This window comes from Talpa occidentalis, unplaced genomic scaffold, assembly GCF_014898055.3.
Source record: "Talpa occidentalis isolate TD23 unplaced genomic scaffold, MPIMG_talOcc4v2.1 talOcc4.6, whole genome shotgun sequence".
Classification (NCBI taxonomy): Eukaryota; Metazoa; Chordata; class Mammalia; order Eulipotyphla; family Talpidae; genus Talpa; species Talpa occidentalis.
In genome coordinates this window covers 15918365-15990453 of record NW_023604972.1, presented here as the reverse complement: position 1 = coordinate 15990453, position 72089 = coordinate 15918365, and the positions used below count along the sequence as shown (strand labels likewise).

The 72089-nt window shown below is 35.1% G+C and overlaps 1 long non-coding RNA gene across 1 annotated transcript; it reads left to right on the top strand.

Annotated features, from left to right (window-relative positions):
• The first annotated feature begins 34089 nt into the window (after positions 1 to 34089).
• On the top strand, positions 34090 to 37126 carry LOC129144692 (uncharacterized). Its single transcript, XR_008549113.1, has 3 exons — positions 34090 to 34124; positions 36652 to 36695; positions 37101 to 37126. It is a non-coding gene; the product is annotated as an uncharacterized LOC129144692 (long non-coding RNA).
• The last annotated feature ends 34963 nt before the right edge of the window (positions 37127 to 72089 follow it).

The following is a 72089-nucleotide window of genomic DNA, read 5'->3' as shown; positions in this document are numbered from 1 at the left end:
ACAGTTGTGTATAAAAGGAACCCTTGGTCTTTAAACCGGTGCTCAGACCTTGGGGGCTACCCAGGTCTGGGACCTCATGCATGAGTAATAAAGCTTCTCCTGACCTCACCATTCCTGAAGTACCGCTTATGAGGAAAAGACTAGAATTCATTTCTACAACACAATAGGTGAATAGAACAGCAAATTTGTAGGGGCCTCCCTCGTGGCACAGAGGGTTCAGACCCAGCACTATGAAGCTATCTGCAGCCACTGCAGCACGAGTTTGATCCCTGGCCAACGAGTCAGGGCAGGATGCAGCAGACCACTCCTGACTCGTCCCCTGCTCCCCTCAGTAGTGTATTTACGTCAATCTGCCTGTTCTGTTCCCCATTTTGTCCCTGGTGAAGCCTCTCCCCCCCAAACTCTGGACTGTCCTCAGTTCTTGTATGAATAAATAAATCTTAAAAAAAAAAAAAAAAAAAAACAGCAAACTGTGTACTTAGTGCCCAGTGCACTTTTAACTTCAAAATTAATACCGCTGTCTCTTTCTGCAGGGAATTTGTGGCATAAATCACAGAGTGATATGGTCAAGCCTAGTATCCTGCCCAAGGCTTGTCTCCGGAAACATGGACATAGAAGTCTAGGATTTGGAATTTTATTTCTGTTTTGTCTTTAAATTCCTCTGTAGAAATGATGTGGTAAAATCACTTTCAGCCCCTGTGTAAAATGAGAGTGTCAGATTAGATCATCAATTTTCCAAATTGCTATACAGTTTTACAACAATAATTTAAAAACAATAGTGAGATACCACAATATGCCTATTAAATGGCCAAAATCCAGAACACTAATGTAACCAAATACTGACAAGAATGTAGAGTAACATATATGCACACCCACATGTATATGTATATGTATATATGTATATATATCAGCTTCCTTTTTTGAGATCTATTTATTTATACAAGAGCTGGGGTAAAGGCCAGAGGTGCGGGAGGGTGAGAGGATTCACCAGAGACAGAGCAGAATGCAGAACAGGCACATGGACTGAAAGCACTGCTGAGGGGAGCAGCGGGCAAGACAGGAGATGTCTGCTGTGCCATGTGGGAATCCACCTGGTTGGCCAGGATCGAACCCGCACTGTAGAGACTGCTGACAGCTTCACAGCGCTGCACTCAACCCGCTGCGCCACTGGAAAGGCCTCTGTAAGCTTTTCTATATGATTAAATATTATTCAGTCATAAAAAAATTCTTGCCATTTGCAATAACTTGGATAGACCTCAGGGCATTATGTGAAGTGAAATAAGTAAGACACAGTGTAAGGGGCAGGGAGACACAGAGCAGTTTTTCTATGATCCAAGTAGACGGGGTAAGAAGTCCTGGAGCCCTTAATAGCTTCTGCAGGCTTTTATTGAGATTTTACTGGGTAGACAGCAGGCAGAGGTGCCAGCTGACTGGCCTCCCAGCCCCCAGCAAGTCTTCACTCTTTCTGGGCTCTCTGTCATTCTCTGCTGGTCTTTGCTTCTCTTTCACTCTCTTTTGCTCTTGTTCTCTCTGCTTCTGTTGGCATTCCCGTGACACCGCCCTTATAAGCCCATCCTTAGCCCAGGTGACTCCCATCTACACAGGCCCACACCCTACTCCAGGTGCCCGCCATCAGGCATGCATTCGGGACCACAGGGATCCATCATCAGTCCTAATGGCAGGAGGGCAGAAAAACCTGATACTTTTCACTTACCCTACACACAGAAAGTCAAAAACAAGTGGTATCACTTGTATGTGGGCTCTAGAAAAAAAAATGAACACATAGAAACAGAACAAATTGGTGGTTCCCAGTAGCAGGAGAAAGAACATGGTGGAGGTGAGGGATGGGTAAAATTTCAAAGTGTTTTTATAAACTTCCAGTTATATGTATGTATAGTATATATTTGTATATGTATAAAATTATGTAATTTATAAATATAAGTACATAATGTAAGTATAGATATATACATACTTGGTAATTTTTTTTAAAGATATATTTATTTATTTATACAAGAACCAGGGTACAGGCCAGATTCGCGGGAGGGTGAGAGGATTCACCAGAGATAGAGCGGTGTAGGGTAAGGTAAAAGGTATCAGGCTTTTCTGTCCTCCTGCCATCAAGATAGATGAGGGAACCCGTGATCCTGAATGCATGCCTGATCGCGGGCACCTGAAGTGGGTACACCTGCACTAAGACTGTGCCTTTTAAGGGCGGCGTTACGGGGATGCCAGGAGAAGCCGAGAAGCTGAAGAAGCCAAGGCAGAAGCCGAGAGAGAAGCAGACAGCCCAGATAGAGTGAAGACTTGCTGGGGGCTGGGAGGCCAGCCAGCCTCCCGGCCCCCCAGCACCCCTGCCTGCCATATACTTGGTAAACCCCAATAAAAGACCTGCAAAAAACCACTGAGGACTCTGACTCCTCCTTTACCCGGTCTGCATGGGATCAGAAAACCTGCACTTTGGTCTTCCTGCCCCTTACAAGCGGGGAACAGAACAGGCAGACTGATGAAATACACTGCTGAGGGGAGCAGCAGGCAGGAGAGGAGAGGTCTGCAGCGCCATGTGGGAGCCTCGCTGGCTGGCCGGGATCAAACCCACCCTGTAGAGGCTGCGGACAGCTTCACAGTGCTGCGCTCACAGCCTGCGCCACCAGGGGAGGCCCGCTTGCTAATTATTTTAATATATATTTTATTAAGATATTTTTGAATGGGCAAAAGGTTGTAGGGAGAAAGTAGCAATAAATGTAAGGTAGTCAGTTTTACACACTAGGGCAGACTTTAGACAGAGAACCTCTATCTTTTGGCTTAAATTTTTTGTCTCAGGGCCTGTTTTTGTTTTTTTCAAAAGTGCAAAAACATCCTTAAGGTCTTACTTGATCTCCACAGCAGGTGTTTACAACAGAGTTTGATTTGCAGTCAATAGTTATGAAGTTAACGCGCATGGCCATTCCTGGGCACCAAGCATGAAAACACTTCCCGTCATGCACTGTGAGATTTCTTGTCTCTATTTATCTTCTACACCAATTTTATAAACTATGATCATTTCCCTGATGATTGCTGAGGCTTAAAAAATGATGACCGTAATCTAATGAACTAATCTAAACTAAGACTATTTCCGTAAAATCTATAGTAGTCATCTTGGCTCACGTTAATTTACCGCCTATGTTTTAAAATTTGGCTATAGTGTCTTCTAAAATGTGAATTTTTCTAGATGTACTCAATAGAAATATATTCAACTTCTCTTCTTAATCACTTTTTAACATTTATTTTTATTTTTTTAAAGATTTATTTATTTATACAGCACTGGTTACAGTCAGAAGCGCAGGAGGGTGAGAGAATTCACCAGGGCCAGAGCGGGGAGCAGAGCAGGCAGAAGGACCGAAGTACACTGCTGAGGGGAGCAGCGGGCGGCAGGAGAGGTCTGCGCGCCATGGGGGACCCTCACCCAGTGGCCGGGGAGCAGCCGGGGATCGCACCGGCCCTGCAGAGGCTGCGGGCAGCTTCGCAACCCAGCGCTCAACCGCTGCGCCACCGGGGAGGCCCCACTTTTTAACATTTAACACATTAACTTTTTAGTTGTAGCTTGGTTTATGATTGTATAAACTACAGTCTTTGCTTAGAGAAAGTGTGTTTATAAGATTAAATCTTAAAAAGCTTGAGTTTGAAGAACAAAAATTGACTGAATAATTAGTAGAATAGAGAACATTAAAAATCCCAGTTGCATTTTGGGCGCAAAAATAGATTTGTTCCTGATTATTTCTCTACTTTTATCAAACCACATTTGCTTAGAAAGCTATTCATAAAATCATAGTACATTTTGTTTTCTCTCAAATTGGAAGCCAAACCTAAAACTTGCCCAAAAAAAATTTAAATTGTTGAAAAAATTCAAGTTAACACATCTCTACATTGCAACAAATACATACATTTTCTCTCTATGGATAACACATGGTTTGGACAGGTGTTAGTATTAATAACAACAAGTGATTTGCATATTATATAAACAAGTTTGCATATGTACCATAATATGTAACACTCCATACATAAATTTCCACAGATGTATTGCTCTTGTCTAAATTATGTATAAAACGTTCGAGCATGTACCCAAAACACTTCAGCAATAATGCTTGCTCTAGCAAAAATCTGGGCATATCTATTCACAATACCTAAAATGAAGAATTTATGCAATAATTAAATATTTGCAAATTAAATTCTACCACAGGATCCAAAGAGTAACTTTTAAAAGTGCTATTGGAAATGACAATGAACTAAAATCTTTAAAGTTAAGATGTTGAAAACAATAATGGCATATTTTTATACTGAAAAACTGTAGTAATAAAAATTCTTTTCCTATCTGGTGTTGTGTTGGGGAAGAACGGATGCAGAGTCTCACTTATCCTTCTCTTTGTTTATTTTTGGCCAGCAGCCAGTTAAGGCTGTAACTCTAGCTTGTAGAAACTGGTTGAGTAAATGGAGACAATGAACCAGGTGCAATGGATGAAGATTAGGGAGGGTGAAATTATACAGTTAGTGAGGTATGATTCTATTGTTTCATCAGGGGCATCAACTCCTACTGCAGGAGGGTGGGATGTGGAAGGAAACACCGCATCAATCAAATGTGTTTTCCCATATATACACATATTGGCTTTTATTTCAAATGCCTGTTCATATATTACCTATATGAATAGATATTTAAAAAAATTGCTTTGTTTTGTCTTTATCAAAAGTATTGGCTCATAGTTGTGTTTCATTTCCTCTCAACATATTTACCAACTTGCTAATGGATGGATCTGATAAAATATTTTGTGGATTTCTAATCAAATATCAGGAAGACATATACATAAATTTTATCTCAGGGTCACTTTAAAAAAGTTCTGCCAGTGGAGTCCTACACTTTTACTACTCATTAACTTACTCATCTTGTGAACAATTTAAAAAGTCATCTCAAGATTAATTGATTGATTGAGGATGACATGATTTTGTTTTCTGAATTTATAACATGCCTCAAAACGGTAAATCCAATGACATTTTAAGCAAACTGTTGGTATTAACATGGTCTGCAGAAGCAGTGGCTGTTATTTTTGGTTTATGATCTCCTTTTCTGGTTCTTTTGGATGATATAAATTTCCCAACACTGCAAGCAACTCATACATGTTTCCCTGGCAAATACTGTGACTCAAACTTCTTTCTCTCCTATGTGTGATGTTAAGACATAGTTTTATACAATTTATAAGATGATCTTACATTTATACCAATGAAAGAAAAGACAGAAATTCTTAATAAATTCAAGAATAATTCTTCACATATTAAATTTATTAATATTAAATATTAAATTTAACAACCATCCAACCTAACACATTATAAGAAATCTTCCATTTTGAAAGATTCGTCAACACTGTTGTCATTTAAATATGGTTGAAATAGTTCATCAATATGTGTCCTTATAAGAAAATAGCAACCTACTCTTTCTTGTGTAAATAGAATATGTATTAAATAAAGTATATGATATAACAGACTCCATGTGACATAGAAAATTGTGCTTAGTAAAGTCTATGGAGCCAAGAAATGACGAAATGGCACTTATTCCTAATAGAAACCTTGTCACTACCTTTGAACAAGGTACTGTAAAACCCGGGTACAAGATCCCATCATTCAGAGTTTTGGCAATGATGCCTCTTATATGCTACCCATTTGCTGCTCATCACACACTCTGTAGTCATGAAACTGAGCAAGCAATGTCCTCCCTTTCCTAATTTTAAATTGTTTTTCCAACGGATGTTTGCATCTATGTAAGAATAAGTTGTTTGTGTATATTTTATATCTCAGTTGCATTTGTTTTCAGGAAATTGAGATTTGGTTGTGCTTCAAGTGACCACAAACTTGTCAAATGTCTGATGCATGTTAAACTTTCCTAAAATATCACGTTTCTAACTTGTGAGATTGGCAAGATCTCACTAACTTGTGAGATTAGTACATAAAACTTGAACTAGAGAATATAAGAATGAAAATTGGGATATTCTCCAGAACTAGGACTTTTATCAGAGATGACCTGTCAGAGAAACCTATGTATATGGCAGGGCAAACATCTAATTACAGAGCATCTGGTCTTTGTTATATGAGTCGCCATCTCTTCAAAATGTGAGCCCCCCCGGCCCCCCCCTCCTTACAGCCCCAGGGCCCTATCCTATACCCTAGTTCAGGATAAATATCCCCATTTGGCCTCATTGGCTTTATAATATACATTCATGCAGATTCCTCATATATACATAATTAAATTTTTTCTTTTCTCTTAAAAAAAAGAAACTAACTGGAATAGGTTGCAAATGTGTAATTTAGGTACAATATATATATATATATATATATATTGTACCTAAATTATAAAACTTTTTAAAAATTAAGAGAAAAAGTAGAGAAAAAAATGTAGAATGCATCTTATAATGGTCAACACGGTAAGCAGGATCACATCGGCCTCTCTCAAGTCAGTGATTAATGTTGTACAAGTCCAAGTCTAGAATATCCATGACATTAAACTCTCAGGAACTTGTAAGGTGCTAGGTGCTATATGAAAATAGAGATCTGTATCTACATTATTTCTCTATTCTTCCACAAATATCCTCTCTCTACTCTGGCACTTATCCTAATCTTCAGCTCTAAGGACCAGCCCAAGCATGCTACCTTTAGAGTAAGTTCAAGCCTTTTCTTTTCCATATTTCAAACCAAAAAAAGGATCATGGAATTGCCTTTCAGGAGCAGGCTCTGAAGACCAATATGTTAACTCCTTTTTGAAAAGAACTCTTTCACCCCCTGAGTGTACATTGCAGTTTAAATGGACAGGATATTTAACTTCTCTCTTGTTTGAGATTTTCATGTAGGGAAAATTTGGAAAGAAATCAATATCTCAAAAGAGAAACATGTCAAAAGCATATAATTCACCAGTGAAGAAGCATTATATGCGATTTTTTAAAAAATATTTATTTATTTATTTATACAAAAACCGGGGTATAGGCCAGACGTGTGGGAGGGTGAGAGGATTCACCAGAGACAGAGCAGGGAACAGAACAGGCAGACTGATGAAATACACTGCCGAGTGGAGCAGCGGGCAAGACAGGAGAGGTCTGCCACGCCATGTGGGACCGTTGCAGGCCAGCTGGGAGCAAACTGGCGCTGCAGAGGCTGCGGACAGCTTCACAGCACTGCGCTCAACGGCCCGCACCACCAGGGGAGGCCCCGTGATATTTTATTTTTCAACAGAAGAATATTGTTTGCTTGTACTGCTCTGTTTTTTGGAACATTCATTTACAGTGTGGAAATTATGACACACTTCTTGATTTTTTGTTGCTGTCCTTCAAATGCATCCTTTTTATTTAGTGTTTCAAAATCAAAATCTTCCAATATAACCATTGCTTTATATAAAGGCTTGGTACTGTGTCAGTACAAAGATATTTAGAAAGATTAAGAAATGTTTGTAGGGCTTCCCTGGTGGCTCAAGGGAGCAAGCACCGCACTATGAAGCAATCCACAGCCTCTGCAGCATGAGTTCAATCCCTGGCCTGCCAGGGAGAAACCCAAATGGCGCAGCAGACCTCTCCTGCCTCACCTGCTGCTCCCATCAGCAGTGTGCTTCAGTCAATCTGCCTGTTCTGCTTTTCATTCTGTCTCTGGTGAATCCTCTCACCCGCCATACCTTAGGCCTATCCCTCTCCCAGTTCTTGTATGCATATATAAATAAAAATAAATCTTTAAAAAATAAATAAAATATTAAAAGATAAGAAACAAGAAATATTGGAGGGGATGTAGAGAGAAGGGAATGCGTGCACACACAGTTGTTAAGAATGAAAATTGACACAGCTGTTATGGAAAGCAGTATGGAGATTCATCAACAAAGTAAAACAAGGGGCCTCCCTGGTGGCACAAGGGGTTAAGCACCACACTATGAAGCCTCTGCATCAAGAGTTCAATCCCCAGCTGGCCAGGATGCCACCCACATGGCGCAGCAGACCTCTCCTGTCTTGCCCGCTGCCCTCCTCAACAGTGTATTTCAGTCAGTCTGCCTGTTCTGCTCCCTGCTCTGTCTCTGGTGAATCCTCTCACCCCCCCAAACTTCTGGCCTATACCCCAGTTCCTGTGGCATAAATGAATCTTTAAAAACATTTTTTTTCCCTATCATCACTGTGTTCAACAGATTCATTTCCAGCACAAAAATAAATATATATGGATTTACCAAAAACTGCATAATTTTACCAAAGGTAATATTTTAGTTGAGTGTATCTTTATACATAACAATGTTGTTCTCTATCTCCTCGATCTATCACATTTTAATTTTTTCTTGTTATTTAAATATATTGTGATGCCATAAATCCTAGTGAAAGCTAAAATCCACAGATATAGAAGAGAGTTGTTAAGCATATGTAAAAACATCATTCTGTAAGTTTACCTGAGAATAACTTACTTTTCCAGACTCCATAATGCAATTATCAACTTTCTCAAATGTTTCCATTGGATTCAAAGAGCAACTATTGACCAAATGTTATGTATGTCCTAGAGACACACTATAATATGATACAATTTTCATCTAGAATACACTGGAAATCAAGTAAAATAAAAGATAGCATTTCTTTCTTTAAGAATAAAGTAAATCATTGCCTTTTCACCAAACTGTATTGTTTAAGATAAATGTCATGCTATAGCCAGACTGGGCTAGGTACAATGTAATAACTTGTGCATGCTTAATTGTTACTGACACCTGAAGGAAATTTCTGTGAAGTTGCACACACTGTGACTATCATCAGGGTAGTGAAAACTTCAACTTGACTATGATGGTAGGCAAGCTTCAGGTGTGTTTAGGAGCTGCAAGTCCAGTATTTTCCTGTATACGGAAGAGCAATTCAGAGAAGCAACTGTAATGTAAATTCAGGAAACCCTAAGGTAATTTGTTTTTATTGAGGTAACGTTGGTTTACAACATTGTATATCATTTAGAAGTTTATGATCTCCTGGATTATGAAGGTGTTTTATTTTCTGTATTAAGAAACCAACGGGCTTGGGTGTGGGAGAATCAGTATTGGCCAGTGTGGGAAGGATGAAACTGATAGTTTTCCTCTTTCCATCATTCTGGTTAGATCTGGGGCTTAAATACAACCTGGGTGAGAAATTGACAACTAAGTCAGAATAGAGCTTCCTTTATTGTATTGTCAGAGTCTGCTTGGCAATTGATGTTTGGACTGGTCACTTGAGTCTGAGAACTGGAAAGTGTGTTGTATAACAAAATTAAAGGCTGGGGCATGCATGTATCTCTTGTCCAGTTAACTCTCACCTATAAGGTGAGCTACTACTGTGTTTGTGTCAAAGGTAGAGAAAAATATAGTCCAGAAAAATTCCGTGCTTAAGATTCACATATAGCAAATGTAAAAATTCCAACACAAATTTATAACAAATAATATGACTAATGGAGAAAATAGAACTGGATCTTAAAGCTTGATTTATGTACTTTTGGATGGTGCACAAAAAGCCGTAACAACTGGGTCTGAGAACTAGCACCCTGGAAGAATTTATTCATTTCATAGGTTTGTGAAAGGGAATAAAGAGTCCTAACATTTGGTACCTGTTTTTCTACCAATTAAGCCATGACATTTTCTTGATTTTTTTTTTTTTCCAGAGGATATCTGGGGTATATAGGCAAGAGGTATGTGGGGTGAGAGGGCAAGTAAGAGGATTCACCACAGATAGAGTGGAAAGCAGAATAAGCAAATTTACTGAAATAAACTGCAGAGGAGAGCAGCAGACAAGAAAGAACAGGTCTGCTGTGGCATATATGGGCCAGCTCCCTAGCAGGGGCTCAAACTCAAGCCATTGTGGTGAGACTGCTGAGACTTAACCCCTAGGCCACCAGGGAGGCCCTGATATTCTGATTTTTTTAATTAAACATCAAGGTCAGAGAATTACTTTCCCTGAAAAACAATGCACCTATATATAAGTTTAAAGAGTAATAAAAATAAATATAATTTGCGAGCACAAACCCAAAAATGCTCTTCTCATAGCTTCATCTCCTATGATAATTCTAGCCTGACCAATCACTTCTCTGATATTCTCTCTTTATATTGGAAAAACAAATATATTTGAACTGTAAAGAATGTTCTCTAGTTCACTAAAATAGCCAGGGTTGTCCCTCAAGAGAAGAGGTGAGCATTGAGGTAACCATTTAGGGCTTTATAGATGATAGTAAATAACTGAAATTGTTCTCCAATGCGAATGGTTGCTAAAATAGACTGTTAAGATTTGTGTAGGCCTGTTGTCCTGTGAACTACAGACACTTCACATTTCCTTCCATATGACTCCCTGGAGATCTGTGCTGATATTTAAACAAAATAACTGTCCAGGCATAGTTGTCTTTTCTGGAGAAACAATGATTTTTAACCTGCTAAAATGACCATTTGTAGAATTTGCTTCTGTGACAAAATGAAAAGAATTATTTCCTTTCCTTTGTCCATAGAAATAATGTTTTCTTCATTAAAATTAGTTCTAATCTTCTGTAAGATATGGAATTCAGGTATAACAATTTTAAGTGTGCACTGTTATTTATTGCCACAACATGCTGTTTATTAAATTCAAGAGACAAATTTTCTTCAGGTTGTGCCATATAGCTGAAGTAAAAATCAGATTTAATAATTTCAGATTTAAGTCAGATGTTTTACTGTCTTCATTCATTCATGTATTCCTTTATTCACTCAGTAAATATTTATTGAATATTTCTGTACTAGGCACCATGCCAGGTACTTAAAAGCAGTCGTAAACATGATACACTCAACCCAGTTCTCATGAGGTTTATAATTTAATACCATTATACTTAAGAATCTCATGGTAAATATGGAAAAGGCTTTCAGTATTGGGACTGACCTTTCCAAGATATTGAAAGGCAATATCAATATTGTCTGCGAGCACTTAGGTATTTCTTATGCAGATTTGCATAGGATAGCTTCCTTGTCAAGCAATGCAGGTATTCTTCTTAGATGAAAACAGTAATTTGGTAACATATATTCCAAAACTATGTTTTCCTGCCATTAACACTTTGATATTTCACTTGGCAAACACTGAAAAGGAATGAGTACTTATAGTTGAAATGCAACTGAAAATAACAAGGGTGTTTCTGTTTTTTACAAATCTTGGTCACTTAATAGCTCATCAGTCTCAGAACATCTTTATTTAAGCTTTGGCATAATTGTCTGCTACGTGCAAACGCCAAGAGCTGCATTGATGGAAACTGTAAAATCACCTGATTAAAAAAATTTACTCAATATGTTCAACATCAAGAAGTATAAATGAGAGTCTGCTTTTCACTATCTTGTATTTATCAAATACTGATATTGTTAATAAGTAGAAACAATAACACTAGAGAATTTCTTATAATTATTTGGAAGCAAAATTTTCCAATCGATTTGTATTATGTGTCTATAAATGGACACTGTATTTTAAGAAACAAAAGCTGAGAACTTACTCATTGAGGAAATGTATTATTAGATTATTTACACAGTGAAAATAGATAACAGATAATCTAACAGCTTGTAATAATGTTCCAAACTGGGTGGTTTAAAATCATGCAATTATGAAAGAGAAAATAAGATAGTTCAATAATCATTATGTACTTTTCACACTTCATTTTGGGTCACAGTAAACCTTATGTAAAAATATGCATCCTGTTGCTTATTGTCATAGTTCTAAATATAAGTGAAGAACAAGTATAAGAGCGTTTTTGAATATATTTTTCTGAAAATTAAAGCATTGGAGATAATAACAACGGAATTCAATAACTTTTTCAACTAATTATTTGTAGGAATAAAGTTCTGTGACAAACATCACTCAAGTAGTTTTTCGGTGATAATTTGATTTAATTGTGTTGTTGAGAGAACAAAAGCACCTGAGATCCTAAATTTGTTACAATATTTTCAGTTGCAAATCATTTCTCCAATTTTTAAAATTTGAGTTACATATCTTCATTTGAATATACTGAATAGCATATAATAATATTGAGCACAATAAAAGGTATGCCTGTAATATTATTGCATGTAATAGCATATATTTAATAGAAAACAGTTCAATGATTGCCAGGAGTTATGAATATCAAGAGGTTTTGACTTTTAAGGGCAGCATGAGAAAAACAGTTTGAGTGAAGGTATTCTGCATTCTCCGTAGGAAGGGGTGATAATATAATTCTATGCATTCTCAAGAAAAAATTTTGCTATATGTGAGCTCAATGTAAATAAGTAATAAAATGAATTTAGTTGGGTTTGTTTAAATAATTCACAAAGGTCCCGGGTTTTGGTTTATTTAATATCTCTAATATGTTTCTGTTTGTTAATATACTCTCACTGTTTTACGAATTTGATGCTTCTAGAATTTACTTCTTAAATTACCTTTTCATCTTTTCTTAAATTCTCTGATTCAAAATTCACACTAATTTAAGTAAGAAACGGAACTCCATTGAGATATCCTCATTTTCATGGTATTTAAAGTCACGTTTCAAGTTTTAAATGTCATGATTTTACCTGAGTTTTCTTCAATAATTGTTCCTAAAGCCTCAATTCTTCTATAAGGATAATAATTATTGAATTGAAACTTGGAGTAAAACTATATAGGTGGGGTGGGATCAATGAGGTAGAGATCCAGTGCTCTATAGTGGGAGACTGTGGGCTGAATTTTGGCATATTTTGTGTGTCAGCTTTGGCGGTGGGTGTGGTGCAGTAACAAACATAGGAGCAGGTGTGAACCCATTCCACTAAATCATATACAGTGCTGTAAACCAATGCTACTTCAATAAAAATAAACTATTCATAGAACTGGACATTTGTTAAGGTCTGAATACTTGTGTTCTTCCAAATCCACATGCTGGAATCCCAATGCCCAAAAAACTGGTGTTAGAAGATGGGTTTTTTGGCAGGTGATTAGTTCATGAAAGCGAAGCCCTGTGAATAGGATTGATTCTTTTTTTTTTTTTTTTTAAGATTTATTTATTTATTTATTTATACATGCACTGGGTACAGTCAGAAGCATGGGAGGGTGAGAGAATTCACCAGAGCCAGAGCGGGGAGCTGAACAGGCAGATGGACAGAAGCACACTGCTGAGGTGAGCAGCGGGCGCGGCAGGAGAGGTCTGTTGTGCCATGTGGGACCCTCGCCAGTGGCCAGGGATCGAACTGGCGCTACAGAGGCTGCGGGCAGCTTTGGAACCCAGTGCTCAACCACTGCGCCACCAGGGGAGGCCCTAGGATTGATTGTTTTGCAAGAAAAATCCCACTGAGTAACCCAAATTATTCCACCATATGAGGGTTCAAAAAATATGAAGAAGGCTGTCACCAAAGCCCTACCCTGCTGGCATCATGACCTTGGACCTCCAGTCTGCTAAAACTGTGAGAAATAAATTACTGTCATTTATACCCCATCTCTGATATTTTGTGATAGCAGTCAAATGGACTAAGACAGCATTCAAAATAAGTGTAACATTCAATATATGAAATAGAAATTTTCATATTGGCACATTAGATTTTATATTTGTAAAAGTGGCAAAATTATTACTTTCATAAAACTTACAATACTAGGAAGAAATAATAAAATATGCTGCCTCTTATAATTTGTTATTACCTAATTGGTATTATTCTGTATTTTCTATAGCTCCTGTACTGTCTATAATGTGGTATTGACTTATTCATTCATGTCAGATGCTTGTTCACAAACCCATTTTTATATAATGAAAGTTTATCACAGTATGTACTAAGGTTTTTAACCATTTATCCAAAGTTTCATAAGCTCTATAAATGAGACAGCTATTTTCACAAATAATGCTCATTATCATACATTACCAAATTAAACACTTGTAATGATAGTGTAACAGATCCATGATTTAATGATAATACAATGCTCCACAGAAAAGTTCAATAGAATTTGTAAATTGTGGTTTTGATCACAAAGAATATATTCACATAGTATGTAAGTTTAGATCTTTAGTTTTAAAAAATAGTGGATGTATATGCTGAAATATGTAAGGTGGTGATATGTATTTAGAAGCACATATTTATGTTCATAGAAGAAAAGACTGTCTTGTAAGGTCACTATTACACCTTTTGTTATACCTCCTTATTGAATATTATCAAGTAAATATATACATCACTATTATAACTAATTGTCTCTTTTTACAGCTCATGCTCTAGAACTAAAAAGTATGTACAGATAGCTAAAATATATTTCCCATTATAACTCATACACTAACGTTTCTTACATGCAATGCAGATAGAATTTCCTACAAATTCATTGCTATATTTATATAGCTAGCTATGAATTAAAAATAAGTGCATAATAATGAAACCTTTATTTTTCATTTTTTCAAATTATTTATATTATTATTGCAAATCTTAGGACTTTTCACTTAATATAGAAAACTAAAGAAAACTACATACAGTCAACAGAGAGTAAGTTTAAATATTTTGATTAATATCTTTCTAGATATGGGTTAAATAAAATAAGTTCAGAGCATTATTTAAGTATATACCCCAAATAAAATACATCTAAATCTACATACATATATATATATATATATATATATATATATCTCACAATTATCCTAGACTATAATCACAGTATATAATATGATATGGAGCATGACTTTTTCTAATGATACATTCATTTAAAAATACTTTTAAAAATATCTTATTTCCTTTTTTTTTAAGATTTATTTCATTTATACATACAAGAACTGGGGTACAGGCCAGAGGTGCGGGGAGGGGGGTGAGAGGATTCACCAGAGACAGAGTGGGGAACAGAACAGGCAGATCAATGGAAATACACTGCTGAGGGGAACAGTGGGTGAGTCAGGAGAGGTCTATTGCACCATGTGGGTTGCTCACTGGCTGGGGATCGAACTTGTGCTGCAGTGGCTGTGGATAGCTTCATAGGTTGCATCTTAACCCCTTGCGCTACCAGGGAGCCCCCAATATCTTATTTCTATACAGATTTGTAATATCAGCAATATTTTCCTCCTCCTTTTCCTCTTAAATGATCATATAATGTATCTTTCATTAATAAATAAAATTTTTGTTAACAAACTACTTGGGAAGATGGAGATTATCAATTTTTAATGTTATAAATAATACTGAGGAATATCAATAAGTAAACTTATATTCCATTCAACAAAACGTACATATATCAAAAACTCTTCTAGAAAATGGCCATGGCATGAAAAAAGCACAAAAATAATAGGCTCACACAATGCTTGCACAGATATTTGTTTCTAATTATTCTCTTGGAAATAGGGTTATTTACTCATATTTTAAGGATCTTTCTATACATTGCTAAATCATATTTCATAAAGTTTGAGTCACATTAAATATCCATTTTAATGTATGAAAATCTTCCTTAACATTTGCCATCGCTGGATATTGTCATTTGGACATATAATTCTGTTAGTTTTATCATTATAATTTAAATTGGAAAACTTTAAGTATTAATGTAATCATTTTTAAGAAATATACTGAAATTTTGCGTTTCTTCTGAGAGGTTTTGTGGAATATTAGTTAAAAGCCTGCAGAGAGGTATCAAACTGTGGCTTCAAATTCCAGCCACCTCCTGGTCATATGAATTGTACCCAGTTATTTAGCTGCCTCATGCCTCATATTCCCTCTATATAGGAATAGTTTTACTAAAAGTGCAATTAAGTGAAATAATATGTATATAGATATTTGTTATGTATACATATGCATGTCTATGTGCATCTGTATATACCTAAACACCTTTTAGAGTGATACCTAGCATAGAGAGATCATTATATAAATGCTATCATTGTGTGCTTATGTGCACTGCCCATATTAATTTGGGAATTTACCTTTTCATTTTCTATTATAAGAATTCTTAGAAATAACTGATATTATTATTTTTTTAGCCACATGCACTCTACTTTGCCTTCAACTCCCCAAGTAAGAAACAGTCCCCTATTTGGCTGCTACTGCCATAATGTGTTGTCACTTATAAAGCTATAAACTCTGGGTTTAATGCTCTCTAAAAGAACCAGTTCCCTATTTTATCTATCTATAAATTTGCTCTTTAGTAAACCTGCTTGGTTAAATGGATGTTTTACTTGTGCAGATGAGTAATTCTTATGAATAAATAAAACACTACATTGTTTTTTGTATGTATCTAGAGGGGTCCACATTTTCTTGGGAAGTCTAGAAATAAATATATGATGGGTAATGAAAACATAGATCTATTTTGAAGTGTGTTTAGATAGATGATCAGTTGTAGAAAATGCACAATAGTGACATTAGGGGTGATTTCCAGCTGATAACTTTCACTATGTTGCTTTTGTGTAAGTAATGACAATACTTGAGAGGAGAATTGCTATAGTTTCATACTCAATAAATAGGGAAAAAATCACCTCTGGCTACTTGACACTAACAATTCTGACAAGTTCCATTTATTTCCCCATGAGAAAACAGAGAAAGTGAAGAGAAATGTCCTAAAGTTTGAAATTTGGAAGGCAAAAAGGACAATTGGTAGGGCAACGTTATAGGGAAAGTTTTGACATGAAAAGTACCTGGACAAAGTCAGAGTTGTCTGAGTCCCTTGGCTCTACACAGATGGGCCCACAGCTCTGTCTCCACAGTCTCATCACACAGCAGGCTTCTCCATTTAAAGACTTCGTCCTAAACTTTCTAAAAGACCTAGCCCTGACCTAGTCCCCACCATCTGAATAGCAAATCATGCCAGCTTTGTGTCCTCTTGCTTCAGATTAGGCAGTGTAATTAAAAATGAGTCACACTTTGGGAACCACAAAAAGACACCTTGAAATTCTGGTACAGTGCTATTTCTGGAAGAATCCAGTAATCTAATTCATCCAAATGTCCAAATAATAACCCAGCAGGGACAGTGCCTGGGGTCCTAACGTGAGGTTTCTCTCTCTCAAACATCTTGCTCGAAATAAAAGTAGCTACAAATGCTTTTTCTGTGGCCATCTTAGTCCTTTGATACAACAAAGAAAAAAATAGTTTTTACAGGACTCTAAGTATGGTAGCACTGTTATTTATCCACTTTATTTTACCCCCTATCTACAACTTACCTAATCACTATAGACAGAAAAGTCAGCATAAAAAGGAAGAGGTAGATTTAAGAGAGAAAAAGAACACTATAAACGTGTTTGTAATATCAGTCTATTGCATAAACATGTCTCAGCCTCATCCATGTCTCTGTGTGTATATATAGATCATAACACTATATAACATATAACTACAAAATAGAAGTAATAAACACATAATTATAATACACTAGAGGCACATATTTTATCCTTTGCCAATGCATCTCCCCAAATGTCTACTACAGATTATTTTTTGAAGGGTCTCAACAAATAATAATAATATTGAGACTAATGGGCACTCCTTAAAATACAACACAGCTGACAAAACAAAACCCCAAAACAAAGAGATTCTCCAGAACACAAAAAAAGCAAGTGTATTGATGCCTACTTTCAATTACTCTACTATAAAGCATCCATTCCTTTGGAAGAACCTATTATTTTTCAAAATAATGCAAAGTCTCAGCAGGTGCCTTCATAGTGGGCTGTGCAAACTGTATCTCCGCCAAACTCCAGTCATTATTTAGACCAGTCAGACGCTGTGCATGCTCTACAACAGAGTCAGCATTCACCACTTCACTCCAAATTGTTGGATCTTATTGTTAAGATGGTGACATTCATTACTGGGGACTAAACCCTTCATTACTCAGTTTGTCAAAGTCCTCAAGCAATAGAGTATTTTAAAAAGAACAAGCAGAATTAGTTTCCTATTGGGAGCTCTTAGAAGCAAGAGATTAAATAAGTAATAAAAGGATTTCCAAAATGCAATGTTACTCTGTCACCAAATACTGACAGTTCTTTCACCCACCCACAAGTCAGATCAGCAAAAGTAAATGATATTTAATGACACTATAAAATATAAAGAATATTATAGTTTTGAAAGTTTACCTTTTTCAAATTACTATCTTCCCCACAATCACATAATACATACTGCTTGCAGTGGTATTTTGTTTGTTTGTAACTGATATATGATTTGGGAAAATAATATAGTGATTAGAATTAGACATTAATTACAATATAAAGCCCTTGTAATAACTGTTTTATTTGAGCATGTTTTGGTAAATATAATTGTATCATAACTTATTGATTTTATGAAAGTTGAAAAGTCTATTGTGAACTTCAAAATTAACTGTTGACTAAAGGAACTTTGCAATTTTTAAGAGAAATTCTGATAATACTTTTTTTTTTTCAATGATTTATTTATTCATATATACAAGAACCGGGGTATTGGCCAGATGTGTGGGAGGGTGAGAGGATTCACCAGAGACAGAATGGAGAACAGAACAAGCAGACTGACCGAAATATACTGCTGAGGGGAGCAGTGGGTGAGACAGGAGAGTTCTGCCGTGCCATGTGGGTATCTCACTAGCCGGCCGGGATCGAACCCACGCTGCAGGGGCTAAGGACAGCTTCACAGCGCTGTGCTCAACTGCCTGCACCACCAGGGAGGCCCAGATTCTGATAATTCTTATTTGTTAGTCATAAGCCATATGCCTTCTAACCTAAAACATTTATAGTGCAATGCATAAGATTTTGTTTAAGCTTGTTTAAAATAAGAAATCTAAGTTTCTCTTCAATGGAGCATCAATCCAAAGAAACTTGGAAGTCTCTGAGAGACAGAACTTGAAATGCATACCAAAAGTGTTCACAACTGAGAAACAGCAACCCACATCACATACAGTGGTCGAGGACTCCGCTTAACTCAGCTAACTGTTCACACCTCGAATTATTCACCTCTATCAAAAGGCACTGTAGCCTGGGCACAAAGTTTAGGTTCTTGCTCTGAATGGGTTTGCAGATTGTTTTGTTTCTTCCTGCTTAATTTATTCCTGACTTCACAGAGTAAAGTAGACCCAAAAAAGAGAAACACCTTCTCCAGCTTTTCATTCTTGTTAGCTTCTTCTAGGTACAGTTTCTTCTTCTCACCTACCATCATTTCTGACTGTTGTTCTTCCTTGTCCAAATATTTGCTGGAAGTCATTTCTGTCAAAAATCAACTTCTGTTGTCATCTTGGTTTCTTCTCATATATCTTCGTAGAAATTGTATGAAGCAATTTATTTATAAATTGTTTCTCATTGGATATTCCCAGGAAGAAAATGGAAACTGTGAAAATCAAATTAGTTATAAAAGATAACAAATCTGAAATCAAACTGTTATTTGACTGATATGGTCACCAGGGTCATGTGGCATCATGTGTGTGTGTTTGTGTGTGTGTGTGTGTGTGTGTAAGTGTATGAGTGTGCAATTGGTTTATAAATAGGGGTCCATATCCACTTTTTTTCTAATTTTCCTCGCCAATTGAAAAAAAAAAAAAACCTGAACTTTCTCTCTACCAGGTATGTTTTTATTGCCCTGGTGTTGTTCTTGACTTAAAAGATTTCATTTCAAACAATATAAAATGGACTTTCCCTGTTTGGGACTTGACTTTCGCAATTCAGCCATTTCTGCATCACAGGAATGAAGATTAACAAATTGTCTTGGCCCCCTGCAGTTTCCAATTATTACAGTTTACATGATTGAAATTAAACTGTGAGCCTTTCCCTGCTCTAGGGAGAGGCTTCCTTCTTGGTCATTCTCAGAACAGAGAAGTGTGGATCTCAAGCCCAGTAGAGCTCAGACTGGGAATAAACCATCAGAGCCAAAGAAAGTTGCTTTGGACCTGGGAGAAAAAGACACCATAATTCAGCCAGTGTTCCCAGAGTAAGAACAAGTTTGAGGAAGCAGACCTGTTTTATGTTTGAAGTGAACTGTTGCCTAAAGTGTCAGCAATCATGATGCACAATAGTTCTTACAGCAGGAAAAAGAAGCTACTGACTCATGTTACCTGGGAAAGTCTGCTCTTTGAAATAAGATATAAATGCAATGGAATTTTCCATTATAACAATTTCTATTAACATGTATTCATTATATAATTTAATAATCTTGCCCATTTAATTTTTGGTTATCTGATATAAAAAATCAAAACATCCATGGGCTCCAGTAATGAATAAACTAAATGTTTGAATGGCATACTTCAAGTTTGAAGTGAAAAATAATTAAAAAATATATATATTTATTTTTTGTGTAGAAATACAGAAAAATGGGCCTCCCTAGTGGCGCAAGGGGTTAAGCAACACTATGAAGATGTCCACAGCCTCTGCAGCACAAGTTCAATCCCCAACAGGCCAGGAAGCTACCCATTTGGTGCAGCAGACCTCTCCTGACTCGCCTGCTGCTCCCCTCCGAAGTATACTTCGGTCAATCTGCCTGTTCTTTTCCCCGCTCTGTCTCTGGTGAATTCTCTCATCCTCCCACACATCTGGCTTGTATCCCAGTTCTTGTATGCATAAATAAGTAAAATAAAGCTTTTTTAAAAAAGATTTTATTAAGCTATTATAACGATACTCGGTGATATAAAAGGAATAGGCATATAGTAAATGAAAAGATATCTGAGTTATGTGACTAAGAGTAATGACTGCAAAACAATTTCAAACAGATCATCAAAGGAAGGAGAGTGTAAATTCAATATGTAAACTTGGGGGATTGGATAATGTGGAAAGATTACCATACATATACTTAATAACATTCTGATTTTATGAAACTGAAACATATCTAGGAAAAATTAAATTTTGGAGAAAATAGAATATTTATTTCCTGGAAACTTAATTGTCTGTTTATTAAGATGTAGTCCTTTATTTAAGAACCAGCATAAAAGTCAGTACTTCCATGAAGCTTTTCCTACCTACAAGTATAATTTCCTGATATTTCATTTGAACCATAATACTTTGAGCATGGTTTTTATAGACTGTTCTCATTATCACCGTTATGTTTGTGTATCTTTATTTTGAAGTTTAAAATGATCAAATAAGCTTTATATGGCATATATTTACAGTAAATTTCCCCTATCTAGAATAGATTTTTAACCATCATGCAAAACTGAATACCATAAATAGGTCTAGCAATCCTTTTATTAGAAATTGTTTGTGGTAAATTATGAAATAAACATGACTTTTGAACTAGAATATGAATAGCTTGTATTTTGAAAATGTTTTCCTCTGAATGTATAGTGAGGGCAATAACTAAGAACAAAGTAACATGCTAATTTTACTCACAAAATGAATTATAGTTTAAATGCCTTTATTGATTTACATTAGATCCCAATAAAACTATTATTTATTTTCAAGATTTTTTGTTTGCAAACTAAAGTGAGATTTTTCTTCTGGGTTTTTCTGATTATTACTAATTAATATTTATTATACACCCATAGCATTCCTGGAAAATTAATTCAATAATACACAATTTTTGCACCTAACATGTTTATAAAATAAAGGAAATAAAATAATCCCCATTGGGGAGCAGGCATAGAGTAATATCAGGTACCTAAAGTTTGATATTCTTCTCCATGGATATTTGTAAGCTTCAGTCAATGGCAAGTAATAAATTCTGCTGATTTCATACATTGTAGATTTATAGGCATTCTGATTCTGGTTGAGGGATAACCTATTACCCACTAACTTTGTTCTCTCCAGAGGTAGTATAAAAATCATTTTACAAGACTCCCTATCTTATTTTATATTCAAAGAAAGGGTTAAGCTGAAAGACTGTAATCTTACTATTTATTTTTTTACTGATTTAGAATGTTTTGTTTTGACCCAGCAATTTCATTTCACCTGTTCTCAATCACTCTATATTTCACATTACTTCATGTGTTGATGCATAAAGCCAGAACTATAAAACATTATAGTTCTATATTCTTAAGTATCTCCATGGGAGGGACAAATAAAGGAAAAATAATGCTTGCCTTTTAGAAGATTTCCCTATTTTCATGTATTGTGCTTTTCGTTCTAGAAATGTAATCGAGTTCCATGAGGAATTTGGCATACTTTCAGAAAGTAATAAAATTCATTAATGAGCTAGACTATTAAGGAATAGTTTTTATTGAAAAAACCTGTTTCCTGCTGAGCTGCTTAAGTGCACAAACCCTTGTTTGGAAAATGTCTGCCATGTGAAGATATACAGAGAAATACAATAGGGAAATGTTAAGCATGTAAAGTGGAACAAAATGAGATTGCATTGTTTCCAGTGAGTATTAATGCTACACATATTGTCACCTAATAATGTTTTCCACATTCGGGGTTCATTTTAAATGAACTTTTGCTGTTAGATCAATTGCCTGTGAGCCTCCCGTTAATGAGAGATATCAGTCAAATAAAAAAGTCATTTTTTAAAAAAAGTTCCAAGAGTGAGAATAAAGCACTGGATATAAAGGTGCAATATTCAAATATGTAGCGTCATTCGGTGAATTTCCATTTAATTTGATCTGATTTGCTAAGTCTTTCAGATAGATAGTCCTTTGGTGGTTTGGAACTTGTTTTGATTGCTTTGCTAAAATCCAGTCCAAAACATTTTATTGTCTCTGTATTAGGAAACTGAAAAATTGAGCAAACTCAAGACGTAAGCAAGCCTGAAATCAATAAAGTGCAAATATTTGATTTTGAATGGTGTATAGCAGTGTGTTAATACTGACTGTCAGGTAAAGCTAGTGTTTCCTTATGCAAGATTTCAACTCAGCAGTTTTCTTCCCTTTGGGTTTTGGCTGCCCCCTAGTGGTTATGACTTCTGTAGCTTTCCACTGGAATTCCTGCAGTCCTTTTACAAGGCATTTGCATTACCTGGCTGTGTTTCTGGTTCCCCATTTATTGTTAGAAAGGGAGGGGGTTGGGGGGAGAGAGAGAGAGACAGGAGGAAACACAAAATGGCAAAGAATAGAAATGAAAGAAAAAGAAAGGATGTGCTCTGGTACCATGCTCAGTATTGTGATTTTGTGCCCTTATGGACGGCTATCCCTTGGAAAACAAACATATTGACAACCCATGCAACATTTCTGTGTTGGAAGGAGAAATGTATGATAGCTCCCAACTGCGTTAAAATGAACCCTGCCGCCTCTACGGAAAGCTGGAAGTGCTAGTTTTTCCATGTTTTTAGAACCTTATTTCAAGTTTAGAGTTATTGCAGAAGTAGCATTGGTTTATATAAGAAATTGCATTATTGATAGATAAGCAAGTAGGAATGTTTATGGTAAATCCCATGGCAATAGTTCCACCATCTCCCCATTCGCTCTTTACTCAAATATGTTGCTTACATTCTTAGAAATCAAAATAAATGGCTTTTTGAAGCTCTTTAATAGTCACTGACTCAGAAGATAATATTTTTAGTAACAAGTTAAACCAAGTGCTAAAACTGCTACATAGTCCTAAGGAAATATTTTCGTCTTTCCAGACCTGTTTCTTTACTAAATAATTTATTTGCAAAGAAAAAAAAATACAAATCTTACAGGTATCAGTATATTTTTACATTCTGAAAACACTAAATTCTTTAAATTAATTCCTTGTTAGAAAACAATGGCATTGTTACAGGGCAGGGGGAGTGGCACCCCAGAACCCCAACACTGCCTGCTCTAAATAGGCTCTGCCATCTGCAGCATCAAGACAAAACATATAAGGAACTTTACTACAATTAGTAAACAATACAGAAAAGACAAAGAATATAGTTTCTAAATCAAGGACCCAAAGTTACCCGTCCCCTCGCGTGTAAAAGTCCACCCAAATGTGATTGGCCCAGAACCAGTCCGGAAAGCCTGCCATGAGTCTAAAGCACCATAGAAAATGGTCAGAACCAGGGGCCTCCCTGGTGGCGCAGGGGTTAAGATGCGACCCATGAAGCTATCCGCAGCCAAAGCAGCAAGAGTTCAATCCCCGGCCAGGGAGCTACCCACATGGCGCAGCAGACCTCTCCTGACTCATCTGCTGCTCCCCTCAGCAGTGTATTTCAGTCAATCTGCCTCTTCTGTTCCCCACTCTCTCTGCTATATCTTCTCACCCCTCCACACTTCTGGCCTGTACCCCAGTTCTCGTATCATAATAAATAAATCTTTAAAAAAAAAAAAAGAAAAAGGGTCAGAAACAGACAAGTATGGGAGAAAAAGAGAAAAATCAAAATCAAGATTAAAAGATGTCATTGTGAACCTCCCCACAGGTGTCTCTCCCACATCTCTTCCAACTAGTCCAGGACTAAGAAGCAAGTGCAGCTTCTTCACATGTCTCTCTGTTCCACGTGCCTCCTCCAGGTCTCCTCATTGCTCTCCATGCTGCTTCCTTCCTTCGCCAATCTCCTCTCCAGCTTTTTCTCTTCTCTCCTTAGCTCCACCCTCCCTTGGGTGGGGCAGGGAACCTGGGACCTCCCCTTTTCCTGGATACCACCTTGTTACAATATGTTGGAATCGTGAGACAAAATATTTTCTTTTTGTCTAAAATTGTCTGGTTTCATACAACTTCTTTGACACTAAACCATGCATTCATCTCTCTCCTATGCACACACACAAACATGCAGACATGCACTCATGTCTGTGGAAATGATGGATCAGAAACCCAAGTAGTATAGATTCTAATAATGTACTTTTCCTCTATTTGACTGTGTGATTACAGCCCAGTAAATTCTGATCTGGGTTCTTAGATCTTCTAAAATAGGGGGATTTACCCACAGTTTCTGTAATACTCTGTCATTTAGCCTTAATAGTCTGACTTTCATGTATTTGCCCATCTGATTAAAGAATACATTACATGTTGTTCCACTTTTGAGATTTACTTCATGCCATTTGCTGTTCTCTTTGCAGCCTTCATTGCTTGTCCAAATTACCCTTTCATATCATCTCAGTGACTTTATGTACACTTTAAAAAAAAATTCCAATACTATTACTTAAGAAATGATACCAATTCGAGGCAAATGAATATAGATATCAGAATATAGTGGGTCTTATCAAGCCCTGAAACCTTAAATTCTCACACTTGCATGATCTAACCACATCTTTTAATTCAGTTTTTTAAAATATTTATTTTATTTATTTATATATACAACAACCGGGATGTGGTCATAGGTGTGTGTGAGGTGTGTGTGTGTGAGAAAGGATTCACCAGAGACAGAGTGGAGAGCAAAACAGGCAGACTGATGAAAAGATACTGCTGAGGGGAGCAGCAGGTGAGACAGGGGAGGTCTGCTGTACCATGTGGGTTAACTCCCTGGCTGGGGATTAAACTTGTGCTGCAGTGGTTAGCGATAAATTGATAGTGTTGAGACTTTAGCCCCTGTGCCACCATGGAGGCTCTAATTCAGTTTGTTGTGTATTGGCCAGAAATCCAGTGAGTGACTGCTGATCATATCAACTATTTTATGTCTAGATGCTACCTGCATCCATCCCTGTAGATGCAATTTAACTTTTCAGCCAAAATGGTACAACAAATATATCCCACTATTTCTATTCTATATGCCCCCTTCCTAAGTACCATCTGAAGTCCAAGAAACTTTCTCACTTGCTTTCATTTTTACTTATATTTTTGTACTTTTCCTTTGAAGTATATCCTATTTCATTTTGTTCTGAGGTTTCTTCCTTTTCTGCTGTGTACTATTGTAAACAAAATGCACTCTCTGACTTTTTGTTGAGCTTTACTCTTCAATCTTAAATGATAAATGATCTCATTCTTTGTTAAATAAGTTGGTTAAAGTTAAAATGACATCATTTATTATTACACAAAAAGGGTCAATGTACAATGGCTTAAATAGAATAATAGTGCATTTCTCTGACAAGAAATAGACAAAAAGTAGGTGGAAGAGACATTACCCCAACTCATTAAGCCAGGATTTACTTTTCTGGATCCAAAGCATTTACTCCAAATCTCATCACAGGATTGCAGTCAGAAAGGAGAGATTTTGGAGTGCAGGACAGCCTAAAGATTGCATGTTTCATTTCTGCCCATATTGCTTAAATTAAAATATGAACATACTGGGATGCAAATGATTATGTGATATGTTGTTCTAGCTGAGCAACCATATGGCCAGTTTAATCTTAGGGGGAATCTAGAACTAAATAAAACAAAGGGGTAATTTATATTTGTGTACAATTTTTCTCTTGCCCATTTTGTTACCTGTAAACTTCTTGTGTTCTACTCACTGAAAATCATAGAATCATTCTCCATTTTGGTTGAGAAAGATCTTAAATAACTTTCATTATTTCTCAAAATTTTCCATATGGAATCTATTGCTAGAGATGGTCATCATATTATTTATTTTCCTTTCAAAATTTCCTTTTTGAATATTTGACACTGATTTTTACACACTTTCACTTACTAAATTACTTCTTTTTTCCTGAGTCTACTTAATAGTTTTTTGTCCAGGGAGGGCTAATTTTGTCATTCATTTTCAATCTGTACACATAAACATTATGAACTTTAGATTACAGTCAATCATTCATTATTTTCCATGAACAATTTTTCATAAACAGTCATGTTCCATGGGATATAGGTTCAATATAAAAAAACTTAGAATAAAATAATATAGAGTCATTGAGTAACCTTGGGTCTATTAAAAACTTTACTTGAAAGTTGAATATCTTGAAGCCTTGTTATTGCAGCTGACTATTCAAATGTCTAACTCAAGGGCAGCTTAGATGTGTAAATCCTGAATATGATAACTCATGTGGAGTGAAACAAACTTCACATTTCTGAATGATTTTTGAATTGGCTGCAGACCTCAACCAGTTTTTTCTGACCATTTTTGTTGCCCCAATCACCCTTATCGATATTAATAACCCATCATAAACATTTTAAACAAAGTGATCCTTCACAATTAATGAGATAAGGTGATGTAGTCCAAATTGGAACAATCAGCACTTGATACCAGGTATTTGGAATGATAAGTAATGGGTGCAAAGTTAAACAGAGATTGGAGTGAGACATGGGGGAGACAGATCAAGAGATAGAGAGTATCGAACAATCAGTCCCACTGCATAACAAAGAAAAGGAAGACTGTTTACAAAAAAGAGAATGAACGTATGACACAGAAGTCTAGATGAGGAAAGAAAATAACATATTCCTGTTCCCAGCTCTCATCTTTCCTTGGCCCAGTCTTTTCTTTTTTTTTTTTTAAGATGTATTTATTTATGCATACAAGAACTGGGGTACAGGCCAGATGTGTGGGGGGTGAAAGGATTCACTAGAGACTGAGTGGGGAACAGAACAGGCAGACTGACTGAAATACACTGCTGAGGGGAGCAGCGGGCGAGTGAGGAGGGGTCTGCTGTGCCATGTGGGTAGCTCCCTGGCTGGGGATCAAACTGGTGCTGCAGTGGCTGCTGATAGTTTCATTCATAGGTTGCATCTTAACCCATTGTGGCACCAGGGAGGCCCCCAATCTTTTCTTAATCTATGATAGATTTTTGTCACACATATGTAGAATATAAAGAAACAAAGGATCAGGTAAAGACAAACCTAACAACAAACTCTAGAAATCCTACTATAGAACTGTGGCTGCTAGAGGGACGGGGGAAGGAGAAGAGGTAAGAACAAAGAGGGAAGTGAGCACAATGGACTATGGGGATGAATTGTGGGTGTTTGGTGGTGTTTGTGGTGTAGTAACAACTCCTGAAGAGGGAGATACTTTACCTCCAAAACACAAACAAAGATGTAAACCAATGTTACCTCAACTTAAAAATAAGTGATTTCTGCTTTCTCAAAGTAAGTTGCCATCTTTATTTATATTGTTCATGTTAATTTCTGTAGCATGCAAGGAAGATATCCATATAATCCATCAAAATTCTGTGCTTAAAATTATTGGAGGACACCCTTGTGGCCCAGGCGGTTGAGCGCTGTGCTGTGAAGCTGTCTGCAGCCTCTGCAGTCCGAGTTTTATCCTGGCTGGCCAGCCACCTAGCAAGATACCCACATGGCGCAGCAGACCTCTCCTGACTCACCCACTGCTCCCCTCAGCAGTGCTTTCGGTCCGTCTGCCTGTTCTGCTCCCTGCTCTGTCTCTGGTGAATCACCCTCTTGCATTTCTGGCCTATACCCCAATTCTTGTATACATGAAAAAATAAATCTTAAAAAATAAGTAAATAAGTAAGTAAAGAAATAAATAAATTATTGTAGTTTTGCATCTCTGAAGTTGAGCTAAACACAAAGTAGATACTTAACTAGGAATTACTGTGTGTTGTTTTTGCTTAGTTTAAACACCAGTGAGGAAGGAATTCTTGAAAATTTTGTAAGAATGAAAGTAACATTATGATGTAATTTCTAGCTATTGAGTATGATAGCAAAGAAGAAAATGTAATGCATTTTTCAGTGAATATTTTGATGATGTAATTGGAGATAAGCTATCTACTAGAATAATTATGAGTTAAGAAGTGTATTTCATAATGTATTATACAGATTTGTTAGATCTTGATTAAGATAGAATGTAGCTGACAAATATTTTTTATTTCTTTTTGGGCTACTTGTTAGGTAATACACAACATGGATTCTGCTTGTTTTTCTTATATCACTATCCCTATAATTTTACACTATTACCATTATTTCATCCTCCTGATCACCTCAGCTTTCACCATGCACAGCTACCAACAAAATTGCTAGGTCTGCTGATAATTACATGGCACTTTTTGCATCAAAGTCATCAAAGGAAGTCAAATTAACATGTGCTAGCAAACATTGCTTTTTTTTTCCTATTGTTTTTCTACAGTAGAACTTTGTAATGTCAGGTAAATGATAAAATATTCCAGTTAGAAAGAAATGGCAAAGAAGTGAGAGTAATAAGCTGTTGGTAAGTACACATGTGTGTATACACATAGTTGTTTATGAGAGAGAGAGAAAAGAGAGAGAGAGAGAGAGCGTGCTCTAGATAGCACATTTAGAACTAAGAAAGGATGCCAACCAAGAGGGAACATATGATCATAATGACACATTGGAAGATCTAAGTATTCTATGATCCCATGTAAAAAGATTCTGATGACAGGTCAGGTACATGGCCTTAAGCTGTAGAATATTCATACAAATCTGTGCCACTGAGAATGTAAGTTTCCAAAAACCAAGTTTTAGATAAATACATTTAATTAATTTAAACAGACCATAGAGTGGAGACTTCAGTATAATCTCAAATGATTAATGAAATCACATGTTTGAGATTGGGGAATACATATTAATTCTATAAAAATTAAAATATATATTGTTTAAAATATTTCATTGAATATGGAACTTTTGAATATGAAAGGTCATTTTCTTTTCATTTACTGTGTTATATAAAGTGTAAATCATGTCTCCTTTGCTCCTTATAATTCTAAATTATAGAGGCTTTGTTGGTCATGTTAGTTTTATCTTAAGTGCTCAATCATAACTTTATCTTGGTGCAACCCGGGACCTAAGACACTGATTAAAACAGGGTAATATATACAATAAATGTATACATGAGTTCCTTGTAGTGGTGCAATGCTAATGGGTATACTACTATTATTAAAGCCCAAGTCTAAATTGGCATTCAGATTAAATAGAAATTTAGTCTAAAGTTCATAAAGTTCAAATGTACAGAATCCAAGATTTAAATATAATAGCCTTTCAACTGAAAGTAAAATGGTCAAAGCATATTACCTAAGAATAACAAATGACATAAAGTAAATTACTTTGTACTGCCTAGCATGTTAAGCACATGGCAATTTGCCAACTGTCTAACTTCTGTACAGCAGAGTATGGTTTGCCTTCTAGTGGGTGTGCTGATTGCACTTGCTTGAAAATTTAAAGGCACTCTGGAGCCCATATTCCCACAAATTGCTCCCTTGAGGATACTGGAGTAGAGTAAAAGCATGGAAAATGAGAATCTTCCCTCTTCTTAGCTAAGAATGATTAACCTAGTGGGAAAAGGGAGAAAAGTTAAAAAGTTGTGGGAAATGATCTCACACCCTCAAGGCTCTTGATTTTTCCACTAGGAGGTCAGGGAATAGTTTGGTGGAAGCTCCAAATCACTTTCCTGTTGCAAATCTCTAGGGGATGCCAGATGATTCTGAGGACTACAAATAAAGATAAACTTTTCTCTCTGTCACATTTAAGAAAAAGTTTGGAATTTCGTTTTCCATTTTTGGGGGCAGACCATGGCTGCGGCTGCTACCTGAGGCTTCAGAAGCATAGATGGTTTAATAAGAGTGCGAATCAGTCAACAGTATCTCAGACAGGTAGGCAATAAAGAGGATCTATTGGAAGAGAGAAATTGAAAAATGTTAGAAGAAGAAAATATATAAACTTAATCTGTAGAAAAACAGTTGTAGAAAAAAAATGTAGAACAAATAAGTCAAGAAATAAGTTAGAAAATTGGAAAATGGAAGTAGATGGAAAAGAGGGAAGCATTTTAAATAGCACCAATACAGCCTGCTAATATTTTTCTTAAAATATCTCCAAAAAAACTTCATGTGGCCTACTGAATTTGCTTAATTTGTATCCTGTCAGATTTCACAGATGCTTTCATATGGTCAAATTTATTTTAAAATATAGATTAAAGAAGCCTGCAATTCCGAGATGTTTACTTGTATTCAATAGTAAGCTTATATCAAAATTAAATAACCTTAAAAATTATGAGTGTCTGAGAAAGGAAAATAGAAAAATGAAGAATGTTGTTAGTGGCCTCTAGACATGTTATAATAGAATGGTCATATATGTATAACACATGATTTAGAAGGGGACAATTTTGATTATGTTGACTTTAATCACTAGCTTGTAATTAGGGGAATAAAAATCTGTCACCTCCAAATACATGTTTTTGGCAAAAGAATGATTTCATGGAGAGGGCTCTGAAAACTAAATAGAGGTTGCTTTTGAAAAGCATATTTATAGATAAACTTCTCCAAGGATATGTACTAGGAAGACCTAATCAACTTACCCCTTTCTATATAGAAGATGGAACTTAAATTAGCATGTCTTTGTCTACTGTGCCTTTCTGAGTGACCACCTCACTCCCTTAACGGACCTTCTCTTACTCCCTACCCCCAAAAGCTAAATAAATAAATAAACAAACAAACAAACAAATAAAATAAAAGCTAAATAATAATTTATTTCACTAAAGCTACCTAAATAAATAAAAGCTAAGCTATTTAAGAAGACATTTGAAGCCATGTGGGTGATTTACTTGGTCATGCTGGATCTCTTCATATATTTAGGACATATACCTTTTATTATTAAACTTCTTTTTAACTTTTTCTCATCAATCTATCTGATACTTGTTTGATTATTTTTCAGTCAAGAACTAATAGGTATAAGGGATGATTTCTTTGCACTCTATCATAACTCACATTTTCTTATCTTATTTTAGTCTTAAGTTTAAACTGTAAAAGTAGATGAGATAAAGTTAAATAATAAGATAGTTATTCTTCTATTTCTATATATTCATTTATTCATTCATTTAATTAATATCATTGACAATGTACCATATACCAGGCACTCTGATAACTTCTGAGATCAGGATAACTAGTATGTACAGTATTCCTGTCTTCAGGAACTTAGTTAAATGAGAAAGAAACTCTTGTCTTAATTGTAAGTGTGACATGTGCTAAAAATGAGAAAATATGAAGATGTTTTCTGACAGAATTTTGCAATTTTACAATAGCACTTTTTTGTTTACATTTGACCAGTTATCCAACATTTCCAGTGTGTCTTCTCCTTAGTGTATCAAAATGATTTTGGGTTTTTTTAAAGATTTGTTTATTTATGCATACAAGAACTGAGGTACAGGCCAGAGATGTGGGGAGGGGGGATGTGAGAGGGTTCACCAGAGACCACGTGGGGAACAGAACAGGCAGACTGACAAATACACTGCTGAGGGGAGCAGTGGGCGAGACAGGAGAGGCCTTCCCTGTCATGTGGGCAGCTCCTTAGCCGATGGGGAACTGAACTGCTGCAAAGGCTGCAGACAGCCTCATAGCGCTGTGTCTAACCCCCTGCACCAACAGGGAGGCCCTATCTTCTGTCAGTTTAAGAGAGGGAAGCAAGAGGGAGGATTCAGGGAATTTACTTTCAAGTTTAATTATAAACTGCAAACAGCTGTTCAGCACTGCCCTCCACAACCTTTTCATAAAATGGACCTAGAAAAAGAACTTTTCATCTAATCCTGACTCAAACTATTACAGATACCTCAAAATCTTTAATCCTATGCCCAATAATAAGGCATACTAAAACAACAAAGTTAACCAATACTCTGTTGAAAATATGCATCATGTCAGTTTCTAAGTGTGTCTGAATAAATGGAAACTGAGTGTAGAGTCTCAAATGGAGGACAGTCCTGAGTTTCTTCTTTAAGAAACTCCTTTATCAACTAATTTCTCCCTCATTATACAATGTCTTTTGTTGCAGTTTTTAAAAGTATGTACTTGTTTTTAAATTATGTACATGTAACATGATGCACTTGTCTTTTTATAATACTCTTATATTTAGGTTTTTGTGTTTGTGTATAAAATGCATTCATCATTGAATTATATGTTGCTCAAAGACAAGAGGCCAATATTTATTCTTCAGTCCTCCAATACTTATTTTATTACTATAGATTCTGCAATTTCAACAGAACGGTTTTGAAATTATGAAGTCATAAAATAAATGATTTTTAGAAATTTAATTTCATCTTGGAATTTTAATAAAAAGCATAATCATTGGGCTATTTATGATCCTCACACAAAGGAACCCAATATCAATATATAATTGCTATCAATCATAACAATAACTATGTGCATGATCATTATACAATACTTACCCCAGGAGGAGTTAAACAAGCTTAGCATACACTATTTCATGTCATCATCAAATCATTCTAGCAAGGGAGGTGCATAATTTATTATGTTACGGGAAACTGAACTTTTAAAAAAGGTTAAAGGTAAGAAATCAGAATTGCACAAAGATATGCCTGAATCAAGAGTTCAAATTCTTTAATGGAGGCCTTTATTGGTTATATAAAAAACATCTGTAAGCACAGAGGTGTGAAAGAGAAAGACTTAACACTAAAAACATCTATAGAACATTAAAATTAAAAGTTAAAGGCAGGTAATGAAGATAAATATGTCTTGATCAATGTATTTTTTACTTTACTTATTTTCAAGCTCAACGAATAAGAAAGGGGAGAGTTCTTGAAAGGTTTTCTTTAATTCTAATTACAAATTGAAAGACAAATAAAGAAGAAACCGGAAGTGGTAAGTAGAAGTAAGGTAAGGTGGAGATTTCATGCATTCATTTATTCACCTGAGGTTCCTGGGTCATCACACCTTTGCTCTTCTACCAAAGCTTGGAGAAATATATACTAACAGAGAAGTAATAGTTCAGCTTGTGATAAATGTTAATAAATATCATAGCCCTAATCTGCAACTATTTCTTTTTTTCAGGTTGTTATTTCCACAATCCATGATGGCATTACAACCAAGGGGAAGAAATGGATAGTACTGTAACACACAAGATTGAGAACTGACTCATCTCTCTCCTCATCATTTCAAATGTTAATATTAGGTTAGTTGCTATAATCATTTTCTCCAAGTGTTAGTGATAACTCTCAAGTTATTAAAACAAAGAAATAGGACAGATTTTAAATAAGTTGATTGATTCAAGTGGCAAACATGTTTGAGTTAGTCCTAACAGTGATGCTTATGTCTCTTATGGAGTAATTTTTAAATTGTTAAAATTAATTTAGTCCAAGAGGGAACACTGACATTAGTACACTTCTTTATTTCCTGTTTTTTATTTAAAAATTTATAAATATTTCTATGTTAAGATAATTTTTAAATGATACAGAACAATTAAGCTTTGTTACAATGATACTAAACAAAACACGAATTAAGTAAGGTTGTAAGTAAGTTAGGCCCAAAGGCAAGTGTGATCTCAATTGACAAAGGGCATTAGAAGTATTCACTGAGCTCAGAACTCTAATTAGCTCATCAGATTGTGTCTTTCTTTCTTTCTATTATTTTATGCAACAATAAGACACAATAGGAGATGCCTGTCAAGGTGATTATAGCATGTCTCTGGTGAAGTTGTAAGGCAAAAGTCAGAAGTAAAGGTTATTCTTTCTTACCAGAATTGTAATAATGACTCAACAATTCACTGCCTAGAGAACCATTATTCTGTCATTATAAAAATAATAAAAATAAATCCTTGGACTTAGTTGGAGTTTTTGTCGATAGATAACATCACTGACAACCAATTATAAGGTTAGAATTGTTTATCTTGAGTTTTAATCTCAAGTCTTATTTATTAAATTACTTACGTGCCCACTATATATCAAATATACATGTCTGATAGACAGTTTCTTAGAAAGCAAGGTTTGTTATTGCCTTCTTATCAAAAATGCTTTTTTGTCCTTTTATTCACTCTTTTGGAATATAAATAACCATGGCTCTACAAAAAAAATGCAGATTACTATTATTGACTATAACCCCATTTGACCAGATAAATCTCTGGTTACACAGAATTAAACCAAGGTGAACTAAATAAAGGTTAGCAGTTTTTTTTGAGTTTTGTCACCAGGTATATAGAAAATAGGTAAAATAAATAGGACAAGTAAATGAGATATAATATTTTCAAATGAAATTAATATAGGGACATAAGAAGAGAAAATAAATGATATCGTCTCAATCCTATGCATGAAACTAGGTTTACTTCCACTAATTACAGTACAAATTATCACTATGTTTTGAAATCATGTAATTTGCCTCTGGTGAAGACAGACATTATCACATTTTCTTTATGGCCTTAATAGTAGATTTAATCTGCCTCCCCAACTTGACTTAATAGTTTCAGTAACTTCATTACAGTTAAGAAAATGCAAAGTGAAGTCATGCTAACTTCTATAATAAAGTAATCATTTATACATTTGGAGAGTCCCTGGGATGTTTCTGTGAATTCTGTAGTGAAGAGACAGACTGACTTCAGCTCATAATGTAATCACAGAAATTATTACTTATCCATACAAGGAAACACAATATTGAAAAATTTTGGAACAGTTTTTCATAATCATATTTTAAAAATTAAGAATATAGATTTATCCTGTATGTTTGTCTGTTAAAATTAGACCTTAACTAGTATCCTATTAATTCATTTTTAATCATTATGATGTTATAAATATTTATAGTTTACAGGGCATTCATCTGAATAATTATTATTTTTGAAATGAACCATTAAAAATAATGTAACTATTTTGAGTTTTCCAAAACTTAGTCAAAAAGATTGATGTTGATGGAAATGAGTAGAACTATGGAAATCCATGATCTGAATTTGCTTTTTGTCTCAAAACTGATTCTTGCTCCATCTTCTTTTGCTGTATGATCAGAAATGTTTGTGTTATTGTTCTTTGCTGGCCCCATGTCTATTCTGAATATGTGTGTGTTTCTCAGAAAAGGTTTTAATAAACATATGGGCCTGTTAGTGACTGTATCACTGATGGATACTAACAGGCTATTTTGGACAACAAATAATGAGTAGAATGTGTATAGGTTGTAATAAAAAACAACCATAGGAAACATTTCCGACACCTTAGAGATTCAGGCAATATTAGAGCAAAGTTGAGGGATGGTGATTTGAATAAAGTTTTAATATCCATAGTGACTCTCATAAAGAAAACCAAGCAAAAATTCAGGTGAAAATTCTGTCATTGTACAAGGCAAGATCTCAAATATGAGAAAATTTTCTTGTGACATAGTTAATTCTATATTGAGGACAGGATGATGGCATTTCCTGGAAAACACTGATATATCACAGAAAATCTTGATCTTCAAGGAAGCTCAGAAACCAGTAAAATTGCCTGAGAATATGGTCCTTTAAGTTGATAAAATTCCCATTTTGGCTCTCATGGAAGTTGAAATTATTCTTGTAATATTTGTTTCAAGTATATCTTTGAGACCAGGACACAAATTGTTGTTTCCCGTGAGAGAAGAAAGATCCTTAATTACTAAAATGTGGAGGAAGCATATTAAGAAACAAATCCAAGGAAATATATTTGAATGCTCATTATAAGTGCTTCCAAAGTTACCAATGCTTTATATTTATTTATTTAATGAATACATGCTAATAATGTATTATTACCAAAACTTTCATTACTTAATCAATATTAGTCAATTAAGAAGGAACACAAGAAGATTAGCCTCAGGCACACCTCCACTGAGTGGAAAACTGAGAACTCAACAACCTAGTGTTGAAATAAAGCTGCACTCATCACTATAAATGTTGTCTCTAGACTGAACAGATAAAGAACATGCCAACAAATGTTTTTCTAACTTTTCATTTCCTTATCAGTAAATCAAGTATTAAAAAATCAGGTTCTACCTGTCTATATCGCTTGATTAATGCCTGTAAAATCACTTCATAAAGTACAAGTTAATATTCATCATGGCAATTAATTAAGTGATAAATATTTATTAATCTCTCATGTGATATCAGGTACATTGAAAAACATTATGCCCAGTTTTTTCATTCAATTAAAAAAAAACCCTGTGATGTAGAGACAATCTATTACCATCCTGTTTTACAGATAATGAAACTTTACCCTAATTACAATTAGTGTTTGTAATACAGCTCCGGCAATATTAACCTGAAAGTTCTCTGATAAAGAGATTTTTCAAGAGTGGTATTATTATATATTTATGTATCTGTAGTTTTATAGTGTTGGAATTAATTTGTTAAAACTAGTAATTAAATTTCCAAATTTCTCTCTTGATTTACCTTTAACAATATAAATTTCAGAGGAAATGGCTTTCTTCATTCAACAAACAAGTTCTCTCATTCTGGTAAGCTTTTTTAAAATATTTATTACCTTTCTTTCCTTTTCTATCCCATCCCAAATTATTTTATTAATTTAAAGGTAGGACAGATTGAGAAAATGTTTATCATCATCAACTTAAAAGCCACATTAATAACAATCACCAAATACAGGACACTAGTTAAGACTATGTGGCGTCTATTAGCTCTTTAGTCTCCAGACACTGTTCATTCCCTTGCTTTATTAAAATAAGAGTGATGTTAGGTTGTTGGGTATATTTATTTATCTGTATTACAGGCATGGCTTAAAACACTGAAAGGGCTTCTCTTTTATTAACTGAGTTTGTAGAAGATGTCCCAGGTGAAAAAAAGATTGTAATACTAATAGCAAATACAGACCAACAAATTCTCATATTGATTGATTTATTTTTCAGATCTGCAAAAAATCACCCATTGTGTAGAGTCCCTGGAGCAAGGAAGTGATATAAAAACGCAAACATTTTGAGCCAAAACAAATAAAAACCAGCCTTCCAGCTCCATTTCATTCAAAAAGCTTCCTCTATAAATTAGAGAAATCTGGTCTAGAAGAAAGCTTGTGCTCCACTCCCAGAGGTTAAATGACATTAAATTTCAACAAATAGAAGAAACTACAAGGCCTGAGGACTGTCTTTGATCAAATACCCAATATCCATTCCATTTATTGTAAACAGGTAAATTCTGGTTAATCCTAGATGGATTGAAAGCAGCAGGAAACTTGAATATGCAATTCATGCTGAAAGACTGCTCCTGCAGGCACACTCAGAAAAAAGGAATGGCATTTATTTTCAGTAGGCTCGATATTGCTTATAGGACAGCAATGAAATACACATGTGGACGAACCTCAGAGAGCATAGCTGTTGTCTTTTAAACCTCTTAAAGGTTGAAATTTTAAGGGAACAATTTATTACATCCATTTTTAAATTTTATTATTATTTTTAAAGATTTATTTATGCATGCAAGAACTGGGGTACAGGCCAGAGGTGTGGGGGGCTGGGGGCGAGAGAATTCACCAGAGACAGAGTGTGGAACAGAACAGGCAAATCTACTGAAACACACTGCTGAGGAGAGCAGTGGGTGAGACAGGAGAGGTCTGCTGCGCCATGTGGGTTGCTCCCTGGCCAGCCGGGGATGGAACTTGGACTGCAGAGGCTGTGGACAGCATCACAGTGCTGTGCTTGACCCCTTGAGTCACCAGGGAGGCCCTCCATACTACTGAGTCCACTGCCCCTTAAAGAAGACTCACACTACCCATCACCCCCAGTGTGTTACCCTTTACATTGAGCCATGGGAAAGTGTGGCGCTTGTGAGCTTATGATAAATTCAGGGCTGCAAATTAATTATTTCAGTTCATAAAGTCAATGAAAAAAAATCAAAGATAAATTGAAGATTTCAAAATCAAAATAAAAGTCTGAAAATTTATTTTTTTAAGATTTATTTTTTTTATTTATGCATACCAGAACTGGGGTATAAGCCAAAGGTGCGGGGCTGAAAGGATTCACCAGAGATAGAGGGGGAAGCAGAACAGGTAGATCTACTGAAATACATTGCTGAGTGGAGCAGGGGGAGGGACAGGAGAGGTCTCAGCTCCATATCTGTATTGGCTCCCTGGTCAGGGATCTAACTCAGGCCATAGCCATAGCAGTGATAGTGTTGAGACTTAACCCCTATGCCACCAGGGGGCCCAATCTGCCGGCATTTAACCTTTTTATCTAGTGTGAAATGATTCCGAACATTTCTTTTGTAATCTATTTGAATTTATTTATATTTTAATTAAAGGAGGTGAGAAAAATGTGTTATGTAAATTTTTAAGCAATCATTTTTAATGAAGATTTAAAAAATAGCTTTTATGACTTCTGCTCCAAATCTAGTTTATATACTTATTACTTTTTGAATTTAAACAAGATATGTTATCAATTGGAGGCTCAGTCTCTTTATTAGTACACAGTAGCTGAGAATGCTTTCTAATTTGTAGAGACTTTGTTAAGAATTAAGTTCTATAAATCAAGTCTAAGACCCTTTTACCTTTTTAAAGAATAGAAATACAGCAGCTATTATCAAATAAAAATTCTCCAGAGATTTTATTAAACAGTTTGTGGAATCTTCTAAAAACAATGTTAGCCTTTAAGGAAGAAAATACAATGGAAAAGGAAGACATACATGAGGAACAATTGTTGAATATTTTTATATAACCAAAGATACCACATATAAAACACCTCAGTACATACTTTATCTAAACTGAAATACAGTTGATCACCTGTAGATTTTTTAAGATCTTACAGTTATGACATCCCTTTAAAGGTACAGTATAGCAAGTGTTACTGAAAGATTTCTTCTGGAAAAAAAAAAAAACTAAGTAAACAAATGAAGTGGGAATTTACAAGGAGAAGAGAATGAAGTAAGAAACGGGATTAAATAGCAAGATAATTATTCACCTAATATTTATACTGAAGGAAAAAATGGAGATATAGAAAGTCCATCCAAAAATAATCTTGTAATTATGAATATTGCTGTTGTTCAAACAATATTTTATTTTATTCTGTCCATAAGTAGAATGAGTTTGAAATTTTAGACAGGCAACTGATTCTAATGAACTAAAAGCAGATTTTTGTTCACGCTTTAGTTCTCATTTCAGTCACCAGAGAATTTGATCTTTCAGTTACAAAGTAGGAAATATCCTTCTCAACCTCATATCTTTACCTATCTTTGATGCTCAAAGATCATGTTTTGTAGAAGAGTTAGCTAGAGATTGAAAAAGTTAGTAGGAAAAAGTTACTTTTTTTCCTCTGACAACTGTAATAAGCCAGGAAAAATTAATATGTTCACTTAGAAATAGAGAGAAAGTAGTCACTGATATTAAATTAATGTTTTTAAGTTGAGTGAATATATTTTTGGCTAAAACTTGAACAGTGAAATTATGTTGACCTTCATTGAGAAGAAATATTGAGTCCAAACTCTCTAAATGTTAACTTTTGAACCAAATTAGTGTTTAGAATGATTATAATAATTTGATGTTTCTGCTAATAGTTTTTGTATAACAGCAGCATATTTGACCTTTTTAAAATGTCAGAAATAATATTTAATATTAATATGCTCCTCAGCCACTTTAAACACTCAGGTAATATTTAATTTTAAAAATAATAATCTTGATATTTGTGCTCAAAATGTCATCATATATTGCTTGAAGGATGATTCAATGTCTCTCTAAAATTGATGAATTCAAATATTTCTTCCACAAAGTGGGTTAGGAATTGGAACAGATAAAAGTAATTTATTTCATTTCAAGTAGACTCTATTCAAACTAACATGAAGTACAATGAAATTCAGTTATATTAAGGCCATTTTTATTATGGGACTGACTATAGTTTAGAGAAATGAATGGTTGGAAATAAAAATCTATATATTAATGTCGACATCAGAGCTTCTAAGTGAATATTTCAGGACAACATTGTAACGATGAAACATGGGAGAATACTAGTAAGCTAAAATGTCAAATGACTTTTTGTCTTTATCTAAATAATATATTGTCGGAGCCCAGATACTTTAGATTAGCATCTATTCCACTTTCGCTAGTTATTAAACTTAGTGGAAGTTGTGTATCTATATGATATAGATTTTAATATCACAATATGGGTCATTTGAACATCCAGCTCCATCTTATTTTAACACTACTTTGGCAAATACTTTACATGACCAGACATATAGTGGTTTTCAGCAATTCATACATGGCAGTTAAAAATATTCCTATCATATACCTGCCATCAAGAGGTAAGTAGTATAAATCAAATTACGATGCAGTGTCCCTTTGGCATACTGTAATAAAAAATGTTATATCAGAATACATTTATGTGTCATTTATACATCTGAGTCCTCTTAAAGTAGGATGGCTAGCCACTCTCTCTCAGAGTGTTTATAAAATAAAATGAGGGCATCTGTAGCCAAAACTTCTCACAGGGTTGGGTATGCTTGATTTGCCATGCAGAAGAAGCAAAGATTTGGAGAGAAAATGCATATTATTCAAAGAGTTCTAATTTGAAATGACAAAAAAGTCTGTGTTTGCAACATATCACTACACATTAGTGATTGTACGGCTTCAATATCATGGTTGATTTGTATTTGAGAAAAAAAAAATACTTTGTCATAATGTAGAAAACTGTACCAGTGAGGGTTTTATTTTATGATTATTAGTGTTGTTCACTACCTTGTTCTCCTTCTGGACATGCTGTGGGATGCCACTTCTCTGGCCATGTCACAGGAATGGAATATACAAGCCACTTCTAGGTGGAAGCCTTTAGGAATCAAAGTACAAGAGACTACTTTCTCTTCTTTAGCTTTGAACTATAGCACTCCTGATTTTTGGAAATTTTGTGAGTGGAATACCTGCATAAGATGTACACGAAACAATAACTATTTTTTACAAGTGCACCAGTGCACTGGGTAGTGGACAGCAACAATATTGATGTTGAAAATTTATAGAAATGTCAAATCATACTCATAATAGAAAACATTTTATAACCTATTGTGAGCCAAAAAAAATGATTTTGATGATTATCCTGAAGAATGAATTGGAGACTTACTAGAATTCAGAAATTAAAATTTAAAATTGTGCGTATGGCAGGGAGGAGGGTTCTGCTAGCTCTATTTGACATACCATTTAAGGAACAGTTAAGTGCAAAGAATATTAGATAAGTAGCAAACAGGAATGAAAATGATTAGAGATATTCCATGTTTTCAGAGATCTGTAGGATTCAAAGAACAATGTCAGGGACAAAAAAATGTTATCAATAGTTGGAAAGAACAGTTTAAATTAACCTTCAGGGGGCCTCCCCGGTGGCGCAGCGGTTGAGTGCTGGGTTGCGAAGCTGCCTGCAGCCTCTGCAGTGCCAGTTCGATCCCCGGCTGCTCCCCGGCCACCGGGTGAGGGCCCCACATGGCGCGCAGACCTCTCCTGCCGCCCGCTGCTCCCCTCAGCAGTGTACTTCGGTCCTTCTGCCTGCTCTGCTCCCCGCTCTGGCTCTGGTGAATTCTCTCACCCTCCTACACTTCTGACTGTACCCAGTGCTTGTATAAATAAATAAATAAAAATAAATCTTTAAAAAAAAAAAAAAATTAACCTTCAGGGAAGTTTCAAAGTGGAACTCATTCTTACTCCTAACACTAAAAGATATAATGGTTACAGTTTTATCATTTGAATAAATACTTTAAACTCAGCCTTGAGGGAAGGTTAAAATAAAAAAAAAAAAAAAAGTAAGCTACCTGTAAGGAGAAGAACTAGGGCTAAAAGAATATTTGCCACCACCCTCATTTCAGAATTTCATTAGAGAGATATCAGAATCTCTATAACCTCCAGCCTATTATGAACCATTCTTACCATTTATGAATCAGGAAAGTTTTGGGAATTGATTACTTATTGTATAATCTGTTGCAGCATTGTAGTTTTGTGTTGAGGAATATATGTGCATAAAAAATGTTTCACTTTTAATATGTGCTTTTCTTACTTTTCCTAGAGATCCAAGAATTTAAATTTGATCTTCTGACTGAATGGATATTTAGGTTATTGGTCTAGTTTTGTCAAGTCTTTATTTTGGAATATGAAGAAGTTAGGACTACTTAATTATTGAATAAGAAAGATGCAGGAAAGAAGATTGGACTTCCCTACTCAGGAGATACTGGTGATGGCTAAGTGAGTTACTTGAGCCAAACAAGTGTGAACTGAGGTAGTACTACTCAGGAGATACTGGTGATGGCTAAGTGAGTTACTTGAGCCAAACAAGTGTGAACTGAGGTAATACAAATTGCTTCAAATCAACAACATGTGATCATCTATATTCATTCCTTCCCTATGAGTGGTGATATACCAGGTATTGGTCCTCTACCATCTTGCATTCTAAAGTAGTGATTATAAAGATGAGGTTGCCACACAAATACTGTGTAAATTGGGGCCTCTCTGGTGGCACAGGGGTTAAGACACAACCTATGAAGCTATCTGCAGCCACTGCAACACAAGTTCTATCCCCAGCCAGGGAGCTACCCACATGGTGCAGCAGACCTTCCTTGATTCACCCGCTGCTCCCCTCAGCAGTGCATTTTAGTCAATCTGCTTGCTCTGTTCCCCACCCTGTCTCTGGTGAATCCTCTCACCCCGCCCCCCACATCTCTGGCTTGTACCCCAGTTCTTTTATGCATAAAAATAAATAAATCTTAAAAAATATACTGGATAGATGAAAGCATAAATGGGGGAAATATTTTCTATTGATTAATTTAGTTGAGATACCAGTGTTAATCACAACCATAACAGAACATTTTTTCTCCTAATAAAAATGAAGTAAGAAAGGAGATAAAGAAAAACAAACATACAAAAATTTAGAAGGATGCTAGCATAAACAAGCAAGAGAGAGAAGGCAAGAAGACAACACAGGGAAAGGAGCACAGCTCTGTAAGATGTGAAATTAAATGAAATGGGATAATTTGTTGGAAAAGGTGAAAAAGAAAGTGGAATCAAATGCAATATCTACATTTATGGCTGAGTAACAAGAGTGAGTATGGAAACCACCATTTTAGAGAAAAGTAATGTTGAAGACATTTATGGCACAGGAAAGAGGAGAGAAAGATTTTCATATTTTAAATTTTATTCATTCATCAGAAATATTTAATAGACTCTCAGATATAAAAATCTAAATCTCAAGTGAGATAACTCCTAGACATGTAGATCTCATCATTTTAAACATGTTAAATAAGATGTAATGTTTGTTGTCTGCCAAGGAAATTCTGTAGGATGAGTTAAGAATCCAGTGAAAGACTGAAAGAACAAACTATACTGAAATGATAGTTAGGAAATAAAAATAATGCATTCTCTCTAAGGCTGAAGAACAGAACAAATGGTAGAATGAAAACACAGGACTCTGCATTTACTGCAGTAAAGGAAGAGAGTATTTCAGAGAAGCAAGATAAGACAACAGAGCCAGATATTCCTAAACTATGTATGATTATATAGCCTTTGCATTTAACCACATGGAGATCGTAAGTGAGATCTTTTAATTGAGGGATGTTGGTGGACGCCATGTTGAATTTGGTTGAATCATAACAGGGAGATGAGAAAATAGCCACAACAAATAGTGGGGCGCCCTGTTAAGCATTTGCCCATTAAAGCAAGCCAGGGATGATATTAGATAGAAAGAGATACAAGTCAGGAGTGAGATTTTTGTCCTTATTTTCCTTTAGCATTTATTAGAAGAGAGACTTACACTTGTTTAAATGATGAGATGAACAGACCTATAGTGAGAAATAGAAAACAGAGCAGATGGATATAGACATTTTCTAGAAGAAGACGATTCAGTGCCCTATTAAAATGATTAATGTTACATAGCAAAAAGATTGTATCTTTCCTTCAAATAGAAGGAAAGGGGGGAAAAAGATGACTATAGATGTCTTTTGTTTCTGGATAGGGTGAAAAGAAGTTGAGAGATTATTTTCAGATAATTTCTATTTTCTCAGTGAAGTATAAATCAAAGCCATTTGCTCAGATTAAGTGGGCATCTGTTTGAAGTGAAGTACCATTGCTTTAAAATAGTGAATGGGAAACACAGAAAAAAGTTTAGGGCTACTCAAACTTAGGCCTTAGGTAAGGTGGGGTCATGCATTTCCATTGGACTCTGCAAGATTTAAGATTTTCTCTATTATAATTCAGACTTCTGGGTATTAATGCAAAGAATGTAGACAGTCCAATTGCTCTAGAGTTGTGGCTGCAACAGAATGATAGGACAGGAGGCCAGCAGGACAAGGGATTCAATTATAATGGAAATTGAACTTTAGAATTGATTAATCAAGGGGTCCAGACTTTTAATGGAAGAGAGTAGGGAATGATAGGAAATACAAATGTGGAGAGATTAAAACACAAGTCTACATGTAGTGCATATAGTTATGATTACACTTATTGAGGGAGATACTTAAAAATATAAGAGGTTGTGAGTGAGTAGAAAGCTTTTTGTTTGTATGTTTAAGATATTTAGATTATGTTGTAGCTGTGTATAGATTCAAAATGTTTCATTGAAAATTTTACTGAAATGCAATAGAACTAAGGATGATTAGATTAAGAATAGAAATTATACACAATTGCAAAAAAGATGTTTGGGATTTGCAAATAGAGAAATTGGACTTGAAGTTGAGTCTTGGTTTTACAGAAGTACCTGCCACTCTTTACCTGTGAGTTTATGGATGTTAGCATTGTCACTAATAAGTTATTTATGAAATCATGGCAAGGTATTCAAGAAAAGTATCAAGTGAACTTTACAAGCAGAAAGAAGCATAGGAAATAAACTAGACATTTAGAGGATGATTCAAACCTCATAAAGAGAACACAAATATTTAAGGAATTATATGCAATTAAAATAGTTTGAGAAGCTATCTTCCTGATTACTTTAACTTCAGTATATTTTTTGTTAAATCTCATCTATTTTTTCCTGAAATTCCTTTGCTTCATTAGCCTTTCATTCTCTTAAATCATGGATACTATTTTTCTTTGTTTCCTAGAGAACACATCAGATTCCATACCCAAAACTGAAAGATTGACATTTTATTTATTTATTTTTAAGACAATATTCTTTTCAGAGCAGCTAAAGGTTCACAGAATAAGTGATAGTAATATAAAGAGATTTGCCAAATGTTCCCTGGTCTTGCACATGCATAGGTTTCTCCATCATCAATACCTCCACCAGTGTGGTAATAATACAACTGATGAGCCTACACTGTGAAATTGTAATCACCTAAGTTCCTAGTTTACCTAGAATTTACACTTGCTATTGTATATTTTATGAGTTTGGACAAAGTGTTATGACATGTATCCATCATCATAGTGTCATTTTAGTTTTTATTTAGTTTTATAAATGTACTGTGTTAAGTTTCCAAATCACTCAAAATATTGTCTAACTTTGAAATACAAACATATTAATAGTGGCCACTTTTATCAGAAAACATAATGATGTACCTTGTCTATGCAAAATAAAATATTTGGGTTTAAGGAAATTAATGAATCAACCTAAATGTGATTGGCAATCATTCTATCAATATTAGACTAACAAAGTCTAGAATTTAATGGTCATTCTATTATAGAGGTGGTGGAGATTGAAAGAATCAAAACTCTTTTTTCTTACAGAAGATTATTTTTCTTTATTCACTAAAAGTAGAAAAAATAAAGATAAAGTTAAATATTTTCTGTAACACTCTGCATTGTCCTGATAGTTATGAGTAAAGCTTTCACGCAGGATTAATAATTTAATGAGAAAGACATACCCCCGAAATTGGATTGTATTCTCAAGGTAGCTAATTTGGTAGAATTAGGTAGAAAGATATTCATTCTGGATAACATTCTAGGTTTCATTTTGCAAACCATTAAAAATATCTTGATAAGGTCGTACCCTTCTGGAACATTTTAGTCTCACTATGAAATGTATTTTTAACTTTATAAATGTTGGTTATCAACAACCTACAAACATAATCCTAATACATTCTAGACTACAAATTATACCTTTTCTTATTACATAAATACATAAGAATCAGTTTTTCCCTTCTAACTATTGCTAATGAAAAATAATTTGTTCTCCTGTCAAACAACTAGAAATTTCTTTCAATTTATCTGCATCAAGAGATTAAAAAAGGCAGATGACAGTGCACATTAGGGGGCAAATTGCATAAAATTATTAGATGTGAAGTGTTGGAAAAGGTAAAGTGCATACATAGAGAAAATGTATATTTAGCCTAGCAAGCCTGAGGCACGAATACTATTTCCAAATTTGAAAAGACGTACTGGGAAGAGTCACAAATTTACTGACAGCCAAGGTTGTACGTAAACTTTATAATGCAAACAAGTTGAAAAATGTAAAGTTCTTTAGATAGTTTTCCATTTGAAAATACTCAAATAACTTGTCTCAGTCCTGACAACCAAGAATCAAATGAAATATTACTACAAACATTTAAGAAAATTTAATGTTTTAGCAAGATATTAAAGTAAATACCCTTTTGTCTCCTGGGTGGTCTAGTGGTTACATCTCAACACTATTACATCTAGGGCCTGAGTTTTATTTCTGACCAGGGAGCTAAACTACAGATGGCGCTGCAGACTACTATCTTGCCTATTGCTCCCCTTAGGAGTGTATTTCCCTAGATTCTCCTATTTTGAGGCCCACTCTGTCTCTGGTGAATCCTTGCACCACCACCCCCATCCCCCACACTTCTGGCCTACACCCCAGTTCTTCTATGCAGAAATCAAAACACAACAACCCAAAAGGTAAATATCCTTTATATATGCAAACAGCTTTCAGTTACAATCAAAAGGTTTAAATACTCAGGAGTGAATATATATAAAGGATACACAAAGTCTTTATGATAAACACTATTGATCCATGTTAGCATCACTAAAAACACCATCCATTTGCCTTCTGATATAATGTAATATGAATTATGTCGCAGTGCCAAGAAATATCCTTACCAAAAGAGTTGAACGTGAATCTCATCAAACATTTTTTGCTATCTGCCATTTATAAAAAATATTAGGGTTAGAATAACAAAATAAATGACAACACAATGTAACAAGACAAATCCAGATCATGGAATATTACATAGGACAATTTGTCCAGTTTCTTCAACAAATCAAATACAAAGAGGAAGTATTCTGCTACAAATTAAAATAGAAATAACAGAAAAAAAATCAATGCATCCATGTTGTGTATAATTCACTCACGTGTGGAATAAGAACAAACACACGAAATAAGCAAAACAAAACAAAAAACAATTTTTGCAAACACAGACGAAAGATCAGAGGTTATCAGGGAACTGTGAAATGGGTAAACGCGGAGAAGTATTTGTATTTGGTGGTGGATGGAAACTAGACTTTTGGTGGTTGAAATGGCATTATTTTAAGACAGGCAGGAAAGAAGAAGGAAGAGAGGTAGGGAGGAAGAGAAGATAGAAGACTTAGGGATATGGCAAGAAATTAGGAATCAAGCAATTCAAATGTATGACTAAATTTAGAAGTTACATTAATGTAATAAAATAATATAGAAGCAATGTGACTTAACAGATAATCTAAGCAGAATTTATAGTAGAAATGTGTTTTACTGATTTATTCATTTTCTTCAAAGACAGCAATATTGTCTTCAGGAAACTATTCTCACCATAGTCTAAAAAGATAAATTCCCAATTAAATAGCAAAAAGTTATCATTATTATATTTTATGAGTACTTCCTCTCATAAATTCATTTTTAAGGTGGAAAGTCACTTAAGAAGCATAATGTAGTTCATTTAGGGGAAATGTTATTTAATTATAGTGATTCAGTTTCTATAAAAAAAAAAAAAGGAGATTTTTCCTTAGAGGCAAGGCTTGTATAATGAATTAGCTAGCTGCACAATCACTTTAGGTCTATCAGGATAAGAATTTCAAACGATCCACAGGATTAATAAAACTTTAAACAAATTGAATAATTTGGCAAATGTGAATACATTAGTCTATTTTCTGTAATGCCAATGCAGTTTTAATAACTCTATTATTAAATATAAGACATTGCATTGTCATTGTTCTGTTTATTGCCTTATCTCTGATTAGACTGTACACTCTCGGGGACAGTCCTAACTTTATACCAGATGTGATTCTGAATCCTTTGTAAACATAGCTTCTTGTTGAGGCCCCTCTCTCTGGTAAAAAACACACTTCACTGATCTTTTTTCATTGGTTAATTGAAAGTTAAAATCATTTCCTTTGTTTCCTCAGATCTGGTCAGGCCGTGAACAGAGTGAGTTTTCTCATGAGTTAAAACCTCTCCTTAACTTCGATCTGTGCTCAAATTAGTCTTTGTCCTCTCCCTATTAATTCTGTTTTTTTTTTTAGACCTGAGGTAGGGGTCCTGCTTCAAGAATCCTTGTCTGTAAGATCTAGTGTCTTAGCAACTTTGAAGTATATCATTTAGTATTCTTACCACACATATGCACAAAAACTATTATGTGACATGATGGAAATGTTAGCTATCATTATGGTGGTAATCAGATTACAATGTATAGATATATCAAATTGTTTTAAATTTACACAATGTTATTGTCAATTATATCTTAGTTAAAAGAAGAGTGGTTTCAAAGTGAAGACTCATTGCCTTCATTCCAGTGAACCTGATTGATTCAAGACATTTCACCACCACAAGCAAACCTGGAAATTGCTAGTCTTTGAACATATTATTTTAATCTGCTGGCCTTTCCTTGGGAGAGGAATAATAAGTTGCTTCTTTGATAATCTCTCCAAAATGTTCCTGACTTAGTTATTTTGCTTCCTTAGAAGTCTTATAATAGGGCCTCGCCTGTGGCGCAGCAGGTTGAGCACAGCGCTGTGGAGCTGTCTGAAACTCAGCAGCACCAGCTCAATTCCCAGCTGGCCAGGGAGAAACCCACATGGCAAGGCAGACCTCTCCTGTCTTGCCCACTGCTCCCCTCAGCAATGCTTTCAGTCTGTGTGCCTGTTCTGCTCCCCACTCTGCTTCTGGTGAATCCTCTCACCCTCCCGCACTTCTGGCCTGCACCCCAGCTATTGTATAAATAAAAAATAAATCTTTAAATAAGTCTTATAATGCTCTAAGGATAGCAATAACAGTTTTTGTGAATTAATGATATAAATAGTAAATGAATGGATCATCTTAACTAGTGTGTATCAACTTCCATCTACCATTGATTTACCAAAAAGAAGCACTTCCTAAGTGCTTCTTATATCATTTGTTCTTCCATCTCAATACAATACTCTTTTCCACCATGTAAATAAAGAAAACTTATAGTAAAAACACACATATATGTTACCTAGGAGGTATTGCTTATTCTGACAGTGTGTGTCTAACAAATGAGGAAAAAAGCACAATTAAAAAACCTCCAAAGTTTAAAGAGAGATATTGTACAAATACTCTTTCTGAGGGGCCTCCTTGGTGGTGCAAAGGGTTAAGATGCAACCTATGAAGATATTTGCAGCCACTGCAGCATGATTGGATCCCTAGACAGGAGCTACACACATGGTACAGCAGACCTCTCTTGACTCACCGCTGCTCCCCTCAGCAGTGTATTTTAGTCAATCTGCCTGTTCTGTTCCCCACTCTATCTCTGGTGAATCCTCTCACCCCCACACCTCTGGCCTCTACCCAAGTTCTTGTATGCATAAATAAATCTTTAAAAAAATACTCTTTCTGTAACAACTTTGTGGTTAACAACAATTAAAATGAAATTTAAGTTATAATGTGTCTCAGGTTAGGTGCACCAGACTCTGCTTGCAGAACATCAGGGAGAAGTATATCATCTGATCTGGCTATATGACATATAACAAAAGTTTTTAACAGGTGGTCTTACTTGCTGATCTCTTCTTAGTTCTCTTTAGCGCCCCCTATTGTACCACCAGTGGTCCCTATAACTAATGGTCCTCTAGGTGTTTTTTTAAAGGGATATCATTTTTGTGTGACAAAAAATAACCCAGGGAGTAATGTTAATTAGTATTGGTTAAGCATGAAAATTGTCATATCCAATATTACAATATCAATTGAGTAACTTATGTAATAGTCTAAGCAAGGGATATCAAAGACCCAATCCTGTCAGTACATCTGAAGATTATAAAAGAGATATTAGAAGGCAAATGATATTACAGGCAAACTGAATGGTGGTAGAGAGAATCAGGAAGAAATATTATGGGCTGTCTGCTAGGTTTCTGAATTGTCAATTTGTGACTCAACTAAAAGAGCAAGGAAAGTTATGTGTATAGTAACTTCCTTATCTACACAAATCTATAAATATTTTCATATTTAACTATCTGTATCTATTTTGTGTTTTGCATGAGTTAATACTGATTTCTCCAATTCTAATTTATTATCACAAGGCTCATTTAAACTCTTCCTTTGACTTACCTCTCACCTCCAATTTAAACACACGTAGCCTGACTACCACTATTTGCTATCCATTTATTTAATTCTAATAATAATTCTAACAATATACTAATACGAGTTCAGAACTATTAACCTATACCTACATGGATAGCAAATTTATCAACAATTACAGCAATTATCATTCTACTCCTTTCCAAATTTCCTTAGGTCAACACTTTCCTTGTGATTATTTCACATATTTTTAGTGGAGTTAGCTATTTTGATCATAGTTTGTATTCCATCCTAAGAATGGATTTTTGCAAATGCTTAGTATCACATATCCAATATTACAATATCAAACAGAACAATTTCATCTGACTTTCAAGTCCTTTGCTACTCACCTGTTCAAACCAGTCTCCCCAAATTCCTAGGTATCGTTGATTTTTACTGTATTAGTTGTATTTTACTGCCAGAATGGAATCGTGTATTTGAATGACATCTTTCACATGCTTTTAAAATTCATTCATATCTTTGGATGACTTCATAGTTCATTCCTTTTGTAAGAGAATAGTATTCCAATCTGTGGAAGCAACTCATTTGTTTAGCTGTTCAGCTATTAAAGGGTATTCAATTTGTTTCCAATTTTTTTGGAAAGTATGAATAGGCTATTATAAACAGTCTTGTAAGGACACTCATTCTACAAGATTTGGACTCAATGTTAATGACTTTATTAGATCTTCAAAGACCCTTTCTCAATCTCTAATTTCAGAGAAATTTAAACACTTTGGGGTTATACTTTAACAAATGCATTTTGGAGGACACATACAATTCATAGCAAGAATAGCATTTTCTGAACTGGTATTAAAATTCTTGAGGATATGCCAGAATTCAAAAATACCTTCCTACTCCATTTCTTTCATTCTTCCTGTTTTGTTCCTCCAAACTATTAAAAACTTTTAGTGAAGGGTATACCATGTACTGTTCAAGATAGATCTATTATTGCTAGGTATTTTATCCTGTGAAGTTTCTAATTGCTTTTTAGATTCCAAAAGTTATGAAAGTCAACCCCAAGGAAGACTCTAACAGAAGCCTGGGAAGCAGCTCTAAAATTGCTATTATTTACCCAGATCCATCTGCTGAGAATATTATCCAAGCCAGGTGACAAAGCAATTTGATCTTACCATTTTGCTCTTATCTTTCTGCAGATATTAAGTACTATGAGCTACTCTGAAGTTGTGGCCATATAGCTTTGCTGATGGACTAAAAACTTTTACTTGTGCTTAAACAAAAAATCAGCAACAGCAACAAAATGTTTATCCCATTTTCAAAAGAAAATTTCTGGTAATGCAGCTGAATTATTATTAACAGACAATGAAAATTCACTTTCACATGCTGTTGTTGAGCAGTGGAATAGAACATTTGCTAAATTGACTACATTTTCATATCACACACACAAAAATAATATTGGTTGAATTATTTCTTGGAAGCAAGCTTGGAGTGTTTTCATTCTTACTTTAAATCCACACACTGAAAGACCTTGAAAAGAATTATTTTACATTGCCATTCAGTTATGAGGTTTAAAACTTTTCCATGATAGCATCACTCAATACCAATATTTTACCCACGACTGAGAGATATATTGATATGTGGAATTCTAAAATAGCTGTTATTGACAGAAAAAAGAACAAGCATCACTTTGTTTTATTTTTTATTTTTTACAAGTAGAATCCATTTCATGTTGAGAGGAAGAGGGTTTACACTACAGAACTGCTTTATTTATCTTGGAGACAGAGTAGGAAAGGGAATTGTCCCATTGGCTGTCATAGTTTTTTGGAATTTCTAAGGCAGCCTGACAGTAGTCATGTATACCAATCTTCACAGTGGGTTCTGATTTGAGATTAAGAAAATATATTTACTGTGGCTTCTTTAGACACAGCCTGAATATTTGACTTAAAAGACATGAAGAGGTATTCATGCTGATGAAGAGCTAGGAAAAAGTCAGGTGAAAAAGAGGACTACCTAGTGGGTATGAAACGTGTTAACATTTAAAGTCCACAGCTAAAAATCAGAGATTTTCAGAGAACAGTGCAAATTGGCCATTATAAATCCAACACAGTCTTTAAAAGATTTCAACACTGCTAATATGAATTAGGTAAGTCTAACAACATGTTTTATAGCTCCTGTCACCTGATTTTAGTTTGGCAATGAGACCTAAGTATCTGGGAGAATGATTAGGAAAAATGAGGCAAATATTATGATGTAGAAAAATTTTGTTTTAATATAAAATTCCTAGACTAGACCCTCTTCTCCAAATAGAGAAATGAATGTTTTTTTATAATTTATCAAAATAATCAGATCTGTATTAGCGGCAGCAAGAGTAACTTGACATCAAGTTATAAAATATTTGCTTGCATTATATAATCTGCCTAAGACTCAGAGTCAAACTTAATGGAGTACTGACTAAGAATTGGGGAAGGTAGCCTTTGGCATATAAAAAGCTGGAAGAAGAAAATTAGGGAAAACCTAAGAATTTTCCAAATTTGAACATGACATATAGCCACTTTCGAAAACTATTCAACTTGCCTTTCAACAATTATCTTGCAGAGTACTTCCAAATGGTCTCTTGATAAAAGCTGATGTTGTAGTTACATGAATTTAGTTCAAGTAGAAACTCTTTGATGTGAAAACATAAACCTTTCATCAGAGAAGTATACAATGTGTTTCTAGTGGCAATTTTTGTCATACTGTGTTTTCTGAGAGGTCATTCCCCCCTCCCCAATGGGGTCAGTAGAACAGAGAGAGCAGCAGCTAAAGATTATTGCTGAGTTTTTCATTCAAAGAACATTTACAGCTGGCATGAAATTTACACCAAAACTATGATTACAAAGACATGGGGAACATTTTCTTCACAGGGAAATGGCACATTGGGAGGACATACTGTTCAAAAGATTTTAATTAGTGCTCAGAGATGTTCTTCACAGTTACTTCAAAGGATTAGAGACTAGAAAGATGACAGAAATGCCAGTCAAGTTGAACTGTGATATTTGGAAACTGAGGGCAAAGCATGCGTGAGTAAAACTTTGAATGTATAACAAATGAGCCTTCAAATGAGTCTCTCCAGTTTGGTGAGCCTTACACAAAATTCAGATTTGACTTTGGCAAATGATTATGGGCACATATTTTCCTAATTTCTTTTTCTATTTCAATGGCTATGTGTTGTTTCTGGGTATTTCTTCTCTCTTGAGACCTACTCAAGCTTTTACTTAGTGCTGTCTTCTTTGACTCTGGATACTTGATGCTTGATTCTTCACAAGGCATCCAGAATGACTCTTCAAAAGAATAATTTGGATTATATAACTCTACAGTGAGAAACAATAAGAAATTTTGAGTGCTAAAAAAATAACTGTTGACTTCTTACAATAGCCTAGGTAGCAGAGATGGAATTTGTGACTGAAGGGAGGCTATGTCCCTTCCACAGACACAGGGTTGTTTTATGACTAGTCTTTATTAGTCCTGGTATCTCTTTTCCTGAGACACATTGAACAAATCTGACCAGTGCAATATACAGGAGGGTGTTCAGAATGGGACTGTGTTTACACATTTACATACACACACACACACAGAGCAAATATCTTCACTTTTCTGCCCCTAATAACTGACTGAAGTGCAGTTGTCACTTTCTAAGCATGAGGAGGAGAAAGGCCAACCAGCCAAGAGTGATAGGACACACAGATAGACCATGGATTATTAATGACATTGCTGAGCTGGTCAGTTGATATTGGAAAACCTTTTGCTGAATCTATGTGGAAAAATACAGCTGACAATGGTACACTTTATTGTGTTTTTCAGGTTAAGTCATTCCAAACTGATAGTTATCTTCTGGAGTTATTTTGAGGATGAAAGAAGTTTCCTTTAATTCTCTGTTTTCCACATGGCAGAAAGAAGCTTCACACATTATTAATGGAAAATCCTTGGAATCTACATAAATGAGTAATATAGACTTAATTTCAAATGATCTACTACTTTTGGGTTTAATGTGTTACAAATCAACCATCATCTCTTGTGAATTAGGAACTCTTTCTAGTTCTCCAGAGGATATTCCAGAATGAATGGGAAGAACTTCATTCTTCCTGGAATTTCTATGCTTAATTATCATGGTCATTTTTAAGAAAGTATTATTTAAAAAAGAACAATTGTAAAGATGGTTCATGAGCAAGAAGAAAAAAATTAAATATCAGATTTTTATTCACTGAAGTATTTATATCAATTCATAAGTAACCTCAACAATTTTTAACTTCCAGTGCCATGTTTGGATACATTGTGGCAAATGGCCTTAGGGCTTCAGTTAAGTAATACTGTAGATCATTGATATCCAGTGAGCATAGTTTTACACAAATTCATATTGATGCATTTCAGCATCACTAAGCTTCCTCCTGCAAATATGCTCTCTGATATTTTTGATTAGTGACCTCACCACATTCTTCTCTGTATTGGGGAAGCTGTCTTATGCGCTTACTCCTTGAGTTGCCTGTCACTGTTGTTCCCAGATTTTACTTTGCCATCATTATCAATAGACATTAAATTATGATGAATCCATTTTCTTTCTTTCAGATACTTTTATTGAGGAAAAATGCACTACATGAGAATTTTATGTGTTTGAACATTTTTCTAAAGGGATGATTAAAAAGGATGATGACACAATGCTTATAAGAACTGCCCATGCTCCTGTTAGCCTATTTTACTCATTTTTTTCTACACTACTCATACTTTGTGAAAACTCTATGAAGAAGATTGCTTGGTGATGCCAATAACAAATACAATGATGGACAGAGAATAAGTTAGTTAATCTATATGCAGAAGTGGATGAGTCATTTGAAATCAACTTCTTTCAAATTCAGTGCAAATGTTGCCTTTTGTTTCTGAATTATTTCTGCCTACTCAGGCTATTATTCACATTTTTTTCCTTGACTTACTATGTCATTACATTTATCTTATTATCACACTCCCAGTTTCATATTCGCCTCATTTGGTCTTTCACATTCCACGTTAGTATTGAAACCCAGTAGGTCTTGCTATTTTTTTGCTATCTTTATTATCTCATTCAACATTATCAATTAATAAATGATCAATAAATACCGGATGGTCTCACTCATAGCAGGGATCTAGAAAACTTAAATAAGGGACCAGGAAAATGAATAACTATAAGAAGTGAAAATCAAATCAACAAAAACTATGAACCAGAGACACTTTTGGGGGGGGGGGGAGGGGAGGGATTGGGGTCAGAATGGGAGATTGCAATTGTATGGGGAATATAAAATAAAATTTAATTAAAAAAAAGATCAATAAAAATAATTTCATTGCTTTTCACATTTTGTATATCAATGATTTCATTACTTTTTCTTCTTGAGCCTTCAACCATTTCTCTGATCCAGTATTATAAAACACTTCCCATTTGAAAAGCATTTAGAGAACGTTTTTCCTATAGCTCTACTGAAAAATAAATGCAAACTATTTTTTCATGTCCTTTCTGGAATTTGAGTCTAGATTCATTTCTAGAATTCAATTCCTTATCTTTGTGTCATAGGAAGGTTTTTGTTTGGATGAGGTTTATTTCCTTTTAATGCAGAAAAAAATGTTATCATAAACAATTGCAATGCTTTCAAAAATGCATAGACATACAAAAGGTATTGTAACAAGCTATATTATTTACTATACCAAAAAATGTAGAACTACTAAATACCAAAAAAAGACAAATTTAATTGGTTACCTTAAAGTCTATGTAAAGCAGCCTTTAAATATGATACTTCAGAAGAATACTTAATAGCTTAGCTAATAATATTCCATTAACTGTTAAGTAAAAACTCAGTGATACAAAAAAGAATAGCATGCATAGTATTATTTCTGTCTAAAATATATGCGTAAGTATGAATAAGAATCAAAAGAGAGATGAGAATTATATTCACTAAAGTGTCAACATAGGTTACCCAAGTGGGAGCTATTTGATTTTTTCCTATTCATTTTCCTTTCTGCTATTTGCATTTTCTAAGATTTTTTAAATAAATTAAAATTGCTTTCACAATAGGAAAATAGAAAAGAGAAACATTTAGTATCAAATATCTGAGAACTCAGATTGAAACAACTCAGAACAGTTCCATTGAGATGCAATTTTTAAGACCACATTTACATTTTGACACAACTTTAATACCTAAAACAGTAGATTTATTTTACATTTTAATTTATATCATCTATTTATGTTTTCAGGCATTAGTATGTGTAATATAGTATTTAAGATAATTTGAGCTGTGTTCTTTAGGGAACAATGTTGGGGAAAAAAAGGAATATTTTTTCAACACCGAGAAAACACTTGGGAAATCTTAGGATTTTCTGATTTCAGAGTGAATAGAAAATTTTCTTCAGTGTACCACTGTTGAATTAGAATTCACCTCAGGCTGCATTTTTCTATGGTTGTAATTTGATGCAGTTGTATGGGACTCTCCTTATTGATTTATCTGGCTTGGAGCAACGAAAAAGTATAGGCTGAGGAATGTTTTGGGAGAAATAATATTGAGGAGGTGGAGCCTTAGTTCAGAGGATAAAAATCAGTTTTGACTAGTAATTTTTTTTTCTTTTCTTTGCTCAAAGCAAACATTGTAAAATCTGATAACGCATGTAGTCTGTTGACGTAAGTGGAAAGAAGCTGTCATGTAGGGCTTTTGGGGTAGTGGTAGAGTTTTTTTTTTTTGTAGCCCTTTTTTTTTTAATGTCAATTTTAATCAGCTTCTTTTCAAAATATCAGCTATCAGAGTTGATATTTTCTATTTACTTCTTCCTAGATTACCACAAACTAAAATCAACCCACAAGATTAGGTGGGTTTTTAATGGAGTTGTTGACAGAAAGACTGCTTCAGCTGAGTATATCATATTTTACTATACATGTTCTTAGTTATTATATTATTTCAGCATCACTATTTTCTCTTTTATACATCTATGGTTGCTTGAATTTTCTTTTTTTTTTAAGATTTATTTATTTATACAAGAACCAGGGTACAAGCCAGATGGGCGGGAGGGTGAGAGGATTCACCAGACACAGAGCAGGGAACAGAACAGGCAGACTGACGAAATACACTGCTGAGGGGAGCAGCGGGTGAGACAGGAGAGGTCTGCCAGGCCATGTGGGACCCTCGCCAGCAGGCCGGGATCAAACTGGCACTGCAGAGGCTGCAAACAGCTTCAAAGTGCTGCGCTCAACCGCCTGCGCCACCAGGGAGGCCCTGAATTTTCTTGTAATAAGAATACCTTGTTCTCTTTTAAGGATGAAGCTATAAGAATTTTACATAAAGCATATGTTAGCCAAAATCTGTATTATATCATGTGTCAGTACAACATTTTATATAAATAAGTGCGATTTAAGTCATTGCACATTGACTGTGGCAGTGCTACTGTGGTAAATAGCCTGATTGTATTTATCATCATTCTAATTCTAAGGGTAGGTGGTTTCCATACTCACTTCTGTTAAACCACAAAGCACAGGAATGTAGGTTACCACCACAAGATTCTGATCCAGAAGTTAGACTCAGTTCCACAGTTACTATCAATTTAAATATGCCATTTTTATGTGGCTGTGTTATATATTACTGTGATTCTTCCAAGTAATTACTTATACATGCCTTTTACATCAGCAATTGTTTTAAAGTGAATATCTTATAAAGGATTCCATAGTGGTCACATTTTAAGTAAGAGAAAATAATTTGGCAATTCCAAAGCAGACACTGAGTAAATATATCCAATTTTTCTTTCCAGTCTGTCAATCTCTCCTACTTAGTTGACCCTCATCAAATTGCAAAATATTCCTGTAACTAAATTATACCCTATTTTAAAATGTAGAGTGGAAAGAGAATGAGCCCTTGGGAAAATACACTGAATACAAAATATTTGTAACATTTTATTGTTTATTCTTCACCTCTGATATAATGGAAAGAGGAATCAAAGATGATAAAAGTCTACTTTGCTCCTCATAAAGCCTGATCTATGGATATATTCATCACTAATATTTCAAGGCTGGCTGAGATACTATCTTGCTCAAAGGTTTAGTGACTGCAGAAATGTCAATGTGATTGCAATGCTGTGAGACAGATTTGCTCTTATATCTCATATATTATGTTGTGGGGCTATATTGAGTGGTAAGTCAGGCTGACTAATTAAAACTTTATTCTGCTTAAAAGTCAAAAAATAAAACAGGAGAATCACTCTTCCATCTTTATGTGATTTTCTGACAGCGTGCCGATAACAGCAGATACTAATTTGTCCTGCCAAATATATGTATATAAATATATATGTAATTTTCAATACAGCTTAAGAAGGAGGAAAAATATGTGCTTTGAATATGACATTTATATGCCAGTCCTTGATTTAGATATGCAGAGGTAGCAAGGCATGTTAGCAGAAAGTAGCAATCCAGCATATTTCTAAACATGATGTCCCATTTATGTTTAAAATGATGTGGATGGAATCAATTAGGAGAAACAAGTGAGTTCCAGACTTACTTCTAAAAAGCTGCAGAGTTGCTTAGTAACCTGATGTTATACCTCATTTCCCAATAGAGCTGTAGTCTGTCAGCATTAGTAATGGAGCTCTCAGAAATGAATAAAGTCACATGTGCTCTATCAAGAACATACCCATATTAGGTCTGTCCCAATGTCAGAAATTGTATATACATGCTGAGCTATATGTACAAAACATATAACAGGATGGTATCAAGGAATAGGGCTTCCAGTTGTACTTTGATATGAGAATCTTGTTTATTTGCTTTATGTCCATTGTGTTGTCACAATTCAATGTGCTGCCTATCTACCATTAATCCAGAGAAACATCCATTCAAGTGTTTTGTCCTGCTACATCATTCACTACATCATTTGGCAGAAAGGCCAGAAAAGCCCTTTTCTGGCAGAAGTTGCTATAGTCTGCAACTCAAATGCTTTGTATTTTAGCATTTCACACATTCAGTCATAAGCAGTGTCATTTTAACCTGACGTTGTCTAGGTGGCCATACCTCCACACCTATAAGTTATATTCTTATTATAGTAACTGTATATATATTGAGCACTTTAAATAATTTTAATATTTCCTATATTATAAAGAAGACAAACCAGTTCCCTTCCACATGAACAAAACTGTAAATGAAAAAAAGAAGTATTACACTCAAAAAATACCTGCATCAACGACCTATAAGAGCCTGTACATTTTTAATTTTTAAAAACCTTAATTCTTTCATTTGGGGAAAAATATATTGACAAAATGTCAGAGTGGCTTACCTGAATTGAAATAATTAGGGTTTGATAAACAAAGGAAGAAAAGTAAGGTAGAGAAGATTTAACTGACTACACTCATCAGTAAAAATTCAAATGACAGGTCTTGATTTTCAAGTTAAAGATCTAAAGGAAGGAAAATCCCCTATTATCTCCCACTCAGAGTTATTTGACACATAATCATTAAATTATTAATTCTTGTATTATCCTTGTAAGATATATTGGGAACAATCACTGTCCTCATTTTTATCAGAAGAATTTGTAAAATCCTTGTTAATAGGCTAGCATGTAGTTGAATCTCAGGAAAATCATAAGGAATTATATTTTATTAGAATATTTTATAAATGCATACCACAATTACCTGACAATAACATGAATAAGTTGAATTAAATAAGAACAATACCACTTTAGTTTATATTTACCATCCCTGATTGTGTTTGGGTACATTTCTGGCAGTTCCCACACTCAGTTTGGAGGACTAGAAATACAATATATTTTTCACTGATATGCATAGCATGAGCATATAGGACATACCTTCTAAAAGCGGTCCTTTAAAGAAGAGAGATATCATTATGAGAAAACATAAGAGTGCCAGTTTTCTTCAGGATTGGTACCATATAATGCTTCACTAATGATCATCCTTGGGGAAACAAGGAAATAGCATTTTCAGAAATCAAGAGTTATAAAATAATGTTTGATTCTGAGTTTATTTTTGATTTTTTTGTTGTTGGGGTAACATTGGTTTACAACACTGTATATTATTCAGAGATAGAGGTTCTCACCTCTTCAGATGTATGTGACCACCTCAATCCCACCACCAAAACACCCAAAATCCTCTGCCATTGTCCATTAGGTCCCCATCTTTGCTCCCTTCCCTCCCAATCACTAGGTCAGATTTATAGAGCTTGTTCTGGTTTTGTCTTGTCTGTTTCTTGGTTTTGTTTCTCTAATCCACATTGAATGATTATCAAAAATCACAAAGAAGGTTATTAAAGAATTAACTACAACACAAAAAGGATTAAAGTAATGATCCAACAGTCTAGAAATTATTTATCTTGATATCATTCAGATTTACTCTCACTGATTTATAAGCATGTTGGATGCTACACTTTCTGTCAGTAAACTCTGAAAGTAGCTAGTAATTCATGTATGATGACTTTTCCATCCAATTTGACCTCTCTGAACTCAGAGAATGTATAGGTGCAGGCTTCAAGATCAGAATCAAGAGAAACTACTCCATGGATTGCTTTACGATTTCTCAGTCATGAATGATGGAATCGAACCCTTGATATAGTTGGATTTAAATGAGGGGTACAAAAGCTTCCTGAGATAATTACTGTTTTAAGACTGGTCAGCTCTTAGTCAACTGGGAAAGAAAAACATACCATAATATCGTATAGGTTGACTTTGTCAGCCCCGTGAAACAAAAGGCAGAAATAGACTCAGAAATAGAAATAGACTCAACTGTAGTTAATTCCTCAAAAAAGCCAATCAGGCCAGCCTTTTGTGATTTTTTTTTTCCTGCTAGAGATTAGAGTTTATAATCCCACATTTCATTATGCATACATTTCCATATCTCTGGTGGGTAATTCATTTTCTACAAATTTGTATTTTTGGAATGCTCTCACCTTCAGCTGACACCTGTATAAGGGATTCTGATAGAGTTGTTATTTATTCTAGATTGCTTTGGCTTGTAGACATAATGAGAGTTTTCACAAAAGCAATATCTGTTGCATTACTGTGTACCTTACACCATAACCATTACAAGGATTATTTTTAGAACCATATAAAGTATGGCATTTTTTTATGCTATTACACAAAGTCAGGGCCGTAGCTCAGTTGGTTTAACTAACATTCTAGGGCTTCAGAGCTAGAAATTGTGGGTGCAGCATCATTACTCTGACCTCTCTGAATGCAAATGTTCATGCACTTTCCTTGTTATCAAGTTGTTCAACTGGCAGGTGTGGGCAGTGGGGTATGGGGGGTGGGGAAATGGAAACGAAAACATATTGTTAGTAATTGTACAAAAGAGTTGGGAAATGATGGCTTCCAAAATGTCTGTCATTGCCTGTGAAAGGATAAATTAGAGAATTTCCATCATAAATGTCCATGTTACTGTACATCTGATATTCGTGTTCAAAACCCAACTGTGTTACGTAAATGATATGAAATTCATTTTAATAATTCACTGTTTCTTCTTCCATAAATGATAGTTGCTTTTAAACCACAGATCTGTAGTGAGAATTTGAAGAAATGACATAGCTAATTAGATAATGCCTGTCAAAAGTAAATTCTCATAGAATTTTAAACATGGCTAGGAATATGTTACCTCAAGAATCAGTTACAACTGAAGTTCACAGTGTAGTGCCAGTGACAAGATAATTTTCAGCTTCCAATATGTACCTCTGTTCTACCACATGTATGTTTCCACCATTTCCCAAAGACTGAAGAAATTTTAGATTTAAAGGAGATTACTGCATGACCCCTATAATGTCATATAAGTAGGAGACAAGATTATTCTAGAACCTCAATCTCTTGACTGACATGTCAGGTTACACAGCAAACATCATGTAATCCCTACATGAATTCACTAATTATCATCAATTACATGCTATGAGTTAAAGATATGTACTGTTGGTATGTATTTACCTATTTATGTGTGTTTGCAAGAACATATGACTCTTATTTTAAAATAGTATTTTAACAACTATGAAAATTTCCATTTATTCCTTTTGGTTATGGAAAAAAATAAATGTAATTAAATAATCGCACTAAGCAGAAAGTGTGCTTTACAAAGCACCAAGCTCCTCTCATACTCACAGTATTTCTGACACATGTGCAGTGTTTTCCTTCATACCAAGCAATTCTGCAACAACCGTGTTCTATAGTTAAATTCAATTCTGCCTGGGATTACTGTCATATCCCACAGTGAAGGGCTCAGTCCCACAAGACTGACTGCCTGCATCCACTCTACCAGTGCAAAAGCCCATTGTAAGCCCAGGTTGATACCTGCTTCATTCATTGACCAACTGCAGACCAGAGATTCACATGCCCTTTCCTCGGATTCAATCAATTTGCTAATGGCTCACAGAACCAGAAAAGCTGTTTACTTACTATTTGCCAGTTTATTATAAGAGGGTGTTTTAAAGGATACAGATAAACATCCAGCTGTAAGACACATAGGACAGGATATGGTAAAGGGGTATGGAATTCTCTCTGAGCATACACATCTCTTTGTACCTCTGCCTGTTCATAGGAAGCTCTCTGAGCCTCATACTTTTGGGACTTTTATGGAGATTTCATTATTCTGCACAATCAATCATTGCTCAATTTCCAGCCCCATTCTGGAGGATGATGGGTGGGAGAGAATTTTTTTTTTTTAAGATTCATTCATTCATTCATTCATTCATTTACTTATTTATACGAGCACTGGGTACAGTCAGAAGCGCGAGACGGTAAGAGAATTCACCAGAGCCAGAGCGGGGAACGGAACAGGCAGACCGATGAAATACACTGCTGAGGGGAGCAGCCGGTGCAGCAGGAGAGGTCTGTGAGCCATGTGGGACCCTTGCCGGTGACTGGGGATTGAACTGGCGCTGCAGAGGCTGCGGGCAGCTTCGCAACCCAGCGCCCAACCACTGCGCCACCAGGGGAGGCCCGGGAGAGAAAATTCTAAGCAGCTATGCACAATTTGATCTTTTTGGTGATCAGCCCTATCCTGAATTCCACAAGAGTCTCCATGTTAGAACAAAAAGTCTGCTATCACCCAGGGAATTACAAAGAATTTAAGAACTCTGTGTCAAGAACTACGATCAAAGACCAAATATTAGAACAAAAGAACCTTCAACTGCTCTTATTTAGGGAATTGCAAAGGTTTCAGGAGCCCTGTGTCAGAAACTAAGAACAGAAACCAATACATAAATGTCTTATTATTTCACAGCAAGGTATCTGTAAAGTAGTATTTCCTACAGAAACTAAATAAATTGTAAAGTTGTTTGCTGTTCTTTTTCACAATAGGTGGTGTATGGTGTAAAATGCAGAACACACATGGTTTTCAGAGGATTTTTCAAAAAATTAGTATATTAATGAACTGTTGGTTAAAATCTCTTACAGCTTCTCAGTAATAAGACCATTAATTTAATTGAAGACTTCTTAGTGACAAGAAAAGTATACCTCTTTATTTTTTAAGATTTATTTATTTATTTATACAAGCACTGGGTACAGTCTGAAGCACGGGAGGGTGAGAGAATTCACCAGAGCCAGAGCGGAGAGTAGAACAGGCAGACTGATGAAGTACACTGCTGAGGGGAGCAGCGGGCGGCAGGAGAGGTCTGGCGCCATGTGGCCATGTGGGACCCTTGGCGGTGGCCGGGGATCGAACCGGTGCTGCAGAGGCTGCAGGCAGTTTCGCAACCCAGCGCTCAACCACTGCGCCATCAGGGAGGCCCATACCTCATTTTAATCTTTCACAGGTATAAGTAAAAAAGAGAAAAAAAATGCTTTAATGTTGGTTACTATTATGAGACTTACGTTTGAAGTTAGTATTGACTTCCAAAATTGGAATAAAAATGAAAATACTCATCATACAATGTTGAAAATGAAAATGGAAAGAATTCTCTAAAGTAAAAAAATTTCTTCCCCATTGCTGTTTCAATTTCTGTCACTGCACTTTCCCCAACCTGTAATCTCTCTTTTCCCTTTCACCCCCACCTCAAAACACACTTTTCTTTCCCTGTATATATAAAGACCACATTTTCATCTTCCTATTAACTAGGACTTCAACAAATATTTGCTGAACAAATAAATACGGAATCTGTGATTATTATGAAATCATTTGCCAAGATGGATGTTATTATTACACAGATGCTTTTACTATTCTATGACTGGCAGTTTTGGATAAATTATTTACTTCTAAAATTACATTGCCATAAAAATCTATAATAGATCAGGTTTAGTTCTTCCTTATCAGATATTTTTGCATATGAGAAAAACAAACATTTGTGGAAATTTCAAATAAATGTCCATAAGTATCTGTTAAAAACTAATAAATTTGAAAATTATGTTTTTTCATTAAAATTAAATAGAAAATTGTTTTGAATTCTAGTCTAACTTAAAATTTCAAACAAAAGAATTATTTTAAGGCAATATATTTGTATCATTGTTCACTTAATTATCATATAATTTTATCTTATTTAGATTGCTCACTGCTATAGCATTTTCTGCTTTTCAGAAATATTGATGCTAAATTTCTACCTTAACATCCAGAAAATGTGACCCTGGCAAAATCAACCAGTAGATGGTGCTAACCATGGTATCTGCTAAAACACTGACAAGTCTGTTAAAAGCTTGAGCTTTCTTGGATGGATTTAGCCAGCTTTTAGTGAGTATCATAATAACCTCAGCGTAATGCATATCTTAAATGAGCAGTCGTAGAATGTGTTCTAAAACTCATCAAGTTTTATTGGGAACCTGATAGGTTTTATTTCCAGCTGTACAGGTACAGTGAATCATTGGGAACAGCCTAGGAAAAAAGTTCAATGAGGATTCAACCTTGAATCTTTCTGCTCATTGAAAGCCCCAATTAGGAATGAGACACTATATGAAATTTATATAGTGTCTTCCCTCCATAAGCCTAAGGTGACATATACAGTACATAGTAAAACAAACAACATCCTTTGAAAGGTTAACTGTAACTCTGGACAAAAGAATAAGGCTTGCTTAAATTAGCCCAATGGAAAAATGTCAGCTGATTTTTATGAAATATCATTATGGGGGAAAGAATAAACTAATGTGGCTTTATGAAAATTTAGAAAAGAATGTTAAGTTGCAAGGCAACAAATATTGGGAAAGGGTTTCTAAATGCTACTATTTTATTACCACTGACATATTTTTGAATCAAATATATTTAAATGTCTTTCCAATGAATACTTTTAAAATTGTATAATTTTGCATCAAACTTTTTTTTTTTTTACATGAGAACATATTTTGTGAAAGTAGAGGCACCGGTTTCAGAGATCATTAGTTTAATTTTGAATAAAATGGTTGGCTCCATTTATAATAAATTAGACCAACTTCTTTAAAGTAAGATCATATAATTTTTAATATTTTAAGTTCCTTATTCCCAAGCATATCTTGATATTTATTATCCAATAGAAAACACATACATGCATTTTACTTGAATGTACTATCTTTCTTTCCAGTTCAGGAAATCTGAAGGCAAAGAAAGATATTACAGAAATGTTATTTATATATATTAGTTTCCTGAGAAAGCTTCATTCATCTCTAGCATCATTAACCATATTACTATTCTATATTTCATTGATTCCTCTTTAGTTTTGAAAGGGATTTTTATACAGCAAGTTAATTTTCTTTCCTTTAAAGTATTAGGTTTGAAAATTTTTAGTAGAAATATACCAAATTTTAAGGTAGTCCAAGCTTTCTCAGTAATAATTATGATGCAAATGTAGAAATTAGTGGTAGTGGTGTTTGAGAAGGAAATAGGCGCTCTCTCTTCTGTTGACACAAACCAGTGAAACAAGACAGCATTTCTGCAGTTTGTCCTTATTTGCCCCAAAAACTAAGTATTTATTTCTTCCCAATGTAGTTCCCCTGAAACATGTAAGTTTGGAGCAAGAGGGAACAGAGACACAGAAATGGAGATGGGGAATGTAAAGGCCGGACTGGGCACAGTGCAGGTTTTCTGATCCCATGCAGACCGGGTAAAGGAGGAGTCAGAGTCCTCAGTGGTTTTGCAGGTTTTTTATTTGGGGTTCACCAGGCATATGGCAGGCAGGGGTGCTGGCTGGGGGGCTGGGAGGCTGGCAGGCCTCCCAGCCCCCAGCAAGTCTTCACTCTATCTGGGCTCTCTAGCGTTCGTTCTGCTGCTTCTCGGCTTCTCTTTCGGCTTCGGCTTCTGCTGCTGCTACTTCGGCTTCTACTGCTGCTGCTGCTGGCGTCCCCGTGACGCCGCCCTTAAAAGCACAGTCTTAACTCAGCTGAATCCCATCTACCTATGCCCACAACCTATTCCAGGTGCCCGCCATCAGGCATGCATTCAGGACAAGGATCCATCATCTATCCTGATGGCGGAAGGGCAGAAAAGCCTGATATTTTCTTTACCCTACAGGGAATTATGCCTGTAGAGTAATGAAAGCAAGTTCTCTGCAGTTTTATTTCTGAGCCTCACTCTACCCTGGTTTCCTTTATTGGTAAATAGATAAAATAATAATTCCTGTTTTATATACTGTAGGGTAAGGTAAAAAGCATCAGGCTTTTCTGCCCTCCCGCCATTATGATAGATGACTGAAACCTGTGCTTGGAATGCATGCCTGATGGCGGGCACCTGGGATAGGGTGTGGGCATATGTAGATGGGATTCACCTGGGCTGAGACTGGGCTTTTAAGGGCGGTGTCACGGGGACGCCAGCATGGAGCAGAGAAGCCAAGAGAGAAGCAAACCGAATGGAAGAACAGAGAGCAGAGACCACCAGAGCATGCTGGAGAGCCCAGATAGAGTGAAGACTTGCTGGAGGCTGGGAGGACAGCCAGCCTCCTGGCCCCCCAGCACTCCTGCCTGCTAAAAAACCTGGTAATCCCAATGAAGCCTACAAAAGCCTCTGAGGGTTCCAGGACTCTCTCCTCTTTACTCCATCTGCATGGGATCATAGAAAACCTAAGTGGCCTGGCCTGCCCCCTACATATACTATAGTTGGTATAAAATGATATGCATATACAATCATATATAATTTTAGATTCTAGGTATTCACAATTAGATTCTTGAAATTGTTTTCTCAAAATCTTTAATACACAGAAAGCATGAGTTTGCATTCCAGGGTACTTGAACTGTTTTAGAAGGGACTGTTAACATGAATTCTAGCACATTGTTGGAGTTTGCTAAGTGTAGAGTCCAGGGTAGTATTTTGCTTAGATATGTTGAAATTGATGTCCTTTTGCACTTAATTTTTGTAATCAACTTAGTAAGGTCTACATGTTAATTTTCAGGTAATATGGCCAGTGTGGGCTTGAATTAGCTAAACCAGTTTCAACTCTGTCCCTCCCATTTGGCTGGGAAGAAATGGCTTGGGACTAAAATACTCACACATTTGGGTTAAATGCTTTCATCCTAACTACCAGGTGCACAGGATAGATTATTATTTCAATCGCTCTAATTAGTACTTGCATTAACTAATTGCCCCACCTGGGTGAGTATTTACAAAGTGGGTTGGTTTTGCTCACCCAGTTTCTCCTCAGTGTTCATTATAATAGAATTGTCACTTTCACTTACCATTCCATTATTGGCATGAGACAAATTCTGTAAACAAAACATGACCAAACTCCATTCATTGGTTAAAGTCACAAAATTTTCTAGTAAGAATTGAATGGGTTCTTAACATTTATTATGATGGAATCTGTCTCTTCTTCATATCATCAAACATCTCACCTGACCAGAAGTTGAAGTTAAAAAAATGCAGATAGGATAAGGGCAAAATAGAGGATACCTCAAATGAGATACACACTTCTGTCACTAGAAATCCAAATTGTCAGTAATTGTAGAGAAAATAATGTTTCTAAGTGTTTATAAACAATCATTTTATAAAGTAACATGCAATAGGATTGGCAAGATTTTGAAATAACAGGTCTATAGGTGGGAACTGTGAACGATACTAGAATAAGTATAATAGCATTTCATTTAAGATATGAGTTGAAAAATCAATAAATGAATAGTGATTGTTATACAGGTCAATACGGTCTAGATCAATATGTGCAATGAAGAGTTAAAAGCAAAATCAGAGAGACAGCACTTAAGACACACCACTTTATTGGGATCAAAGGACACTCTGAAGAGATGAAAGTAGAAGCATCATGGAGGAAATTTTGTTTTATTTCCTGGAGTTAAGGGCTAGGGTCATTGCCCTAAAGTCTGAACTGTCTTAGCCTGAAAGAACTGTTTCAAATGTAGTTTAAAAAAATGAAAAAAAAAGTTCCCTCTACCAAAAAAAAGAGAAAAGGAACTAGACACAATAGAGGAAACACTTTCAATGAAAGCAACAACTAGGTGGAGGAGTTCTGAGGAAGGCAAGGAGATAATCAAGTTGAAGTTGTATTGCGTATCCCTTCAGGCCAAGAGAATCAGAGTCCTGTAAGACAACATGGTGTATTCAGGGACTGAGTGTCTATGTGGTTTGAATTGGTCCCAAATGATATTGTCTTATCTAAACTTTTCATTTAAGGACCTCAACTAGCCAGAAACTAAAACAAAGGAACAACCTCCTGATGGATGATTGTTATGTTTAGGTAAGAGGCCCAGTTTCTACATCAGTTAATTTAACTACAACCCTGCTTAAAAATGTTGACAGTGGATTAAATAATTGTGATCCAAATAAGATGATCACTTATTCATTCAGTATAAACTTATTACTTGATTTAAAAGATAACATATTGTTTGTGTTAAGCAGTGCTTTGCACATGATAATAGAAATAAGATTATAAGTGATTATGTAAGAAAATATTGTCTATTTTTTTCCTTTGGAAAACTCATTTTACATAAAGTTAAAGGAACAGAACAAAAAAGCAGTGGAATGTAAGTATCTATAGTAGATTTATATAAAAATAAACCATAACCAAGACGAAAATGCATACATTGTGCAAAAATGAAAAATGATGTAAAAAATGTATAAAATGTAGTACCTAAAAAATAAAACATAATGACAAATGAAAAATAAATAGTGGTAAAATAAATTTTTAAAAAATGGGTGTACTTAAGAAGATATGGCTCAAAAATAAGGATATACTATTCAGTTTTGAAAAGTACAGACTATAAGGTCTGGAAAAAATTATCTGATAACCATTAATTAGAAATGTAATCCACAAAACTGTAATGTCAAATGAATGCTGCTTTACCTCCTTGTATAAGTCCCTCCTGGAAGGTGTCTGGAGGCATTTCTTAAAAAAAAAAAAGATTGCCTACAGATGGGTTATTAAAGTTATTGCAAATCAGAACATGTCTTTCCCATGGCACAAACTAAACTACACACAAACAGAGGCAAAGGTAAGGAAGAAAACACTTAGAGGACAGAATGGAGATACTGGTGAATCCTAGTTAACACTAAGGTATGAGCATAAGTTTTGATTTTCAAACAAAATTTGATTCATAATTTTTTTGATGATTTGCCTCTAAATAAGTATGACTGCAAAATATGCGAAAGATTTGGTTGAGTTATATTCGTGTTGTTTGTTTTATAGGCTGGAGGAAACTTGTTCCCAATATATGTAGAGTGATCATTATTCATTCCAGGTTAGGACTAACACCCATTTTTGCCTGATGTTCTGACCTAATCATTTGCGGACCCCTCTTTCTGTGGGTATGTTCCAGTGCATGTGCACAAGTATGTGTGTAGGGAAGTAGTTAGTGTGTGTGTGTGTGTGTTTAGCCCTCATTTATGACATTATCATCTCTGTCTTGATTTCAGCAATAGTATTTCCTTGCTGATTTCTGTGCATTTTTGCCTTTCCTCTCCCACTCTTTTAAAAAGTAGTTTCAAACTCAGAGAGAAAGTTTATGATTGAGTAACCAGGTAACATTCGATGCCCTGTTAGTCTCCATCCAAATTTCTCTCCTTTGTTTTTTTCTATTACTGTAGTTTCTAGAAAATTTACTCAATAATCTACACTCTACCTGATTTCCTAGTGCTTATGGGCAGCAAACGCTACATAATAGTTTCTTTTTTGGCTACAAACCACATTTCTCCATTTAGCTCTGCTCTCACTGTCTCCTGTTCTTCAATTTTCAATAAATTTTGATCAGTGGCTCACAGGGGCCTGACAGCTTGTAAACTGCTTGAAAATACCCTGTGTTACAGATGAACACCAAATATGAATACTAAGCAATGGTGCTTCTAGAGTGACTTTAAAATTCTAATAGTCAGCATCCAGATGTGTTAATAATCATGTAAGTTGTTTATTGATTTATAGAAACTTAAACAACTATGAATCACTATCTGAATTAAAAAAAGGGTCCCTGGGAATACTTGACTTTCTCATGTGGTGCTTAATAATGGTTGAAGAGGTAAGCTGAATAGTAAGTTCTCTTGAGTCCTTAAGCAGATCTACAAACACATGCTTAGCATACAGAAATAAATCACTTTGTAAGATATTACAGTCCAACTCCTAACCTATATATGTGCCCACACGCTCACACATGTTAACATAATTCTAGGTTGTTTACTTAGTGTCAACATTGAACACATAGTCTATAACTAGAAAGATTCTAGATCATTTCATTTTCAAAGAAGCTTAGTGAAAGAGTTTAGTGGCAATATTAAAAGACACAAGACACTTTTTTTAAATTTAAGATAATGGAAATTTGCGAAGAATAAATATGTTGGGCACTTTCATGTAGTGAATATAATCTTCATATATAAAATTAAGCTTTTGAAAAACCTCAACATCAATTGTCTAGAAATCCTCTAGGTTTCCTTGCAGATTTCAAAAATTAGAACTGTGATAAACACCCACAATGTTACATGGACTGCTATCCATGCAGCATTCTGCTGTGCTGCTCCTTTGGATCTGCTCCTTTGCTATGAGTTAAGTCTTTTGCATGCCATCCTTACAGGTGACCTGGGTGTACACTACTCACTAACAATAGGAGCAGGACAGCATAAACACAGAGAACCTTAGTGCAATAAATCCAGCAACAGGACAGAGGACATCTGTGCAGGAATGATGTACAGGGTAAGTTTCATTCTATCTTTATAAGAGAGAGTGAATGCATAAGGTCCTTTTGTCAGATCTTAAAAGGTGTTTTAAGCATGGCATGAGAAACTGCCCATTATTATATTTTTTAATAAAGCCCCAGTTTATGATTAGCTAACACTCTGTAGTGAGGAAAATAGAAACTTAGGAAACTCATTCATTTATTTAATATTTTCATCAGGAATTTAATGATTTTATTTTATGTAAAAGAGAGCTAATTCATAAGCTTATAAGGTGAAAACCAGTTTTATCTGAAAAGACTAGCAGTAACCAAATCAACTTTCATATCTTCAAATTCATAAGCTATGTATGAACTATAGCTTATATGCACTGAGCATATCAACTCTGACATGCCTAGAAAAATCTTTTGGAAACATTCTATTTTTTTTAAAAGATTTATTTATTTATATATACGAGAACTGGCATACAGGGTAGAGGTATTGGGGTGGGGGGGGAGG